At 43.8% G+C, this 72089-nt stretch overlaps 1 protein-coding gene across 1 annotated transcript; it reads right to left on the bottom strand.

The window, feature by feature from the left end:
- Nucleotides 1-24401: 24401 nt before the first annotated feature.
- SLC34A2 (solute carrier family 34 member 2) lies at nucleotides 24402-47864 on the bottom strand. Its single transcript, XM_082838014.1, has 13 exons — nucleotides 47828-47864; nucleotides 39038-39152; nucleotides 38812-38946; nucleotides 37634-37762; nucleotides 36009-36152; nucleotides 34477-34588; nucleotides 31564-31759; nucleotides 30681-30776; nucleotides 30125-30245; nucleotides 28797-28964; nucleotides 27262-27378; nucleotides 27036-27160; nucleotides 24402-25463 (listed from the first exon to the last, which is right to left on the bottom strand). The coding sequence occupies exons 2-13, from the start codon at nucleotides 39147-39149 to the stop codon at nucleotides 24786-24788; spliced, it is 2133 nt and encodes a 710-aa protein (XP_082694140.1). The 5' UTR covers nucleotides 39150-39152; nucleotides 47828-47864; the 3' UTR covers nucleotides 24402-24785.
- Between the last annotated feature and the right edge of the window lie 24225 nt (nucleotides 47865-72089).

Raw genomic sequence — 72089 nt, 5'->3', positions numbered from 1 at the left:
GATAATAGATCGACAGACAATACTGCTTTGTAATCTTTTTGACTTAGCTCTTGATTTCACTTAACAACTTTCTATGTCAAAAAATCAGTTTTTCTTTGCCAGACTTTAAATAGCTGAACTGTATTACATTAAATGGATATATTTGTTTGGTTTATCCAATCCCCACATGCAAGATATTTATATTATATTTGACTTATTATAATAAATGCTGAGGGGGAAAAAAAACCTTGTAGCCAAATCTGTAGTTTTCATATTAATTCCCTTGGGATAAATCAACAGAAGTGGAGCTGTTGGATCAAAAAGAATTACAGTTTAAGACTTGTTGTATGTGGCTGGCTGTTTTCAGCACCTCAGGTTGGAGCTGGCTTGACCATTTAGCTTAAGGTGCTTGGGTTTCCAGGAGGATTCTCAGCAACTGTGGCCTCCAGGAGCAAAGCTACATTTGAGGGCTCAGCAGCTGGCTTGCCCTGCTGGCCTGTGGTTCTGTAACTCTAGGTAACCAGACACTCCTGTCCATGTTTCTCTTGCCCTGTGACCTCTAGAAGTTCAGAACCCAGAACTAACTAAAATCTGGAACTGCTAGAACCTTCAGGAAGAACTGACAAGTCCAGGTTAGAACCAGCTCAGAAGACCTCTTGGGGGACTGTTTGAGGGAAAGAGAAAGATGAAACTGCCTCTTGAAATTGTCGATTTTAAATAAAGGAGTCAAATGATTCTCAAAGAGGTGCTGGCTTCCTAGAAACTTCTGGTCAAGTGTATGGGAGGCCAACATGATATCCCAGTTCGATCATCTTAAATGAACAAGAGAAGCTTCAGTTGGATTACTTGGGTCTTTTTTGGTTTTTATTTTTTTATTACAATTGAACTAAACTTTGTTCCCAGTGATTTTTCAGTCTTTAAAAGAGAGTGGGTGGACGTTGAGACCATGTGATCTGAGCTAAAATCCTGGCTTTTATGCTTCTCAGAGATCTGCCTGGGGCAAGAGACTTAACTTCTTTGTGTCTCAGTTTTTACATCTGTAAAATGAGAATCAGAATATCTGCTTCTCAGGCTGTGGCAAGGATTAAATGAGAAAACAAAGATTGTGCATCTGTCTGAGTATCTAACATATAGTAAAAACTTAGAAGACGTTAATCCTCTTTTCCCGTTCTCTTAGTTCAACAGCAAGTCTGTTGTGGTTTCTGTATTATAAATGTGGAGTCCTTCCTAAGTGTTTTATTTACAATTTCAAGTTCACTGACTCTCTCAGATTACAGTGAGATCTTATTTCAGTTAATAATTCACTGCAATAGAATATGAATACATTTTGAAAACTGTAAAATACTGTACTGTAATTACCAGCTTTTATCCTGAACATTACCAGGATAATGTTCTTCACATTCAGGAGTATGAGAAAAGCGAGCGGAGGAGGTAAATTACTCAAGTGATGGAAATCACATGGCCTCCCCGTACAAAGGTTAGCCTGGCGTGTTGGTATGTCAGCTGCACTGAGTTCTGAATTGGGGATTTGGATGTAACCTCAATGGTTTGCATCATTTTTTTTTTCCATTGCATTGGATAAATCAAATCAATTTGAAAAGTCAGTCAACTCATATTTGATGAAATCATAAACAGCGAGAAGTCCCCCCACGTACGCGCAGGGCTATAGTTCTAGAAATGTTCTTCCCAATCCTTTGTTTGACATGCTAAGCAACCTGTCCCAATAGCTCCCCTTGTTCCCAGACCAGGGCTTGGGATGCCTGCTCTTCTTTAACTGTCTTCATGCCTGTTCCACAGAGATTAAAATCATAAGGGGAAAACCATTCGATGGGGAAAGAATAGTCTCTTCAACAGTTGGTACTGGAGCAACTGAATTTCCACACGCAAAGGAATTAAGCTCAACTCCTACCTCACATTATATGGAAAATCTAACTCAAAATGGATACATGACCTAAATGTAACAGCTAAAACTGTAAAACTCTGAGTAGAAAACTGGAGTAAATCTTCATAAATTTAGATTTGGCAATAGATTTTTAGATGTGATGCCAGGCCAAGAGCAAAAACAACAACGAAAACAGATAAATTGGATTTTATCAAAATTAAAAACTTTTGTGCATCCAAGGCCATCGTCAGGAAAGTAAAAAGACAGGCTACGAACGGGAGAAAATATTTGCAAATCATACGTCCGATAAGATTTTGTATCCAGATTATATAAAGAACCCTTACAACTCAACAAAAAGACAAACAGCTCAATTTTAAAAATGGGCAAAAAATAAATAAATAAATAAAAATAAAAAATGGGCAAAGGACTTGAACAGACATTTTTCCAAAGAAGATATACAAAGAGCCCACAAAGCACATGAAAAGATGTGCTTGGTCGTTAGGGAAATGCAAATTGAAGCCACAATGAGTTACCACTTTACACCCACTAGAATTTTTAAAAAATGGAAAATAACACATGTAGATGAGGATGTGGGAAGAATTGGAACCCTCACACATTGTTGGTGGGAATGTAAAATAGTTCAGCTGCTGTAGAGAGCAGTTTCATAGTTCCTCAAAATTTAAACATAGAATCAACGTATGATCCCACAATTCCACCCATTAGTATATATCCTGAAAAATTGAAAGCAGGGACTCAAATGAGTAAATGTACAAGCATGTGCGTAGCAGCAGGACTTACAATAATCAATAGGTGGAACCAGTCCAAATGTACATCAAGAAATGAGTGGAGGGGGCTTCCCTGGTGGCGCAGTGGTTGGGAGTCTGCCTGCCGATGCAGGGGACATGGGTTCGTGCCCCGGTCCTGGAGGATCCCACAGGCCGCGGAGCGGCTGGGCCCGTGAGCCACAACTACTGAGCCTGCGAGTCCGCAGCCTGTGCTCTGCTACGGGAGAGGCCACGACAGTGAGAGGCCCGCGCACCGCGATGACGAGTGACCCCCGCTCGCCGCAACTGGAGAAAGCCCGCGCGCAGAAACGAGGACCCAACACAGCCAAAAATAAATAAATAAATAAATAAATTTATATATATATATAAAAAAGAAATGAGTGGATAAGCAAATTGTGGTATATAAAATGTGGCATATAAAATGGAGAATTATTCAGCCATAAAAAGGTACTGATACATGCTACAATGAGGATGAACTATGAAAGCATTACGCTTTGTGAAAAAAAGTCAGAAACAACAAAGTCCCATATTATATGATCCATTTATACGAAATAATCCAGAATAGATAAATCTACAGAGACAGAACACAGATGGGTGGTAGCCAGGGGCTGCGGGAGGGATCAGGCGTTTTACTTTGGAGTGATGGAGATGCTTTGGAACTAGACAGAGGTGGTGGGTGCACAACATTCTGAATGTACTAAATGCCACTGATTTGTTCATCTTAAAATGGTTAATTTTGTGTTATAGGAATTTTGCCTCAATAAATTATTATTTTTTAAAATCATGAGAGGTCCAAAGCCATTCTTCAACAAACAAACAATCCAGCAGGAGTAGTTAGGTGAGCCCACTCTCTAGGGGACGAGGGTATTTCTCTTGGTCTATAAAATAAGGATGACAGTAGTTCCTGCTTCACAGAGCTGGTGGGGGAATAAATGAGTTAGTCCTTGTAAAGTACTGAGAACAGAGCCGTGAGCATGGGAAATACTCCATACATGTTTTCTATCATCATTATTAATAATTCTTGCTTAAGGAACCCACTAGAAAGCTTCCTCAAAAGTCCTAACACAAAAATTTCTTCCTGTTAAGATTATAAAAAATCAACAGCTCTGCATTTGAAAAAAAGGTGGGACAGAACTAACCTGAGTGTTAACTAGCATCAGTGGAAACTACTGTCAGGTACTTTGCAGACACTACCACATTCATCCTTCCATCTTCCGGGTGGGTATACAGCAGCTGGGGAAACTGAGGCTCAAAGAGATTAAATAACTTGACCAATACCTCACTGATGAACAGTGGTAGATCCAGAATTCAAACCCAGTCTGGCATTTACCCAAATGTATAAGCTTCCTTCTGAGCCAAGCCGGTTGGAGGGGGACCCGGGTGAAGGAGGAAGAGGAAGAAAGAACCACGGGGCAAAGGGAAAACCCTCTTGGGGTGTGGGGCGGGGGGAGGGGCAGTGGGATGCACACCCTGCCAACTGGTATTCCCAGCACCGCTGACTTTCTAATTGGCCTTGGCAACATCCTCGATTCCTTTCACGATGCATTAATTTGCAAGCACCAGACTGGGACCAGCGTGATGTGGTCTCACTTCGCTACGTTCACTTGCTGATTTGAAAGGAGTTCTAAAATATTGGGCAGGACAGATGCATGGGAAATCTGAGACCTCTCCCTGTCCTCTACTTCCACCTCGCCCCTGCCCCACGCCCACCGCAACACCTGGCGGCTTCTGCTCGTGCTGAGTGTGCGGAGTCAAGACAGATGTGTCTGCCCGGATCACCTCTTCATAGGATGATGCCTCGTTCCTGCCCTCAGCCCCGCCCTCCTCCTCCTCCGCACCAACACCCCAATGGATCCAGAGTTGCCTGGATAATCGGCAATATAAAGCTGACCTCAGCTAATCAGCACCCGCTTTATTTGCTTAGGACCAGGGCCACCCAAGAGGGAAGCAGGGGCATTGCTCCCTCGCTGAGCTGGGGGTGGGAGAAACTACAGATCACACTTTAATAATGAAACGTACCAGCCTGCTAGGCAGCCTGTGGCTGCTCAGGGTTGATGGCAAATCCCTAGCCCTGGGCAGTCCGGGTGCCTGGGACACAGACACTCATCTCCTCCTGGCACTGCCCTCACCGATGTCACTGTAACCCTAAGCCTCCCCTGGGCTCTCCCTCTTCCTTCTACCCGCTCGGGTCTCACTGGAGCTTGCTTGCGTGGTACCCACGGCTGGAGAGTGTGGTTCTCTGTGTAGAGGATCACTCAACTAGAGGAAAACAAAGCAAGTTGTAAACCCCCCTTTGGAACTAGGGCACAGAATTTAAGGGAGCACTTGCTCGACCCTGAGAGTTAGCGCCTCCTTCAATTTTGCACCCCAGGTGCTTCTCTCGCCTCACCCCAGCCTCGTCCCAGTTGATCCCTGCAGGGCTTGGTCATCTCACACAGAGAGCAGCTATGAGTCTCAGGGACTCCATGAACCCTGTCCAGGAGGCTGGTGACTAACACCAGAAGGCCAATTTATTCATGTATAGAGTTTGGGTTTTTTTTTTTTTTTTTTTTTTTTTTTGCGGTACGCAGGCCTCTCCCTGCTGTGGCCTCTCCCGCTGCGGAGCACAGGCTCCGGACGCACAGGCTCAGCGGCCATGGCTCACGGGCCCAGCCGCTCCGCGGCATGTGGGATCTTCCCGGAACGGGGCACGAACCCGTGTCCCCTGCATCGGCAGGCAGACTCTCAACCACTGTGCCACCAGGGAAGCCCTAGAGTTTGGGTTTTTAAGGCAGCCATAGATTACAGAATGGGAGAGGGATATAAGAATAATGCCAAATCCTTATTGAACTTCTAGGTACCATGCAGTATAGGAAATGCTTGACACTCGGTAGCTTACATAATCCTCACAGCAACCCTGTGAGACAGATCGGTATATGAATACATCATCCCCATGTGACAGATGAAGAAACAGAGACCTATAAGATTAAGGAATTTGCTTAGGGTCTTGTCACTACCTACATGGAGGAATCCAGATGTAACCAGCAGTGAGATGGTTTGGAGACCATTACAAAGCATTGAAGTGAGAGATGAAGAAGGTATGAACTTCAGGGGCAGTGGAAGGCAGAGGGGGCACAGGATTTGAACCGTATCGCAAAGGGGAAATTGTCAGGCTGCTGAGCCTGGCTGTGGAAGGCGAAGCAGAGGAGGGAACTGAAGACAGCTCCCAGGTTTGTGGCTTTCACGACTAGGTGGGTGCATGACAATTCTAACAGCCATGGCTTTTGGGGACAGTAGAAGCTGACCTCAGAAACAAAGTGCTCATTTCTGCTGAAATAAATAGTTCCATACGATTTATGTGAAAGCCCCAGTTAGCGAATGAAGGGATGAGAAAAGGGAGGTGTGAGAGGTGTTTCTACAGATTTATCAGGCAGCCTCTTGGACCTTCCATCTTGAGCTACTCTAAATAATTCTGAGATCTTCTTAGGCTGTAAATGGAAACATGTGACTCCTCAGGGTTTCACCCTATCCACCAGGATCAAGTCCAAATTCCTCAGAGAGCACGCATGCCCTTCTTTATCTTTATCTGAGCCAGCTTATCTACAGCTTCCAAGCTCATCTCTCACACGCTTCCACTTATAGCCCAACCTGCTACCCTGCAGGCAATTCCTCGAAAATGTTCTAATGTCCTGTTCTGCTCCTAGCCTTTGTCTCCCTTTTCTAAGAAAGCACCTCCTTTAGCTCCTCCTCCCTTCCTCAAGTCCTTTCAACTGTCTGATGACAGGTAACTCCAGCTTCCTTGCAGTGTTCAGATGTCACCCCTCTGGGGAGCCTTCCGCCTCCCCCTGCTCCAGCCCTAAGGCATCGGGTCCTCTCACCTACTCTATGCTTCTCCAAATCAACAAAATTGCATGTATTTAAGCCTCTCGAGAAGCAACATTATTAAGAATATCCAAGAATATCTGTATTTCCCTACCTAAGTGTGGTATTTATGCCCCAGCAGGCACATGAAAATTTGCTAGGTGGACTTGGATTTTTACAGCTATGCGTTTGTTTTAATGTTCATAAGAAGAAAAAATAGGACTCACACATCAAAACCATGATTTCACAAATATTGATGCTTAGGAAGAAACAGTGGGTGGCAACGTTAATGAAATCAATGTAGAAGTTGCAGGGAGACGGAGGAAGTGTTCTAAAGGAGAGATGCTAATGCCTGAGGCTCGCAGCGATCCATCGCATTCTAATCCTTAGAACCACCCTGTGAAACAGAGGCCTTCAAATTTCTGAGATAGCAGCCCACGGAGGCCAAATAACTTGCCTCGGGTCACAGGTCTTAAGGAAGGTTAGAATTTGCTCTGAGATTGGCTTGATTCCTCCTGTCCTAGCAAAACTCACAGGCTGGCTTTGTCTAAGTGTCAGTTTCTCTCCCTGGGCAGCTGAAGTGCCTTGAAAGCAGGAATGTGCCTTCACTGTGTGTAAGGCCCACGTCCAGGGCATCCCGATGCACAGCAGAAGTTACTAAGGTTCTGTGGAAAGCACCGAGGGCTGCAGGAGTGACTGCTGGGCACCATGCGCAAAGCATTTTCACAAGCATGTGCATTTAATTCTCCCAACCCTCTCGCAAAGAAAAGGTGATTGCTCCCTTTGCTGGCTTCACAGGAGAGAGTACTGATGATCAGAGTCTTGCCTTCAAGCTAAGAGAGGGGCAGAGTGGGATCAAACTCACCAAGCTGCCTCAGAGCTGCAGGGGACAGTCTCATGAGGCGGGAGGGTGGGAGGTGGAGAGGGGTGGTACCCTGCAGACCTGAGGCAGGTGATATTTAACCCCCAGCACATTTTTCCTTTCTAGGCTTAGAGGTCAGCAGGCCCAAGCCACAGGAACTTCCTGCCCTGGCAGTACACACAGTCACTTGGGAGGTTTCTTTGGAGTCCCAGGAACAACCCCCTGGTTACTTAGATATTAGGAGATGAAGACTTGTTCTTGAGCCAGGAGAGACTCCAGGGTCAAATCCAGTTTCCCAGTTGACACACTTCCTAAGAGTCATTCAAGTTTTTCTTTTCTTTATTATATATTTTTCCTAGTGACCAAATAAGTTCAAAAAATTGGGAAAAGGCCAAAAAATATAAATACAAGCATTTCTGTTTTCTTATATATTCATATATAATGAATATATATATAACTATAAATAAATATATAATATATATAATTTTCTTTATAAATGTCTCTTACAACCCAGAAATGACTGTTAGTGTTTCTGTGAGTGTAGGAAAAAGGAGAAGGAGGAAGGAAGGAAGGAAGGAAGGAAGGAAGGAAGGAAGGAAGGAAGGAAGGAAAAGAAGGAAGGAAGGGAGGGAGGGAGGAAGGAAGGAAGGGAGGGAGGGAGGGAGGGAGGGAAGAAGGAAGGGAGGAAGGAAGGAAGGAAGGAAGAAAAAGAAGGAAGGAAGGGAGGGAGGGAGGAAGGAAGGAAGGAAGGAAGAAGGGAGGGAGGGAGACAGGGAGAGAAAAAGAGAAGGCTTGACAAACTGTATGAAAAAGCATCTTGGGACTTCCCTGGCAGCCCAGTGGTTAAGAATCCATGCTTCCACTGCAGGGGTCATGGGTTTGATCCCTGGTCTGGGAACTAAGATCACTCATGCCACGTACCCAAAAAGGAAAAAGCGTCCTAATTTTTGCCCTTTGCTGAGGGCAGAGTCTCTCCAAGTATGATTTGAGAATTACCAGCATCAGAATCACTTGGGATATTTTCTCGAAATGCAGACTCTTGGCCCTCCATCTCCTGAGCTGCAGTGTCTGGGATGGGGCCTGGGGTCCTGCATTTTAACAGGTTCTGTGAAGTTGCAAGCCCTCCAGGAACAAGTGGCCCACAGAAGTCATCCTGGAGACGGCACGATGGAGGGGCTGCTTTAGGTGGAGGAGAACCTCTCCAGGGCTCACGCCAGGGCGGGCCTGGACATCTGCATTTTTGAAGGAAGAGCCCCACCGTCCTGCAGAGCCCAGGGTCACTGTGCCTGCCTTGGCTTGCCTGGGTGCTCACTGATTTGGGGCTTCCTCTGTGGACACCCGAGTTGCAGGGAGTTTGGAGGTCCCTGGGCCTGGACAGAGGAGGGGACATTGAAAGGAGGCTGCGATCTGAGAGGAAAGAGCTTGAAGAGCACCAGGGAGCTAGGCCAGGGAACAAGCCAGACAGGTGACCAAATGAGGCTCACAGAATGAGTTGAGATGAAAGTTTTCCTTTTTGCGTTGTGCGCACTGTGACATTTTCAAGGTTTTAGGAAAGCCCGTGACTTTAACAGTCTTGGTGCTTTGCGAGTGGGAAGGAAAGGGTAAAGTTGACAGCAAGTAAGGAGTAGCATGACCTGGAGCTATGGGCAGGAGACAGAAGGTGCAATTTGGAAGGCAAGGTGACCAGTCACAACCAAAGATGTAAGCACTGCTGGCGATCCATAGAACTTAACAGGAACGAACCAGAATTCCTGTTATCCTGGACTGAGGGTGAATTTTAAAGGAAATGTCTGGAGAATATAGTGACACCTGTGTATCAACACACACACCCCCAACACACACACACACACCCCTTACTTCTCCCTCTCTCCAGGTGGGCCCTAGGAAAGAGGAGGTGAAAATAAAGTTGGCCAGCAAAGACTCATTCCTGCTAGGCTGGGGCCAGGCACCAGGCACTCATTGAGAATAGTTGGGCCATTAGAAGCCCTAGGGCCCCAGAAGCCCAGTCTGCACACTATCTGGGATTAGAGAACTTTAACCAGGTGGAAAAATTTTATCACACAGCCTGCTTGCCCTCTGGTGTCTTTTACAGCCATCTAATTGCCAGCAAGTTTCAGCTTGACTCCCAGGAATTTGAACCCCAATCATGCAGCTCTGAATGTCACACTCAGGTCTGGATGAACAGAGACATATTCCAGGAAGTAGTATTTCCTAAAGAGTCTTGGGGACAGGAGGGTATGCACCTTGGTTCCCACTCTATCCCTTTCCCAACTTGCCTCTCTCTCCTGACATTGCAAACTCATCATATTTTCAACTCCAGTTCTAGGGATTTTTTAATTTCCTTGTTGCGGTTGATCTTTTTATGACCATACAGTTTATGCTAAATGGAAAGTTTAGGAAGGTATAATAAAAAAGTTGCCTGTTATCTATGCACTTTTTCTTTAATAAAGGTTACATTGCATATAATTTTGATTTCCCCCTTTTTCCACATATCTTTCTAGGCTTATTTCTGGGTAGCTAATGGCATTGTTGCTATTGTGAATGATATTTCTTTGCACTTTATTTAGAAATGGCTAAAACTTTTGGAATCATGGTAAATAATTGCGGTGGTAACCTGAATCTTTGTCTTGTTTCTGATTTTAATGGGAATGCTTTTGGTGTTTAACTTTTAAGCATGATATTAATTCTTATTTATACCTGTTAGATGTTGGATGTTGAGACAGATGTTCTATATCATGAAAAGAAAGTATGTTTTCTAAATCAAACTTTCTTTTTAAATAAATCAGAAATGGACATTAGAGTTTATTAAATTTTTTCAAAACTGTCGAGAGGACAGATATTGATGTGAATTTTATGAGAAGTTTTATATTAAACCTTCCTTACATTTCTGACATAACATCATTTGGCATTTTATATACTGCTTGGCTTATTTACTGAAGTTTTGTTTAAAATTTTTGTCTCTATATAAGAAAACATTATCTATTTTTTTTTAACTTTTTGTCTGAATTGCTTTAAAACTGAATTATGACACAACCCATAGTTTCCTCTGTTCCTTGTCCTAGAACGATTTCTTTATCACGGGAATTATTTATTCCTCAAATGTCTTTTCAAAAAAAATGTTCTTTTATAATTATTTAGCCCAGCATTTTTTTGTGGAGGCAATCAACTTTTCTTTCATGGTTATTGCTTTGTTTAGGTTATCTATTTCTTGAGTCAAGTTTGGTAATTTACATTTTACTCAGGAATCATACCCTTCATAAGGATTTTCAAATGTATTAACACTGAGTTGCATCCAGAATATAAAATTGTCTGTATCTGAAATTTTATCCACTACTCAGTACCATGTAGAGATTTAAAATGGCAGGACCTAAGGTTTAGAGGTCCTGGTTTTAAGTGTCCATTCTATTTCTTATTCCTATGATGAGCTTAGTTAGATAAGTTACTTTGACTTCTCTGATCCTGGTTCTTGAATGTAAAAATGAAAAATAGAGCTATTAATATTCTGTCTTTCATAAGGATGCTGGGAGGTGAGCTGGAGAAGGTAAAGTGCTTAGCTAGTGCCTGGTACATGGGAAATAGTTGGTAAATGTGGGCTATTTTATGCATTTAATATTGGGTATTTGAGTTTTCACTTTTTTATTATAAGGCCTTTTTAATAAGCCTTATATGAAATGTTATCTATTTTATTGTTTTTTTTTTTTTAAATCTAAGACTATTTACTTATCTGTTCTTTTTTCTAATTCAATTTCTTTCTGTTTTATCTTTGTATTTCCTGTCTCCGGGTTTCCTTCAAACTACTTTGCTTTCTAACTTTTTGAATTTACTGCTTCATTCTGTTACTGTCATTCTTGCCTGTTTAATAATGAAAGCATTTGCTACTTTGAATTTGCTTCTAATTACAGCTTTGTCAGGTCCTATAGCGTTGCTGCATACTATGCTCATTCCTGCTGGTTTCTAAATATCTTACAGTTGCATTTTGGTTTCATATTTGACAAAAGAATTACTTAGGAGAGAATTCGTATATTTTTGTAAGGTTGGGTTTTTCTGTTGATTCTAGTTGTGCTACTAATATTGGTTAGAGAGTGCTCTGAATAATTTGTGCTTTGGGGAATTTATTAAAATTTTTGTTGTTGAACATATATGATTAATTTCAAAATAATCTGTGAGTAATAGAAGAGCTAATGTTTGCAGAAAAAGGAAGCCCAATATTTATCTATTAAATTGATCTTATTGATCATACCATTCAGACTTTTTATATCAGCACTGTCCAATAGAAATATACTGTGAGCAACATATGTGATTTAAATTTTCTAGTAGCTATGATAAAAAAGTTAAGAAAAATAGGATAAATTAATATTAATTAGCATATTTTATTTAGCTTACTACATCTAAAATATTTTAACATGTAGTCAGTATAAAATATATTGAGATATTTTACATTTTTTTTTCATACTAGGTCTTTAAAATCCAAGGTGTGTTTTACATTTACAGCATGTCTCAATTCAGATGTAAACTGTCATCAGTAATTGCTCTATATTTAGATTCCATAAAATTTACAGTTGAAAAAGTAGATTCACACATTCAAGTTGATCTAAACATTCTTTAAAAATCAGCAATATTGAATCAAGTATCATTTTTAAAATTATATGTAAATTAATTAAAATTAAATAAAATTTAAAAAATTAGTTTCCCAGTTACTGTAAGCACAAATTCCCAACACTTGTGGCTGCTACTTGCTGTACTGGCCAGTGCAGGACTATATCCTTTATTTTATTTATTTTTGACTGCTAGATCTATTAAACAGAGGTGTATTAAAATGTTCAACTACTTTTAAGAAATTTTTGTTAATTTTTTTAGATGTGCTAATGGTATGTATTTTTAAAAATTTTTTATTGAGAGACAATTGATATATAACATTCTATTAGTTTCATGTACAACATAATGATTCATCATATGTATATATGACAAAATGATCACCACAATGTCTAGTTAACATCCATCATTGTGTATATTTTTTAAGCATTCTTATCTTTTAGAAATGCATGTTGAAATGTTTATGAATGAAATTATATGATCTTTGAGCTTGGTTTCGAAACAATGCGGGAAGGGAAGAAGTGGGTTGGGGTATAGGTGAAAAAATACTGGCTCTGAGGTGATAATTGTTTAAGCATAGTGAAAGGCATGTTGGAATTCATTATAATTTTCTGTTTACTTATTTTTGTGTGTGTGATATGCGGGCCTCTCACTGTGTGGCCTCTCCCGTTGCGGAGCACAGGCTCTGGATGTGCAGGCTCAGTGGCCATGGCTCACGGGCCCAGCTGCTCCGAGGCATGTGGGATCTTCCCGGACCGGGGCACAAACCCGTGTCCCTTGCATCGGCAAGCGAACTCTCAACCACTGTGCCACCAGGGAAGCCCCTTCTGTTTACTTTTTTAAGTGACTGAAAATTGTCATTATAAAATAAATTTTTAAAAACAATTTGGATTAAATATTTCCCCTTTATGAATTTTTTCTATCAAAAGTTTCCTGTATTTTGCTTTATGTATTTCAGTGCTATATTATTTTCTGTTTAATTTTATGATCATAACTGAGAAATTAAATAAATATAATGAGTAATATACAGAATGTAACTTTACTTTTTTCCTCCCACTGATCTTTAAAACTTGTTCAATGGAAAGTTCTTTCTTTGCTTCCTCCTAAAACCCCACAATTTTTCTAGTCCTTGTTAGGTTAATAAAAAGTCTTAACATGAAAACAACCTAAATGTCCATTGAGAGATGAATGGAGAAACATGTGGTATATATATACAATGGAATATTACTCAGCCATATAAAAGAATGAAATGCCATTGGCAGCTACATGGATGGACCTAGAGATTACCATACTAAGTGAAGTAAGTCAGACAGAGAAAGACAAATACCATATGATATCACTTATATGTGGAATCTAAAATATGGCACAAATGAACCTATCTACTTTATCTATGAAACAGAAACAGACTCACAGACATAGAGAACAGACTTATGCTTGCCAAGCGGGAGGGAGGTCCACGGAGGGATTGACTGAGAGTTTGGGACTAGCGGATGCAAACTATTATATATAGAATGGATAAGCAACAAGGTCCTACAGTATAGCACAGGGAACTATATTCAATATCTTGTGATAAACCATAATGGAAAAGAATATGAAAAAGAATATATATAACTGAAATCACTTTGCTGTACACCAGACACTAACACAACATTGTAAATCAACAGTGCTTCAACTTTTTTAAAAAAGTCTTAGCTTAGAGAATGAACTTATGGTTACCTGGGGGGAAGGATAGATTGGGAGTATGGGATTGACATGTACACACTGCTATATTTAAAACAGATAACCAACAAGGACTGTATTATATAAGTAATATAAAAAATTAATTAATTAAAAAAGAGGAAAAAATAAATTAACCATTAAATGATAAAAAAAGAAAACAAAAGCAAAACTCTATGTGAATAAACATGTTTTGATATGTTTGAGCATCAAAAAAAAAAGTATGCTTCAAAGTGTTGGCACCAGTTATCTAGGAAGTGGCAGGAATGAGTTATTTTCTTCGGTTTTTCCTTTAATGTCTCTGTGTTGTTTGCTTGGGGGCACTGACTCTATATTGCTTTTGTAGATAAATGGAAAATTCAATAAGATATTTCTTATCAAAAGCACTCAAAAGAGGAAGGCCTCAAAGTGTCCCAAAAATTTTTGTTAGAAAAAACTATGGGTCTTTTCCTCCCCTTTTAAGTGAGCCGTGGTGACCTGTCAACCGTGAAACAAATGAGAACTTGTGAAGTTCTGCTCACTTGCTTTGTCCTCAGGTACTGAACGTTCTTCCCTGTGATGCTGTTGAAATGATTAACCTGTATTAAGAAGGAGGGACTTTCAAACAAAGGTGAACTTCACTGCTGCCTAAACTATACCTAAAAATTTGCTTGAAGTGTTCTGAATATTGAGATTAGAAACGTCCAATCCAAAGATCCCCTATTAGTGCAATTTCATCATGTAACCGATCCACTAGTTAGCGTTCCTCTCAGTCCCAGGAGGAACCCAAAGCAGTGCCTCGAATATTGTCCTTGGTCTCTAGGGCTTTATCATGGAGATGAAAAGTCTAAATACGCATAAAAAACTAGAGAATGCAATGAGACAAAAAATAATCTTTGTGCGCAGTGTCCACTTTCAGTGCTGTAGACATTCAAAGAATGAACAAATGAATAAAGGTTGCCAGATTTGGATAAACGCTACAATGAAAATGTTTGCATAACTAGAAATAAAATACAAACTAAAATTAGAATAAATAAACAAATAAAAAAGTCTTAGGATCACTTAAGTCACAAAACTAACATGGTGGATTAAAGATGGCTGCAAATTCTTTGCAATTCTTCCTATGGAATGGTGGAGTCTATTCCTCTCCCCTTGAATTGGGACTGGCATTGCTTTGAGCAATAGAATGTGGCAGAAGTGATGCTACATAACTTCTGAAGCAAGGCCCTATGTAAGAGATCCAGAGCTGCTTCTTCCCCAGTCCTGGCACATTCCCCTTTTGAACCAGTCATCATGTTTTGCGAAGCCCAAGCCACATGGAGAGGTCACATGAAAGAGAACTATGGCACTCGTTGACAGTCCCAGCTAGACTGGCAGCCAGCAGCTGTGTGAGTGAGCCATCTTGGACATCATTCAACTGTCTGTCAGAGGGGACTGCAGTTCTTTCTCAGACGCAGCCTTTTCCTCTGCTGCCACCAGCTACTTTTTCTGACATAAGACGCGTCCCCAACTGCGGGACACTCCTCGCTCGCTCTCTGAGGGTTCCATCGAAGCCACCTCACCAGACCTGAGTGAGAGACGAAGCAAGCCAGTCTGGACCAGCGTTCAGACAGAAGCATGTGAGGGGGGTGGAGAGCAGGAGTTAATGGTCACAGCCAACACTCCTCAGCTTCCACCTGGGCCACCAACTACTAGACCTGCTTCTACTGTAACTTCCTGCTCTAGCTAAAAAAAGTCCCCTGATAATATTTTCCCTCTACCACACCTAGATTCTTAATACCTTCCTTCCTCAAGGAAGTTATCTGGAGGAGCAAAAATGAGAGTCATAAGAACAAAGAAGGAATAAGATTCCTTTACTGTTTTCAGACAGAATGAGGAGAGCCAGGGGTAGGATCAAGGCAAGGAATGTACACATTCCCTGAGCAAAGCTTCCCTCTTGGTTAATTGGGACTAAAAATCCAGGGGGGAGAAACACGCTTTCCTTTTCACCTCAGCCCTGGGTGTTTGGGGAGCGACTTGCTGCCTTGACTCATGATGTGTCCCACAGATACTTCACTTGAGGACCAGGGCACCTGTGAGGACTAGGAACCTGGCCTTGGGGGTTTGATAACGCCCCATGGGGGACACCTGTGGCATTTATATCTGCCTGTAGCTGGGTTAATAAATTGGTTTAATTCCAGAGAGTAATGTTAGCAAGATTTTTCCCCCTTTGCAGAGCTAAAAGTCACATCTTACAATCAGCTTCCTTAGTAATAAAATGGATATTTTCATCTCCATAATTCTATCTTCTGTCTTATTTTTCAATTGATTTCAAATTCTGTAAGGAACAAAAGGGACATTATTTACTGACTCCTAAGACTCCAGTGAAGAATGTAAAACTAAAACCTCAGCACTAACAGGCAGATCTCAGAACCCCTTTGGATCCTACATAATGAACTTGGACCAAATAAGGAAGCATAATTTTATTTTATTTATTTTTTTGGCTGTGCCAAGTGGCTTGCAGGATCTTAGCTCTCTGACCAGGGATCGAACCTGGGCCCCAGCACTGAGTCCTAACCACTGGACCACCAGGGAGTTTCCTGGGGAAGCATAATTTTATATCATGGCAGCATAATTTATCCTCTATTCAGAGCCAATAAGTTAGCCTGTACCTGAGGAGGATGATTTATTCTAATATGACACACCAATAACACTGAGCCAAAGCGAAAGATTAAATAATGCACCACTGGTGGAACTGTAGGTCTGCCCTACCACTCCAGGCCGGACATAGGAGACATTCTCTGAAGGGATTAAACCAAAACAGACATAGTAAGAAGGGGTGCTTGAAAATGAAGTTCAGGAAAAGCACTGGACTTAAGGAAAAGTCTCCGCTTTGGACAGTTGGGTTCTGTATCAGTTATCTAATGCTGTGTAACAAACAACTCCGAAACTTAGTGCCTTAAAAACAATCATGGGACTTCCCTTGTGCTCCAGTGGGTAAGACTCCATGGTCCCAGTGCAGGGGGCCCAGGTTCGATCCCTGGTTGGGGAACTAGATCCTACATGCTGCAACTAAGAAGTCTGCATGCCGCAACTAAGGACCGTTGCAGCCTAAATAAATAATAAAATAAATACTGTTTTTTAAAAAATGAAGGAAATCTTAAAAAAGAAAAAAAAATCATGATTTTATTTGCCCACATTATAGGTCAGCAATTTGGGATGGGCTTTTTGGGCTGCGAAGACAAAATAAATTCTCATGTAAGTATGGACTCAAATTTTTCTTTCTTTTGTATGCTGTCTTGGGTAATCCAAGCAAACTAGAGAGTAAAAAAATCAAATATGAACTCGAGAAAACAGGGTAGCCATCCTAGGAGAGTGGCAAAGCCCAAGGTGACAGCTGTTTGAAAGGCAGACACAATCACTATTCCAGACTGAGTCAAGAGGATAAGAATTTTTAAAAAAGAAAAGAAAAGAAACCAAAATGTAATCAGAAACTTTGGAACAATAAAGAAAAAATATTTACAGATAAGACAGCACTGATGTGTTATTGAATTATTTTCAATTCAAGAAAGAAAATAATGTTAGTTCACTATTTAGTTCTATAATTTATCATAATCATATAATCACAATAATATAAATATTGATTATTGGTTTGGAAAATGAGCAGCAGTGAAGGGATGGTGTGAAAGCTAAATCTCATATACCAAAAAACAGGAATAGATGCATTAAGAAAAAGCCATTATAATCATATGATGGTTATGGAGCAATATTCCAGAAGAAAGCACTATAAGAATTGGAAAGGGTAGCCTCTGGGGAACCAAACAGGAATATGTGGAGGGATGGGGCAAATGACAATGTCGACAGTTATAAATTCTCTCCAACTATTGGATTTTTAACAAAAATAATGTAAAAATCCTTGTAAGACAATGCCCACTACCATGTCGTTGATTGGGATTAGAAAGTGAGTCAGTCAGAGGACAATACAACAGTTTCCTAAAGGCTAAGTGTTCTTTGCATCCTGTCTCCCCCCTCCCCCCACCTGCTTATAGCCCTGTCCCTCAACTGACCCAGGTCCATTTGGAGACTCATCACATGACACTAGTCTAGCTCATCCTAATAATGAATCCAAGGCCAGTTCTGGCCTCTGTGGCTTGGGTTTGATAGTAACTTTCTTAACTTGTATGACACTTTGGAAATACTCAAGAAAAATGCAAACAAGCGTGGGAAGTTTGTCTTGTACAACTGCCATGCGTGTTAGTCCAGTACACCTTTGAGGCATAACTATATGCCAAGCACTTGGAGTAAACCAACCCCAGGGCTAAAAGTTTATATACATTGCCTCATTTTAATAACCATAGGAAGCCAAGGGTTTCTGTCCCATATTCCAGAAGAAGAAACTGACATTGAGAAAGTCTAGTAGGTTTACTAGTAAATGACACAACCAGAGATGGAACACAACTCTTCAAATGATCCCAACCTCCAATTCAGCATCACTCTGTGGTGCTGACCCAGCCCTCTGCACATGCTTCAGCTGCCCTAGAGAGTTCCTACCAATTTATAGTCTTCTCGCTCACATTCCTTAATTTAAGTCAACTTTTCCTTAACACTTTGATTGGCACGGGGTGGTGGGCAGGGCCAGCTTCTTGAGCATGCAGTCACACAGCAGGGCCTCATTCCTGGCTGAAATGCTCTGCTGTTGGGGTCCTGAAATTCTTGACAATTTTATCTTTTAAGTTAGTTTTGCAAGTTAAGTCCAATAGGCAATGGAACATGTGTGTGAGCAGAGGCAAACGGGCATGGTGTGTGCCCACAGTTCTTTGCCACCCCACTCATTTGCATAGAGCATTTGCAATGCCTCATGAGTACAGAACTCCAGTAGACCCACAACAAGTGGGAGTACAGCAAGACTCAAACTACAGGTGTGTTACATCTACAACTGATCAAGCAGGGGCCCCCAAGAGATCATGCTTTCCATTCAAACCAGAATTTTGTCCAAATACAACAAAAGAAATAACTAACAAGCCCTATCACATCCTTCCTCACTCATGTTACTTTCCTGCATTAGCAATCCACTCAAGGTTGAAAATGCTGATGCAGAAGGGAAGGACATCCAGGAGTTCTTCTCCCTTCCATTGCTTCCTTACTCATCAGTAAGGTAAGGAATGTCAGTAGAATATGCACAAACAAGAAAAGAAATTTTAAAAATTGAGTGAGTTTTGTGCAGTGTCCCTGCTGGTGGGAGCAAAATATGTGAATGAGCCGCAACATATGAGTTGTGTACTTCCAGCAATACTGCATTTGAATTAAAAAGTTCTTGCTTGGGGCTTCCCTGGTGGCGCAGTGGTTGAGAGTCCGCCTGCCAATGCAGGGGACACGGGTTCGTGCCCCGGTCTGGGAAGATCCCACATGCCGCGGAGCGGTTGGGCCCGTGAGCCATGGCCACTGAGCCTGCGCATCCGGAGCCTGTGCTCCACAACAGGAGAGGCCACAACAGTGAGAGGCCCGTGCACCGCAAAAAAAAAAAAAAAAAAGTTCTTGCTTGTATTTAAATCTGGCACCACACAATATAAAGAGGAACCAGAAAAATTCATGCTACGATCAGAAATAAATGAAAAAGAAATGAAGGAAACAATAGCAGAGATCAATAAAACTAAAAGCTGGTTCTTTGAGAAGATAAACAAAATTGATAAACCATTAGCCAGACTCATCAAGAAAAAAAGGGAGAAGACTCAAATCAACAGAATTAGAAATGAAAAAGGAGAAGTAACAACTGACACTACAGAAATACAAAGAATCATGAGGGATTACTACAAGCAACTATATGCCGATAAAATGGACAACCTGGAAGAAATGGACAAATTCTTAGAAAAGCACAACCTTCCGAGACGGAACCAGGAAGAAACAGAAAATATAAACAGACCAATCACAAGCACTGAAATTGAAACTGTGATTAAAAATCTTCCAACAAACAAGAGCCCAGGACCAGATGGCTTCACAGGCAAATTCTATCAAACATTTAGAGAAGAGCTAACACCTATACTTCACAAACTCTTCCAAAATATAGCAGAGGGAGGAACACTCCCAAATTCATTCTATGAGGCCACATTCACCCTGATACCAAAACCAGACAAAGATGTCACAAAAAAAGAAAAGTACAGACCAATATCACTGATGAACATAGATGCAAAAATCCTCATCAAAATACTAGCAAACAGAATCCAATAGCACATTAGAAAGATCATACACCATGATCAAGTGGGGTTTATCCAAGGAATGCAAGGATTCTTCAATATACGCAAATCAATCAATGTGACACACCATATTAACATACGAAGGATAAAAACCATATGATAATCTCCATAGATGCAGAAAAAGCTTTCTACAAAATTCAACACTCATTTATTAAAATAACTCTCCAGAAAGTAGGCATAGAGGGAACTTTCCTCAATATAATAAAGGCCATATATGACAAACCCACAGCCAACATCGTTCTCAAGGGTGAAAAACTGAAATCATTTCCTCTAAAATCAGAAACAGACAAGGATCCCCACTCTCACCACTATTATTCAACATAGTTTCAGAAGTTTTAGCCACAGCAATCAGAGAAGAAAAAGAACTAAGAGGAATCCAAATTGGAAAAGAAGAAGTAAAGCTGTCACTGTTTGCAAATGACATGATACTATATAAAGAGAATCCTAAAGATGCTACCAGAAAACTACTAGAGCTAATCAATGAATCTGGTAAAGTAGCAGGATACAAAATTAATGCACAGAAATCTCTTGCATTCCTAAACAGTAATGATGAAAAATCTGAAAGAGAAATTAAGGAAACACTCCCATTTACCATTGCAACAAAAAGAATAAAATACCTAGGAATAAACCTACCTAAGGAGACAAAAGACCTGTATGCAGAAAACTATAACACACTGATGAAAGAAACGAAAGATGATACAAACAGATGGAGAGATATACCATGTTCTTGGATCGGAAGAATCAACATTGTGAAAATGACTATAGTACCCAAAGCAATCTACAGATTCAATGCAATCCTTATCAAACTACCAATAGCATTTTTCACAGAACTAGAACAAAAAATTTCACAATTTGTATGGAAACACAAAAGACCCCGAATAGCCAAAGCAATCTTGAGAAAGAAAAACAGAGCTGGAGGAATCAGGTTCCCTGACTTCATACCATACTACAAAGCTACAGTAATCAAGACAGTATGATACTGGCACAAAAACAGAAATAGAAATAGATAAATGGAACAGGATAGAAAGCTCAGCAATAAACATATGGTCACCTTATCTTTGATAAGGGAGGCAAGTATATACAATGGAGAAAAGACAGTATGATACTGGCACAAAAACAGAAATAGAAATATAGATAAATGGAACAGGATAGAAAGCTCAGCAATAAACATATGGTCACCTTATCTTTGATAAGGGAGGCAAGTATATACAATGGAGAAAAGACAGCCTCTTCAATAAGTGGTGCTGGGAAAACTGGACAGCTACATGTAAAAGAATGAAATTAGAACACTTCCTAACACCATACACAAAAATAAACTCAAAATGGATTAAAGACCTAAATGTAAGGCCAGACACTATAAAACTCTTAGAGGATAACATAGGCAGAACACTCTATGACATAAATCACAGTAAGACCCTTTTTGACCCACCGCCTAGAGAAATGGAAATAAATATAAACAAATGGGACCTAACGAAACTTAAAAGCTTTTGCACAGCAAAGGAAACCATAAACATGATGAAAACACAACCTTCAGAATGGAAGAAAATATTTGTATGAAGCAACTGACAAAGGATTAATCTCCAAAATATAAAAGCAGCTCATGCGGCTCAATACCAAAAAAACAAACAACCCAATCCAAAAATGGGTGGACGATCTAAATAGACATTTCTCCAAAGAAGATATACAGATTGCCAACAAACACATGAAAGAATGCTCAACATCATTAATCATTAGAGAAATGCAAATCAAAACTACAATGAGGGGCTTCCCTGGTGGCGCAGTGATTGAGACTCCGCCTGCCAATGCAGGGGACACGGATTCGTGCCCTGGTCCGGGAATATCCCACATGCCGTGGAGTGGCTGGGCCCGTGAGCCATGGCTGCTGAGCCTGTGCTCCGCAACGGGAGAGGCCACAACAGTGAGAGGCCCACGTACCGCAAAAAACAAAAACAAAACAAACAAACAAACAAAACTACAATGAGGTATCACTTCACACCAGTCAGAATGGCCATCATCAAAAAATCTACAAACAATAAATGTTGGAGGGGGTGTGGAGAAAAGGGAACCCTCTTGCGCTGTTGGTGGGAATGTAAATTGATACAGCCACTCTGGAGAACAGTATGGAGGTTCCTTAAAAAACTAAAAATAGAACTACCATACGACCCAGCAATACCACTACTGGGCATATACCCTGAGAAAACCATAATTCAGAAAGAGTCATGTACCACAATGTTCATTGCAGCTCTATTTACCATAGCCAGGACATGGAAGCAACCTAAGTGTCCATCGACAGATGAATGCATAAAGAAGATGTGGCATATATATACAATGGAATATTACTCAGCTATGAAAAGGAACGAAATTGAGTTATTTGTAGTGAGGCATATGGACTTAGAGTCTGTCATACAGAGTGAAATAAGTCAGAAAGAGAAAAACAAATACCGTATGCTAATACATATATATGGAATCTAAAAAAAAAAAAGAAAACATGGTTCTGATCAACCTAGACGCAGATGTAGAGAATGGACTTGAGGACACAGGGAGGGGGAAGGGAAAGCTGGGACGACGTGAGAGCATGGACATATCTACACTACCAAATATAAAATAGATAGCTAGTGGGAAGCAGCCGCATAGCACAGGGAGGACAGCTGGGTGCTTTGTGACCACCTAGAGGGGTGGAGTAGGGAGGGAGGGAGGGAGATGCAAGAGGGAGGGGATATGGGGATATATGTATACGTATAGCTGATTCACTTTGTTATACAGCAGAAACTAACACAACATTGTAAAGCAATTATACTCCAATAAAGATCTTAAAGAAAAAAAATTCATGTTAATAATTTCTAAATTTCAACTCAGTATAGCATCAAATAGCAATTTTTTAAAAAGACAAATCAAGAGAGAAACCGTGGAAGAAAGGAAAGCTTGTTATTTTTAGTACTTATGATGGCACTTTTCCCACTTTTTGAACGAGGGGCTCCACAAATTATATAGCTGCTGCTGTTGGTCAGTAGTGATATTAAATGAGAAAGACCTCAAATTTTTAGGAAATAGATCCAGGAGGCTCTCATTTCCCTGTAATTGAAAGCAACCTGCTCCTTTTGGGTTTGATTATCATTTTTTATTTTTCATTTCCCACAACCAGTAAAAAAAAAAAAAAAAAATTCAACGCAGGTACAAGGATCCAATTTTTAAAAATCATCAGAGTACAAAGAAGGCCACAGCCCTGCCCAGGTTTAACTTACATATTTACAGGTTGTGTGACACGGGTGTGGCTGCAGAAGCAGTTTAAAAGGCAGGATTAGGAAATATACAAAGTTGGTCTTTCTTAGTTGAAGCCAGCCTTGTTTCCAAATGAGAGCGCTTCAGGACACAAATCACAGAACTATTTACTATATAACTTATGAAAAATGCTATACATTGCATGAGTATAAATATAGAGTATCAATGGCTCTGTTTGGGAATCTGTATCTACACAGGGAAGGTCAGGGGAAGGCTCAGTTTGGTACTACAACCTATGAGAGTGATGGAGAAGCTAGGATCTGGGAGCACGTCTGCACTGACCCCTTTTCCCAGACTTGGTTGAAGCTCACTCAGTCTCTGGGGAGACCTGGGGTTGTTGAGGATGAGAAGCAAGGGAAAGAGGAGGTGTACATACCACAGGGGGTTCTTGAAGGCACAGAGAGGGCATCTGGGACCAGAAGGAGCACACTTCTTGGTCCCACAGACACACAAGGACCCCACTGCCACTTGATGACGTGCCCTGGTTTCTGCCCTCAGTTTTGAGCTTTGCAGGCATGGAGAGAGGGCAGAAAATTAAAGTTCTTCTATCTATGGGAGTATGGGAGAATGCTGGGAAAGAGGTCCTGGCTTAGATGGGTGGACAGGTGGGTGGATGTATGGACAGAAGTTGACCACCGAAAGCTGACCCAGACAGTCATCTTGCACAGGACAGAGAGAGGCACAGAGCTGTTCCATGCTCAGGTGCTTCCTATGATTCAAGGGGGCACAGTGGAGGGGACTCAGAACCTGCATATCTTATTCCGAAAGACTCAGCAGGGATGATTTTTATCAGCACTAAGTTTTAGCCAGAAAGTCTGCCAATTTGGTTTCTAAATTAGCCAGGTTCAGAAGCACCCGAGGCCTTTGTGGCAGATGAAACATCTCCCCCAAACGTTCCCCATTTCCCAGCTCTCATCCTCCATCTGCCAGCTCAGGGATAGGACCACTCTCTTCTTATGACTGGAGCGCCGGGTGAGCCAAAGCTCTCTGAGACCCTCTCTGTAGCTCAGATGTGGCTCCCATCCTGGAAACTTGAGGGCACAGCAGGTAAACTACTGGGACTAACCCTCCCTGCCCGGGTGAGAAAACCCTGACAGGGGACGTGGGGAGCACTGAGAAGGGGGAAAGGCCCACATCTATGGTCTTCACCCAAGTCCCCAACAATTACACCATTTCCCCTGAATCGGGCTGCTCTGGGACACATGGGGCTACTGCTCTTGGTTGAAGCTGGTCTTTGGTAAAACAGAAGTCTGAGCTGGATCATAATAAAGAAAAGTGTACGTGTATATGCGCCTTTGACAAAGAAGCTGCCATCAATTCCTCCCTTGGGGCTTTTCCTTTGCAAGGGGATGGTCTGAAAAAAAGTCCTACTGACCAACCCAGCTGTGTGTGGCAGCAGGTGTGACCACATCTCTGGCCAGGTTTCACTATCTAATTCTCTTTCAGTGTTGTTCTGCGCCTTTCCAGGCCTGGAAGACCCAGGGAGCATGGGGCTGAGATGAAACTACTGTGCGGGCTGATACGCTGGGCCAGGGAATGAGAGTCGGGACGGATGTCATTTCTCAACGGGGAACAAATCCTCCCGAGGTGGAGGAAGAGGTGGAGGTGGGGTCCTCCGCCGGCCTCCAGGCAGCTCCTACCTACAAGGCTGTGATGCTGGAAATGGTTTTGGTGCCCGAGGCATCCACCTCGGACTTGGAGACCCTGTCCTGGGCCTCTTTGTCCATGGCCATGTTAGCAAAAGCCTCGGGAGACTTAATGGGGACGTCCTGCACCTCCTGCAGGTCTTCACAGCACTTGCTGCAGCGGCAGCACTTCCTGCAGCAGCAGTACTTGCTGCCGCGGCAGTACGTGCTGTCGCGGCAGCACTTGCTGCAGCGGCAGCAGTTGGGGCAGCCACACAGCATACAGCAGACACGGCAGCAGAGGCTCTGGCAGGAGCTGGTGAACATGGTGATGAGCTTGTCCCAGGGCTTCAGCGAGTGCATCCACAGCGGCAGGAAGTTCCAGTTATGGAGCTTGTGGGGCAGGATGCGCGGGCAGCGGGACTGCAGGAGCCCGACAGCCACCACCAGAAAGACCACAAAGATGATGGGCGCTCCCACACCCACCAGCACTGGCCAGCCCACCAGCGAGAGGCCAAACACTGCCAGAGGGATCAGGAAGAAGAAGGTGACCAGGTAGAAGACGGCAAACCAGCGGTACTTAGCTGAGATGCTGCCCAGCCACTTGGCCAGGCGGATGGGTAGGCGGGTGAACGGGATTGGGTACCACAGCAAGATGCCTGAGATGTTGAAGAAAAAGTGGCACAGGGCAATCTGAAACGCAAGAGGTTGGACAGGTGAACGGGTCTGCTGCACAGTGGGGTCGGGGAGAAGAGGGCGTCGTCTAGCAGCGGAGGCCTGAGTCTTCCTCGTCTTCATAGCTCAGCCCAGAGTGGAACCCATATTACCTGAGGTCCTACTATGTGTCGGGGGGGGGGGTAAGGGAGGGAGGGCGAGGGAGGGCAAGGGAGGTGACAGGCTGAATCACAGCTCAGTTTTCAGGGCCTGAAGTCCTTTAGGCCAAATCTAACAATGAACTTCATGAATGTGCCCGATGCCACCCAGTGCCTTGACACTGCTGCTTCCAGCTGAGCAGTTAAGAGCTGGTGGGGCAGAAGGAAAGGTGTGCAACATAGCTGGCTTTCTTGGCTCAGTGGCCCTATTTCAGGGAGGGGAGAGACAAGGAAAGATGGCTACAGTTAATAAAGATAATAGCAGCAGCAGCTGATGTTTATAGAGCACTTACTATGGGGGAGGTGACAATTCCAAGCACTTTTATGGATTACTTCAATCCTCAAAAAATACCCTGAGTTGGCAACATTATCTCCATTTCATGTAGGAGGAAACTGAGGCACCAAGAGGTCAAGCTATTTTCCTAGAGTCACACAGGTGGGAGATGAGATTCAAACCCAGGTAGCCTGTCTCCAGAGGCCATGCACTTTGCACTTTGCTAGGTGTGCCCACCAGGTACCAAGCATGATGCTAAGGGCTTTGGACCAGCCCTGTAGGATACATTAGCCACGATCCATTGAGATGTGGCATAAGCATTAAAATACACACTGGGTTTCAAAGACTTTGTCCAAAAAGGAATGTAAAATATCACCATATTTTTAGATCAATTACATGTTGAAATGATAATGGGTTCAATCAAACACATTATTAAAATTAATCTCCCTGTTCCTTTTTTACCTTTCGAAACTGTGGCTACTAAAAAATTTCAGATTTCGTGGGTGGTTCACATATTCTATACTCACTCTATATTTCTATCAACAGCATGGCTTTAGACAGTGCCTCATCAGATCCTTATAATAATCCTAATGAGCTAGGGATTATGGTTCCCATTTTTCAGACGAGGGAATTGATGCTCAAACGTTAGGTCACCTAAGGGCATTTCATGTGTAAATGGTGGCACAGTGATTCAAACACCAAAGGTCATCTTGCCCAAGGGCATCTAGTTGATCCAGGCAAGGCAGGTCCCCCTGATTCTTCTCAATGCCAGGCTCAAGACACAGGTGACCTCCCAGCGCCCAGTCAGAGTCCACCAAGAGGAGGGCAAGGAGACGGGAAGTGGTATCTATGCTTCCTGAATACCCATTCCACCTCTAGTAAAATGGCCACCCCACCTTTGTCTAAACAACCACTGGTGATGGGAGTCTGACTACCACGCTAAAGAGTAGACGGCTTTGTTCTCAAATCTGTCTCTCCGCGGCTTCTCCACATCACAGTTTTGGACATAACAGAGAAAAGCCTGGCTTGGTTTCTTGGTTAAACACCATCTGCTTACAAGACCATGGATAGGGTTGGATCCCACCCACAGAGCCCCTGCCCCATGCAGCATTTCCTGACCTGGAGCGAGCTCTTCAAAGTACTGCCTGGGCTAGCTAAGGCGGCCAAAATGGCGGTGGTGGTGGTACCGATGTTGGCGCCCAGCGTGAGTGGATACGCCCTCTCAATGGATATCACACCGATACCTGGCGGGGGGGGGGTGAAAATACAAAGCCCACAGAATTAGCCCCAGAGGATGACAGAAGATGGTAATGTCAGCCAGATGGAGACCCAGGGAGAAACTCACCGATCAGAGGGGTCATAGCAGACGTGAACACAGAGCTGCTCTGAACGATGAAGGTCATTCCCGCCCCCACAAGGATGGCCAGGTAGCCAGTCACCCAGGCAAAGGGGAAAGGGAAATCTGGAATGCAGAGGATAAGAGATGCGTCACAATCCTTCTGGGGAAGGCATGGGTTGGAGGCCCAGCTGGCATCTCCACAGGACCCAGGGGGCAAGGCTTGGCCAGAGGTTGAGGTTGTGTAAAATCCTCCCCACCCCATACCAAGTTGTGTAAAATCCTCCCCACCCCATACCAAGTCTGAAATTGCAGATTGGATTTTCAGCATCCTTTCACCTTGCATATTCAGATGGTAGAACCAAGGATGTGGGTACATGTTATGAAGACAAAAATACATTTCACTGGAGTTCTAAATGCTGAACCCATCTGTTATGGACAGAATGTTTGTGTCGTTCTCCCCTCCCGCAATTCATATGTTGAAACCCTGACCCCCTAATGTGATTGTATTAGGAAGTGAGGCCTTTGGGAGGTGATTAGGTCATGAGGTTGGAGTCCTCATGAGTGGATTAGTACCCTTATAGAAGGCTGAGCTTGCTTCCTCTCCACTCTCTCTTCCATGTGAGGACACAGTGAGAAGGCGGCCATCTGTAAACCAGGAAGTGGGTCCTCACCAGAACCCAACTTTGTTGGCACCCTGACCATGGACCTCCCAGTCTCCAGGACTGTGAAAAACTAAATTTCTGTTGTTTAAGCCACCCAGCCTATAAGAATTTGCTACAGCAGCTGAATAACGACAAAGCACTTGGAGCATTCAGACCTCTATCTTTCCTCCTGTCCTGGTCTCCCAACGCTGAATACCCTCCACCTTTGTTTCCACCTAAAAGAGCAGTGAGGATATGAAGCAGCTTGGAAGCCCTATAGACCCCACCCTTGGCACCACCAGCACAGGATCAGGCCCCGCACGGCCGGCAAGCATCCAGGGCACGGGTACTCAGCTCACCCTCATGACAACCCTGAGAGGTAGATATCCTCGGCCCCATTTCACAGGGAGAGTTTACAGGGTATATTTTCATTGGCCAGGATGCCATTCTCAGCAATGGAGTCTGACTGCCTGCCTCAAAATGCTGACATATTTATCCAGAACCACATTTTCTTCCCAAGAGTCGAAGGGAAATAGGGACCATGGTGGACTTCTGTTGACCTTTTCCTAAGGTATCCTGACAGACCCAGTAAAGTCCTGGGCAAACAGGGAAACTGCCAGGAAGGAAGGCCTATCTCACAGCTCTCTGGATATGAGCTGGCTCTCTCTCAGGACCTTGCAAACATCTGATGGAAGCTTGTGCCTTCTTCCCAGGCTCCACCCAAGACACTAAGGAAGATTCAAGGGTGAGTGGCATCGTAACTTCCGCAACTTGTCAAAGCCCAGAGAGAAACTCCATGCAGAGGCCACTGCTAGAGGAGAATCAAAAGGAGCGCCCCTGGAGGGACCACAGTGAAACACTATCCCCTAGAAGGTCCAGAATGGGGGGCAGTGTGCTTACCAGTGTTGATGGTCTTCTTGATGACAACAGCTACCTGGCCCCTGAGCACAGAGCCCAAGAGCTTGACAATTAGGACCAGGCAGCTACAGAGGACCAGCAGGGAGACTACCAGCAGAATGGTGCCCACGACAACATCTGGGAGGTTGAAATTCACGAAGATGTGCTGGCCTGGAGAGACCACAGAATGCCCTCGTTAGGAGGGCATGGAACCCTTGACAGCCGCAGATTGCTACTTATTCCCCAGCATCCTTCCGTCTCAGAGTAACAGAATCCTGGTTGTCAGCTTGACACACAGCAAGGCAGCCCAGAATAAAGACCACATTTTCCAGCCTCCCTTGCAGCTAAGTGTAGCCCTGAGGCTATGTTCTGGCCGATGGGATCTCATGAGGGTGAAGATGTAGTGAAATCCAGGGGCAGACCCAGGTTTCCAGCCCCATTCTTCTGCCTCTAAATCCCATGTTGTGTTTTACTCATGATAATGAGGATGCCTACAACAAAGTATTTGAGGAGCAAGGTGGGGTAGGATGGGCAAGTCAGAGTGGGAGCTATTGTTAATTATCAAACTCTTTGTGTTTTTTAAAAATCCCTGTGTGTCCCCATGATGATTCCAGAAAAACATGCTTATATCAATGGATGTATAGAACCTAGAACATGGGAGGTGATACGTTCACTTGATTCTGTGAGGTAAAGCACACCTGGAGTATTAAGGTATATGGCTCAGAATTAATGTGGGGTGCACAGAGAGGAGGAGAAGCAGAGATATGCAAATGGGTATATAAGGAATAAATAATTAGAAGAACTAACGTCAGGGCCATAAGAGTCCAGAGGCAACAGTATAGCTTCTTAAAGAACTGGAGCATCATGCAAGCGCACTGCTTTGTTCAGTGCTATAGCCCTGCTATATGGGGCCTGCTGGACCGTAGGGACTCATGACTTGAGGGTGAATGTGTTCTGTGTGTGCCCCACATCTCCTTCAAATCAGGCTGTTATCTCCCTAGAGGTACTGCCAAAGGGATACTGAAGCACATAGAAGGACCACTCTGGTATCTGTTGAGGAGTTCTGAATCCGTCTGGAACTGCCAGAGGAACTGAATACCAAGTCCTAGTTCTGCCCCTTACGGGGGGACCTTGGGCCTGTCCCCTGTCCCTAAGCCTTAGTTTCCTCTGCTGTGAAAGCTCACAGCTCATTGGCCAGTGTAGGACTGGTGTTCAATGAATCTCACTGCCCTTCTTTCCTTCACTTACTGGGGCTCCACACAGAGAGGAAACACCTATCATCACCCCAGACAGCCTGTCCTGGCAGCTGACGCTCTGTGAGTTTCACTCACACTTGGCAATGTTCTCCCGGTGGGTCACGTTCTTGATGGTCCAGGTGTGCAAACCATCCGTCCAACAGAGGGAAGGAGAGGTGCAGTTGTCAGGCGAGGGGATGGTGACATTCCTCTCAGTCTGGGTGGCAAACATGAGAAATGCTATGTATAGTCCATAACACTCATTTCTGGTGGGGAATGGCAGGAAATGCGAGGCGTCAGGGGAGACCCATAACAATTCGTGCACCGTAAGTATGATGAATTGCTTCCATGGGTCCATCCACAAATGCAAGCAAGGAGGCAGCCAGAGGTAAGCCAGGAGACATGAGAATAACAAGCCAGGAATAATGGGTCCATGATGTGGGCTGGTTCTGTCTGTCCTACTGCATAATGTCTGTCCATCCCATCTAGCATTCAAGGACTTAAGGATTCTCACTGGCTAGCTTTGATTTTTCAGGAATTCCTGATTTTTCTTTCCCCTTACCTTTTATATGCCCAATCTAAATGCAAGATCTTGCTTTATCAAGTAAAGACGCAAGCGTTCACCCACCCAGCAATATTCTCAGAAACTTACCATGCTGGTAAACGTTTTACACCAAATCTTGATCATACTCTTGTTTTTGGCTGTTTCATCATTCATTGCAATTTGGTTGATAACTTTTTTATCCAGCTGAGGAAGGCAATGGACAGAAGAGAGTCAGCACGTTCTCAGAACTGATGTGGGACAGATGTTAAGCTGTTAAAAGGGGCTGAGGATGTGAACCGGACTGTGAGGGTGTGAACTGCACTGAAGGCGTGAGCTGGGACTCACTCCATCTGCACTCTCAGGGCAGAGCACAGCGCCCAGATGTCAGTGGGTGTTCAATAAATGAATGATTGTATGAACAATGAACCCGTATCTAAGAAGCATGCAGTAGATATTCATCAGATGACTGAATGACAGAAGAAAAACAGAAGGTAAGAGTGAAAGGGCAAGGTCCAAACTGGCTCCTTCTCCCCAAGGCAACATCCACAAAGCCTCCTTTCATTTATTTCAATAATATGGACAGACCCTAGTGAGCAGAGGGGTGAGATGGAAGGAAAGGCAGTAAACTCTTCCTCTTTGGCTGGGAGCAGGGCGCTACTTGAATCAGTGAGCCCACGGGCGCTGAGGCCAGTAGTGGGAACAAAGCACCCAGGTGTCCAGTAGAGAGTCCTTGAGTCTAGAGAAGCGCTCACCCCCGCCACCTGCCCCCATCCTAATAAAGATGATACACTTGTTGAAATCAAGGAGATAATAAAGGCCAATGACTCCATCTCATCGGGTGTCCCTGAAGTTCTGCCTCCCTTGGCTTTTTTCAGAGGCAGCCAAAGGGCAGTTTTTACAGACCCTCATCCATCTCTTCCATCCCAGCCCGGTGAGGGGGGAGCAGGGGAGGGTGTTGGGGCCTTTCCCTCTCTGCAGGAAGGCGAGTTACCTGGATAATGAGCTTCGTGAAGGGATCTGTGATAACTTTCAGAAGCTCCGGGGCATCCTCTCCATTCTTGAAGTTGAAGGATTCCACTACCAGGTTGGTCAGGCGCTCCAGGTAATGGGTGGCAGCCTCCAGAGGCAGAAGCACCAACACAGAGAGCCAGTTGAAGAAGTCATGGACGGTGGCCCCTGCAAAGGCCCTGCAGGAGGCGAACCCCATCCCGAGCCAGATTAGTCAACAAGCGACTGGGCACCATCTAGGCAGGTCATCACTTGTATCACCGGCCAGGTGCCACCTATCTGAGTGCATAGAGGTGTACAGTCTCACTTTTGTTCTCACAGCAATCCCCAAAATGAGTGGTATGAAGATCCCCATTCAACAGATGAGGAAACTGAAGGCCAGCGAGCACGCAGGAATTGAAGACCACTGCAGAAGCACTGGGTCCAGGACCCTTGTCTCCCACTGTCCGGCAGAACCTTTCCCACCAGATCAGACAGTACACAGTTTGCTCTGCTTGGGGAAAAGGGAACTAGATGTGTTTTGGCTGCAATTATTAGTTCATGGAGCACTGTTTGAGAAAACTTCATCAAGACCAGTTTCAAATCATGCATATGGAAGACGACCTTCATTTTGGAAAGGCGGGGGCCAGTATGAAGGTTACCATCAGAGCCTTCTACACAACTGAATTCTTAACTGTAAGATCTTGAGACTTTGATCAAATATTTGAACAGTCTCTACAGAAAACAAAGCTAATATATACTACAATTTGCATCTACCGGAGAAGGTTCACTGATTCCCCCTGAATTCCATCTTACCTATCTCCAGATTAAAAAAAAACTCTATAGTTTTTTTTCCCTCAATGAAAAAATGTTCCTTTAAAAAAACTCTGCATGTCAAGAAATACCCAAAACAAATAGAAGATGGGACATGAAGGGACAGAAGCTATTAAACATGTAGGGGGAAATGCTTAACTTCACCAGTAATAAAAGAAATTTGCAATTTATTTATTTGCACGTACAAATTTTCACATACCATTTTAACTAATATTTTACAAAGTTAACTTATTCTTCCTGGAGAGGGTGATTTAAGACATTTTCATACACTGCTGATGCAAAGTGATACAAATATTTCTTTGTAGTTTGGCAAAATGTTTAAAGAGCCTTATAGGTGTGTTTGATACAGTAATCTATCCAGGAAAAAATTACCAGGAAAGAATAATACACATTTCCAAAGATGTTACTGAAAGCAATCTATTTAAATATCCCAAACAGGGGGTGAGCTAAGCCAATTATATTCCTATGCACAGGCACTTCCATAGATCGTATATTTATACATCCAGAGGTAAAAATTAGCGTAACAGTGAAAAGAACCCAAAATTTCCAATAAGAAAACCTGGATCGAGTCCCAGCTATGCCCCTCAGTGAAGTTACTTAACCTCTTTGTGTTCCTATATTAATAAAATGGGGCAGAGAAAAGTCTTCTTAGCTCCTTGAGAAGATCAAATTAGCAAACACCCTGGGTAATGTGTATTATTATTTAGACCTCAGAACATTTCTTCAGGGTCCAGACTTTAGCCATGGTTGAGGGAAAATGAATGTCTCTGAGGACATCCACTGCCACCCATGGATGAGGGATGGTGTTAGCTGACCCCCAGCCAGCCAGTCATTTGTCTGATGCCACAGATGTCTGATGCCACAGTTGAAGTATAGTTGGTGTACAATATTATATTAGCTACAGGTGTTCAATACAGTGATTCACAATATTTAAAGGTTATACTCCATTTATAGCTCTTATAAAATATTGGCTATATTCCCCACAATACGTCCTTCCAGGTTCTTTTATATCTAATAGTTTGTACCTCTTACTCCCCTACTCCTATCTTGCCCCTCCCCCTTCCCTTTCCCCACTGGTAACCACTAGTTTGTTCTCATATCTGTGAATCTGCTTCTTTTTTGTTATACTCACTGGTTTGTTGTACTTTTTAGATTTCACATATAAGTGATATCATATAGTATTTGTCTTTCTCTGTCTGACTTATTTCACTTAGCAAAATGCCCTCCAAGTCCATCCATGTTGCTGCAAATGACAAAATCTCTTTCTTTTTTTGTGGCTGAGTAGTATTCCATTGTGTGTGTGTGTGTGTGTGTGTGTGAGTGTGCGAGTGTGCGTGTGCGCATCACTCTTCCACTCATGTCTTGATGGACACTTAGGTTGCTTCCATATCTTGGTAAATAATGATGATATGACCATTTGGGGCACATATTTTTTCAATTTAGAGTGTCTGGTTTTTTTGGATGGGGACTGCTTCTCTATTTTAACAAGCTGTGGAAAAAGCCCATCACCAGTTAGAAGAGAGGCTGGGAAATGTGCTTAATTTTCACATGAAACTTTTGGAAGAAAAGGGTTTCCTTTGCCTGTATTGATCCTGCCCCATTTTTAGATCTTACACATTCACAAAGGCTCTATGTTGCCTTTTATTGGCATGTGAGTGAAGAAGAAAAAGTGGCATGGGTTGAGCTGGCCAAAAATGGAAGCTTTAGGAGATAATAATTATTTCTAAGTGAGACAGTAAATCCTATTCTAACTGGCCTTGTTTTACACCACAGGTCAAGCTTCTAGCAAGGACTTGTATTCAGGCAGCCCTGACTGTGTGCCAGGCACCTTGATAAGCATTTATCTGTATGATTGTGTTAACTCCTTTAGACAACATGGCAGTGATAGATACTATTATCCCAGCCCTGCATATCAGGGAGCTGAGTTTAATCAACGGATAAGTATGTGATCCCAACCCCAGCCATACTCCACTGTGTCTATTTCTAAAGAGGTCTAGGGATAAGAAACATGCTCTAATGTTAACGGTAGTCAGGACAACCTGGTCAACCCCAACGGGTGGTGGCAAAGGCTGATGCTTCCTACCTTCTGAACTCACTCCGGTCTCCTGCCTGCATGAGCGCCACAATGGTGTTGGTGATGGAGGTCCCAATGTTGGCCCCCATGATAATGGGGATGGCAGCCTGCACATTCAGCACTGGAGGGTGGAAAAGAGTAAGTTATCAAGTTAGTAAGTTGAGGAAGGCAGCTTGGCCATGTTCCTGGTGTGGCCCAAGGCAAGCCGATCACATTCAGGCTGGCAATCCCCTAAAGCATCAGTTCTTACCCTCTTTAGGGTCTGTACCTCGCTGTGAATCTGACAAAAGCTTGGACAGCTCACTATAGAAAAATGCACATGTACCAAAAAATAAATTAAAAAATAAGTAAAAAATTTTACTTTCTGTAAAATATTGTTCAGTTTCAATTTCTAATTCCTATGGATTAAAAATAAAATCAAACAGTGTGAAATAAAAAAAATTCAGCACTTAATTACAGGGAATTCAGAGTCTCCATAAAGCCCTTTTGTGGACCCCAGTTTAAAAGTTTCTTTCTAAATTCCTCTGTCCTCCCTATTACAGATGCAAGGGTAGCTTAAAAGAGACCAAAAAACGATGTGTAAGGACTTGTGTATTTATTATGGCAAATTTATGGCAGTATAATTTCTTTTTCTAACAAAATTAATATATTGCCACATGTTCTAACATATGAAAGTATTTTGAAGAAGTAATGAATAACTTTTTCTAATTTGGCCTCTAAAAGTTCTAGTTAATTTTAGCTAAAATGCTGGTTTGGGCTGACAATTAACCAGCTCAAACTGTCCACCCCAGAGGGTCTGTCTCAACTTAGCGAGGGCAAATGTTGAACAAGATCAAGTTTGGAACGTCAGCTCCCCAAGCTCAGTTGCCCCAAAGCCAGTGTGTGATGTGATTACATGGTTTTATTCTTAGCCCTGACAGTGGTGATGGAAATGTTCTAAATCTATGTGGTCCAATATGGCAGCTGCTAGCCACATATGACTACTGATCCCTTCAAATATAGCTCTTGCAGCTGAACAGCTGAATTTAAGGTTAAATAAAATTAAATAGGGGGCTTCCCTGGTGGCACAGTGGTTTAGAGTCCGCCTGCCGATGCAGGGGACGCGGGTTCATGCCCCGGTCCGGGAGGATCCCACATGCCGCAGAGCGGTTAGGCCCGTGAGCCATGGCCGCTGAGCCTGCGCGTCCGGAGCCTGTGCTCCGCAACGGGAGAGGCCACAACAGTGAGAGGCCCGCGTACCGCAAAAAATAAATAAATAAATGAAATGAAATGAAATGAAATAGCCACATGTAGCTAGTGGCTGCTGGACAGGATAACACAGTTCTAGAGAATTCAGAATTGAGTCTTCAAGCTTTGGGGCCAATTTTCAGACTCAGCCATGGGAAGGGAAACAGGAGACTGCCTATGATCTAAGCCGAACACATCATAGTTAGACAAGATAAGAAGGTAATGGTGATAAGCCCGGATACATTCAGAGTAAATCCCAGCTGAACAGGGAAATGCCTGAAATGTTATCTGGGCTCATGGGTTCTTGGACTCACATGAGGAGGCCACCATGCTGACGACAATGGACGAGGAGGTACTGGAACTCTGCACCAGGACAGTCACTAGCACCCCGATCACCAGCCCCGCCACAGGGTTGGACATGATGGAGTTGTTGCTGAAGAACTGCCCGGCCACCTTCCCTGAAAAACAAACCCATGGCCACGTGATGGGGGTTAGGTGGGTGCTGAGTAACAGAAGTCTCCGGTCAAGACCAGCTGGCCATAGGTACCAGCCTCCAGACTTTTATCTTGGGCATCTTGCTTCCTCGGGCTTCTCCCCAGTGCTTCTCTGCTGCCCTGACTCTGCCTCTGTGACCTAGTTCCCCATCCACCCCTGTTCCTCTTGTTCCTTCACCCTACACCCTCCCATCCTTCAACCACTTTCATCAGCAAGTCCCCTTCTAGTCTCCTCTTTTCATGAACATGGCCTCAACTCTGTACTTGGCCCGATGAGTGCCAGTGCATCTCCTGATGCCCTCATTCTTGTCTCTGGGATATATTCCCAATTCAGAAGATTTACCCAAGTGGATCTTCTCATTCTTTTCTATCTACCCCCTTAGACCCCAGCCCCTAGCCCCAGCCTATAATTGAATTCTGGGAGTGTCATTTTTGAGAATGTGCCTCTGAGACCATCAATCCACCCTCCAATACATTGGTTAAAAAAGACTGAGGCCCAGAGAATGGAGAGTGGAATGACTTGTCTGAGATAGAGTGCAAGGCCCCTTACTGATGCTGCCTTGGACCAGGGGGACCAGAGTGGCATCCAGCAAGTCGGTCTGCTCCTCACACTTTCCCAGTTCTCCCAGGTCACAAAGATGAGTTCTCAAGAAAGGCACCAAGGGGTGCAGAAACCTATGGTCTTCCATGTCACCAGATCTGAGTTTAAATCCCACTATGCCAATTATGGCTGTGAAACTCAGTGCAGGGCGGTGACCTTCTTGAGCCTTGGCCTATTCCTCTGTAAGTGGGAAGGACTTTGGGGATGGAATGTTTAAGACAATGCCCCTGGAAGTGCCTACTTCAGTAGGCATTCAAAGTGTTGGCTCTTACTGTTGTCACCCATCAGGGATGCACAGGTGACCAAGCGTATGGTGATTGCACTTCCAGGTCCCCTCACCCTCCACAGCCACACTCAGTGGTGGGAGGTGTTTAGGCAACTGCTCTGAATGCAGATCCCCTAGCACAGGACCCCTATCCTTCTCCAGCAAAGGGCCAGCTTTGATTTTTAGCAGTGGCTTTAGCCTAAGAACACTCTTATTCAATAATCCCCTCAGGTGGGGAAGCCCAAAGACAGCAGGGATCCCTCAGATAAACCTTTAGGTCAAACAGCTTCCTGTCCAGTGTTCATAGACAAACACATGGAGCTGATCGCTTGGCCTTGGCTCTAGCCCTGGCTCTGGCCTAAGCCACTTCAGCCAGCCAGTCATAGCTCTTTCATGCGCCTCAGTTTTCCTTTCTGTAAAATGGGGGCATGACTTCACAAGATGATCTGAGGTGGCTTCCAGTCCTAAAATACTCCAGGAGGCTGCAGCTGGAGGGGGCCTGCTGAGCTGTGACTTTCCAAACCAAATTCAATGAGAACACCACCCCCAACCCAGACTTTTGACCTCTTCCATCCATACCTCCAACCAGCTGGAAGGCACTGCTGAGGACATCCAAGGAGCACACGAAGAAGTAGAGAAATGCCAGAAGTAAAATAAATTTCCCAATCCCTTGGAAGACACAGAGAATCTTCCCTTTGGTGTCTCTCTCTGGGGGAGGGGGAAAGGCATGGAGGCTTTTAGTGTCCGAAACACTGAGAAGTTTGACAATGAGCTCGGAACTCCCCCACCTCCCCTCCCAGCCAGGCAGCTGTCATCTTATGGATCACAAGACCTAGAGATGGGATGTGTCCACGGCTGCAGTTTTCAAGGCAATTACCACCGTACTCCATTTAATTGAAACCTGTGGTGAAATGTCTCTAAAGCATTTGGCTCTGGGAGGAGGGGCCCGTGGGCCCTGGGGCACACACAGGCCAAGCCGGGCACAGGCTTGTGCTGGGCTGAACCCGGGTCACTGCTGAGCCGTTAAGAGCACTTGCCCCTTGCTAAGCGTGGGGTCAGAGATGATGGCTGTCCTAAGCACCTTCAGAACCGCACAGAATACTTTCTACAAAGTGGCCGCAAGGCAGCCATCGCAGACTCCATCTGGGACGGCTTGGGCCCTCATACATCCCGGGAGGCTACCTCCTTGGTGGCTGTTTTCGACGCTCACTGTTCAAGTGGTTCTCACCTCCTCCCAGCTCCTTTACCCTCCCAGCTGTCTGATCCGCACAGACCTCACACCCTGCCTGGAAAAGAAGTACAGCATTTGCCTGCACCCCAGCTGTTCTGTCTGTAGAGTCTGTCTTCTGCAAGCCTTCCCTGATGCCCACATTTAGGTGAGGGGACTCCTCTCCCCCAACCCCCGGGGCTCTCAGAGGCAGGGCCTCATCTATTTACTGCTGCATATGCAGCACTGAACAGTACCTGGGACCTGGTTCAGCACAAAATAGATTATAAAGATCAGCGCAGGGTCTGGCCTGGTTATAACCCTGGTGCCGGCCCACATTTGTTGAATGAACGAATGAAAGAACAAAAACATCCCCCGGTCATCACAGGATGCTTGACTCTTAAGCTGGGTGGCATCCCCTAGCCAGGACTTTTGCTCAAACAATGGAAGGGAGAGGCCGACACGAAGGAGGGGACGCTGTGAAGCTGGTAACCTCAATCCCTTGCCGACGGGCAGTCCCCTCCCGCCTGCCCCGGCTGGCCTCGTTTACCTGACCACTTGATCCCCGTGTCCTGAAGCTCGGGCAGGTTCCAGGGGTCTTCCACCTCTGTGGGCTCCTCTATCAGTGCCACGGTAGAATAAGAGGGCAGAAGTTCAATCTTGGTGACAGGGGTGTCGGTGTCATCTGCCCAAACAAGCAGGGAAGACGATGAGGAATGAGACACTAAGCCTGGGTCTCCTGGTGTCCTCCCAGGGGGCCAGCCCAGGGCACGCACTTTTGCCGGTCTCCTTGCCTTTTGCGGGTGTGGTGGACTGCTGACCGGTGACCCCTTCGATGTATTTATCCGAGTTAGGCTGGGCATTTTCCAACTCAGGCCAAGGAGCCATGGTCTGTGGATGGGAAAACAGCTTACAGAAGTAGCCACTGAAAGGAGGCACACTCAGTTTCTGTGACAAGAAGGGCCAGTGGTTGCAACGATTTGGGGGAGTTAAGGGATTTCGTCCGTATACCTTCTAAGTATGGACCCTTAAGCACCGTATTTCACACCTCTGTAGGCCTCCCTCAATCGCTCACCCAGGCTGTCACTAAGTCAAACCGCTGTTTCCAATTTTTCCAAAGCCACAAATCTATATACATCAGTTGATCTTCCTTTGATTGCTCTAACGTCTGTCTTGGCCTCTGTCTTGACCCTCTCCCTTAGTCTGAAAGGGAACACGAACCTATTCATCTTCATCAACTTGTGGTACCACCAAGTCCTCACAACACTCCTATGGGCTCCCCACCTGCTGCTCATTAAGGGACAAGTTCAACTGCAGATCTGCGCCAAACCTCATCCAGTGGACTTAATGTCTATGTATACACTGATACACATTCTACCTGCTTTACCTGCTACTGGGTCTTCTATGAGAAGCATGACACATTACATCTGGTTCAAATCCCACAGGAGCCACTTCTCAGTGGGTGTGTGTTTAGGCAAGTCCCTTTATGCCTCTGAGCCATCTATAAAATGGGGACAATTCTTCATGCTTTGCAGGGTTATGAGATTAATAGTGATGCTTAGAAAGTGCCCGGTAAATAGTAGCAATGATTACTATGCCATGCTGCCTGTTAATGACCCTTTGTCAGAACTACATTCTTCCCAGCCTTTGATAGAGACTTCCTCATAACCCATTTTCTCAACAAAGCCTTTCTCAGTTCCATGGAGAGGAAGCCTGGCCCCGGACAAGCCGGTACGTCCACTACTCACAGTCCTTGTCCTGACACACCCGACAATGCGGCCCAAAGGACTGGAACGAACAATTCACAGGAAAGGAAGTACAAGTGGCTAAAATACTTATTACAGAATAGGCGGTTCAGCCTCATCGGCGACCCAAGATACGCAAACCAAAACAGTGAGATAACTTTCAACTATCAGATTAGCAAAAAATAAATAAAAATTCAAGTATAATATGTCACTCTGGAGAAGATGCAGTGAATTAAGCACGGCTGAAGCTCTGGAAAGCAGCTGGCGAAATGCCTCAAATGCCCTACATTTTTCAAACATCTCTGACTCGATAATTTCACTTCGAGGAATCAAGAATCTAGGAAAAATGGATAACTAATAAGAACCTGCTGTATAAAAAAATAAAATTAAAAAAAAAGAGATTCTAGGAACATTTTTTTTTCCTCAGAAAATCAAAACGACCTGCTTTGCTCCGATCACCTCTTGGGAGAGGGTTTCCCAGAACCTTTGTCTATTCGTTTCCTTTCCTATTTTTCTTCAATAGACCTATTTCCTGCCTACCAGAATGTAAGCCCTTCCAAGAGGGGGGGCTTTGTCTTACTCATAACTGCATCCTCAGCGTCTACAGCTCTGCCTGGGACATTGACAGTGCCCAATAAATATTGGTTGATGAATGAATGTGATACAGGCCAAAATGCACTATAACTTACAGTGAAAAATAAAAACAGGAAACTATTGTATTAACTATAGTACATCCATACAGCATAATAGCATACCATTAAAAATGTTATAAAGAACCAGCAAAACAAACCAAAAAACAAAAAAAAACCCAGGAAAATGTTTTAGATGAATGGTGAATAAAAGGCACATTTATGTCCCATTCACAGTTTGATCTCAGTAAGGAACCAGCAATGTTCCATGGGGTTCAGAGTGGGTGATAGGATTGTCTGTGATTATTTTCTTCTATCTGAACTTTCCATATTCTTTTAAGAGATGCAGCCCAACCCCCAAACCCACAAAGGTAAAATGGTTCAGGACACCTGTATTGTGACTGTCACTCATACTCACAAAGCTAGAAGTTAAAAGAAGCTGATTCTGTGAGTCCCCATCATGAGAGGATTTCGTGAATTTGTTTGGCCCAGGGAAATTTTCGACTTCCCCCATGCAGCTGCAGCGCGTGGCACGCACTTCTGCGATCACAGGGAACATCCCGCAGTCATTGGCTTCCAGGAAGGCACAGGCCAGGTCTTTCCTTTCAGCTTAAGAAGCACCCAGCACAGGGCCTGACACACAACAGGCCTCGTGCACTTTCTGAGCAGTAGGCTGGGACCTGCCTCGCCAGCAAAAGCCAATACTTATTGAGCCAGGCTGTGCCCCACCTCCCTGCCACCTGTGCGGGGAGGTGTTTTTATTCTCCCATTATACAGATGAAGAAACTCAAGCACAAGGAGACTTATAACTTGCCCAAGGTCCCACATGGTAGCGCCTTGGACACAGGTCAGTTTGAATCCAGAGTCTCCCGCAGCCACTCAAGCATGTGTCCTACTGGTGTGACTCACCTGGCACTCCATCACACATTACTGCAATACCTTTCAATTGATTTCTGATAACAACAACTATCACTTTAATGAGTACCAAAGAGGTGCCAGGGGCTGTGCTGGTGCTTGACGTATATTATGGCATTTAGTCTTCAGGCAAGAAAGGGGTCGTGAGCATCGCCATTCACAAATGGGAAAAAACTGGAGCTCCAAGACGTTTAAGCAACTTGTTCCAAGTCACCCAGGAGGTGAGTGACAGAGCCAGTTTTTAAACACAGCTCCACCTGTCAGTGAGGCTATGGGCCATATCCCCAATATCTTTGGCTGTGACAGACATATCTTCCTGGAGCGCTGCTTTAACCCACACAACTGGGGCAAAGGGAATGTTAAATAATGTGACCAGTGGATGAATTACATTTGACTAATCCCATGAAGGGTTATTGTGAGGATCAAGTGTGTCATGTTTTAAAAGCTCTCAGAACAGTGACTGACATATTGTAAACCTTGTGTGATTATCAAGGATCATACTAAAATGAGCATGGACATATTGTAGTACAAAATGCAAGATGTATCATTAAAAATTAAAGGAAAGAAAACAGAACACAAAAAACTGCTTTGAGCTTGCAACTGGCTGTTCTGGGCTTACTCACAGACCTCCAAGGATTTAAATATCTGCCCCTCTGCTCTTGGGGTCATTCTGAAGGAAAAATTTGGAAATTGCGACCTTCTACCATCTTTCTCTCTCTTGTAATCTTAATTCACCCTAGAGTTGTTCTCCTATCATTTATGCACACTTATACTGCCTTCTCAACTAGAATTTAAGTTTTAGAGGGCAGAAACCCTGTTAGGATTTTCCTCCCAGCATTCAGCAGACTACACATAGTAGGTACTGTACATTTGTGAATGGAGGAGTCAACATATAGGGTTTGCTGAGGGAAACCCTAGAAGGTCTGCTGTGTCCTAGACCCACATTGATCATGACCAGGAAACAACTCAAGCCTGAATCTTACTGAGGAGCGCTGTTCCTCATTACCATATGCAAGTTGGGTTAGCCAAGATCTGCTGGATGGAGCAACTGTATCAAGAAGCTGCAAGCAGGATGTCACAGCAGTGCCACCTGGGAAATTCTCATCAGCAGTAAGGTGCTATTATTTAAACTGTTTCCGGTGACTGGATTTCTGACTGATCAGAATCATTTTCTTTCAAGAAGTGAACAAAGCGTCTAGCGAACTCAGAAACAGACACGTCTGTGGTCTGACATCCAAGTAATTCACAATAATACAAGCAACAGAATGGGCAGACACCCATTTCCACTGAACTGGACAGAAAGGAGTAGAATATGGCTGTAAGGGATCCCACAAGCTAGGGTACCTTAAATGCTTCCTCTGTGCAAGGCCTGTGCTGGCTTCCTTCCCTTCCAGGTCCTGGGTCCTCATTTACTATTAATCAGCGTCACCAAGAAGCAAAGGCAACTTTCTAATGAAATTCTCTACTCTTCTTCCTGGAAATCTTGCTTCCCCTACTCCAAGTTCAGCCATTTGTCAGAAGCCCAAATCCCCTTTACAAATTTTCCCTGAGGAAGCAATCATTTCTCCTCATCCAGTTCAGAAGGCCCTCCTTATCCTTGGCTTCTGCATCTACAGATTCAACCAACCACAGATGGAAAACATTCAGGGGAAAAAACATATTCCAGAAAGTTCCAAAAAGCAAGAGCTGAATTTCCAGCACACAGGCAACTATTTCCATAGTGTTTACATTTTATTTACAACTATTTACATAGCATTTACACTGTATTAGGTATTATAAATAATCTGTCTAGAGATGAGTTAAAGTATATGGGAGGATCGCATTGGTTATGTGCGAATATTACACCATTTTATACACGGGACTCTGGGAAAGTCCTGGAATCAATTCCCGCAGACACCGAGGAACCACTGTTCTTCATTTCCTGGTACATTCATCTACTCCACCATCACTCACTGGGCATTCACCGTGCTAGTCGCCTGCAGGTAAGGAGAGGAGGTGCAGGTCCACACACCGAAGCACTGTCCCCCAGAGGGGCAGGCAACCAGGAGTCATCTAACCCAGCCCAGGACATTCTGAGGCAGCTGCCCCCACCCCGCTCGCCGGCTCCCAGCCCTCCCCCACCCCGCACCTCCGCACCACCACGCCACGCCCCCCCCCCCCCCCCACTCCCCGGCTCAAGTTGCTCTTCTCAGGACCTGGAAAGTGGGGAAATGCTGGCCACCTGGCACCCAACCATTGCATTAGGCAGCGTGGCTGTGGAGCCCCATTCCCCCGGACTCCCCAGCCAGCAAAGCCCCAGCGCTCCAAGTAGGCTCACCCCGCAGATTTGGAGGAAAGGAGGGCTTGGAGCAAATGGCCCATGATTAGTCCCGAGACCAGGCAGCTGTTCAGTTCGCTGATACCCTAGCGCTTGTCACATAGCACTGCTTGTCACATAGCACCGGCAGAGAGCGAACCATGCAGTAGGTGAGGGCCTTGCAGAGCCCTGCCACTCACTGTGTGTGACCCTGAGCCTCGGTTTCATCATCTCAAAAATGTGGAGAATACTCACTGAGCTGTTGTGAGACTAATTGATTAATGAGTGTAGGTGAGGTCCCGAGCAGAGTGCCTGGCAGAGTGAACACTCAGAACTTTGTGAAATGAATTGCATCACAAACAATGAACAGCCTCAACTCCACTTTGCCCCAGAGCATAAGCTCTTCATCTCAGTGCACAGCTGAGTGGACCTGGGTAAATATTTGTGCTGACAAATGAATCCAAAGCACCTAAGAGAAAAGGATCTAACGTTTGTTTTGCCATGGGGAGTGTCCTATGTGATCGGTGACCTCATTAAATCTTATAATAAGGAAGTCTTCTTTCCAGTTTACAAAGAAACTGAGGCACAGAAAAATTTTAAAAGTCCCACAGTGAGACTTCCCTGGTGGTCCAGTGGTTAAGACTCCACGCTCCCAATGAAGGGGGTGCAGGTTCGATCCCTGCTGAGGGAACTAAGGACTCACATGCCCCACGGTGCGGCCGAAAAAACAAAAAAAGTCCACAGTTACCTAGGGTTAGTCAGGATTTCAACCCAGGACTGCTGGTTCCAAAGCCGGAGAGGCTTAGAACTCTCAGCCAGGTGCCAAGACAGGAAGGAGCAGTTATGCTCTGGGCCGCATCAAAGCAGCAAGGCGCCGCAGGTCCAGGCTCAATGGGGGCTCTGACGGTGTCTGAGATAGCTGGCTGGGCTCACACCTCTGCAGGGGTCACTCTTGCCTAGTCATTCAGACAGCTGGAAATGCCAGCTAAGATGCTCTAAGGGCAGGCTGCTGATTCCCTACAAAGGCTCAGGCATGCCAGAGGCCTGGATTCGGCATATGCCAAGACTTTTAGTAGGCACTGGCCAGACAGAAGATGTAGCCTGAATCTGAGGCCACTGCTCCCAGGGGTGTGGCAGACACTAGCCTGTCTGGAACCCGATTCCCTTGGGAAGGGGTTTGGGGGCCCGAGGGGTCCTTGGAGCCTGTGTTCCCCTCCAAAGGTTTTCTCCCATCCCTATTCCTCCGATTCAGCTGTTCCCTCTCCCCGCCTTCCCCCAAGGTTGCACTCTAGTACTCTCCTGCTACCTGCCAAAAGGAGAGAAGGGTAAAGTCATCCCTTTTGGCAGTTTCGTACTAATACCCAGAAGAGTGTTTTCTATTGCCCAGGCACAAGATTAGTGACTATGACTGCACATCTGCTCCCTTGCCCCCGCCCCAAGCTCCTTCCTATAATTGAGCTGGCTGTATTGATAACTCTTTGGGCTCAATTTCCTGCATCCACTTGTGTACCCAATGCCAAGAGGGACTCTTGTAGGCCAAGGAAAATAAACTGCTCAGCCTTCTCAGACCTGGGCAGCAGGGAAATGTAGGGCACCTGGAAGTCACCCAACCCCTATGCTCTGCATTGTTTGGGCCTCTCCAACCAGGACCTGTTCTGGGGCCACCTGCGATCAGAACAGCAGCAGCTCAAGGCCATCTGAAGAAGTGGGGAGAGGAGGAAGGAGGCGCGGGGCATCCTCCTGCTGAGAGACCTCAATACGCAGGCATTTTCCCACCGGGCTGTGGCCTCCACAAGCACAGGGAGAATGACCTTGAGCTCCCAGCACGCAGGGCAGTGCAGACAGTGTCTGCCAGCCAAATACTTACTGAGTGATTTGTGTCAGGCACTGCAGTAAGCCCTATTCACAAATTAACCTGTTGAATCTCACAAGCACTTGATGTATTCCTGTCAATTTGCTTGAAGTAGTTATACCTTAGTACCAATGTTATCCCCATTCTACAGAAAAGGAAACTGAGGCACAAAGAAATGAATTCCTTCAAATCGCACTAAGCCTTCAGAGACAACTCAAGCTTGGGTATTCTGACTCCAATGTTCTCAATGTGCTCAAGAAATATTATCTTATACTTTGAAAGAATGACCAAGCCTTCAAAAATTCCCAAGAGGGCAGTGGTTACTTTCCTTCAGCTTCCTCTAGCCATCACAAAGCAAAATAATCCCCAGAGAACACGGTGGTGGAGGAGGGAGGCATGTGAGACAGAGAATCAATTGGCTCAGTTTTACCTTGATGAAAGGCTTTAGACTTTTGAAGATATGCACTAATAGGATTTTAAAAAGATGTTTACGCTACTGCTTTAAACTAAGGCCCTCTTACCAAACCACACCCTCCTTCATAGTGTGCTTCCAATCTGTATTTATGATATTTTAAAATAAATCCTGCAATTAACTTGTAACCATATCAATTATTTTGTAATTTGGGGGGGGCAGAGGTTTAAAAGGGCTAATTTACAAAAGATAGGCATCTATAAACATCTTGCAATCTTTTTGCAGCCTTCTTTCTGTACTGTTTTGCATTTTTAAATTCACTGGGATGAATTAATTCTCTGGGATGTCCTGACTACTCCCAGTTCATACTGCCTTTCTGCCCCCAGGGTAGAGCTGGGGGGAAGGCGGGAGGAAGGCGGGGTGGAAGGTAGCTAAAAATTAAAATTTTATTCTAAATCACTGATCCTGAGAAGATGTTTTCTTCATTAAAGTGAATTCAGGCTACATTTATGTCTGACTCGCGTCTAACAGCAATAACCCAGACATCCATCCTCCCACCACTGGGGTCTTGTTTCAGTGAAACAGTTGAGTGACTTAGGGTGGATTTTGGAGGGGGCAGTTTAACACCCAAACCTTTACAAAGCATGCAGTTCCCAAAGTTACAAAAATAGAGAAAGAGATCATTATCAGCTAGTTGGCCTGGCAGGGGCAAGAGATTCAAAGACACTTGACAATCTGAAACAATGGTTACTGCCATGAGGCACAACTTTTTCAAGAACACTCAACTGACAACAGGTTAAAGAATTCCAGCACAGGAGCCAGGAAGGGAAAAAGTCAAACAGGGCTGGAGCAAGCAGAGCTAACACAAATCCCACAAGCCACCTCCGTGAAACCAGCAAGTTTGAGAAAGTTGCTTCTCATTAAGGGAAAAGGAGAGACTCTCTGCACCTCAGTACCAGCTACCCAGGGCATCTGAAGACTGAATTAACTCCACTCCACACGCCTCCCTTTCTGACCTGGAGATGCTTGAGCTCCCCCACACAACCACACCTTACACACAGCTCCCCAGCCCAACAGCCTGGTACCTTGACTCCGAAAACACTGAAAAATTATGGGCTCTGTTTTCCAGACAAGCGGAAGGTTGTCTGATGCTGCCTGCCCCGATGGGACCAGCAAACCAGGACTGTATCTTGCAAGTCACTTTCGATAAATAACCCTGCAAACTAGAACAGTAGCACGTGGAAGTCACACTGGGGGAGGCATGGCATCACTGGACAGCCACCCAAACCTGGAATTTTCAGCGAAGGAAAGACAGACCATTCTGTTCCCCTTCTTGTAAAGAGGGAGAAACTGAGGTCCAGGGGCACACAGGGACCTCCCTCAGATCACACAGCTAGTTAATGACCAAAAAGAGAGCCCACTAGTCCTGATTCTACGGGGTAGGAATCCCTAAGTATGCCACTACTAAGAGTGTAGTCATAGGAGCTGAAATAATAACAACAGCGGCAACAGTAAGTAGAAACAGTAAGAAGAAAAAGAAAAATCTGAAAATTTGGGGGAGGTTATGTTTTTCTTTTCCAAGCCCAAAGCCAGCGAAGTTCCTTGAGGTCAGGATAGAGGGAGATCTAAAAGAATTAAGTAAATTAAAAGTGAATTAAGGTTCTTTCAAGAGCCAGAAGGGAGGAGGAAGCGCCCTGACCCCAGCGGCGGTACTCACCAGCACTCTGCGCAGGTAATGGACCCGAGCAGGCACCCAGGTGGAGCGCGGCGCGCTGATATATATCAGGAAGGTGTTGCGCAAAAAGGCCGGCGGCAGCTGCAGTCATCACGCCCCTCGCACATTCCAGGACCGCCTGCGGCCGCCGCCGGTGCACATCTTACCCGCCGGCTTAATGAGCCCATCGTGACCTCGCCCGCTGCAACGAGGAAAGAGGCGGCCGGGCTGCGGGGAGAAAGCTCAGACGGCCCCCCGCTCCCGAAAGGCGGCCAATGTCCCCACGCCCAGAGCCCCCGGCTGCTGCACGCCCGCCCCGCCCCGTCGCGGGCCGCCCCGAGATCCCAGCCAAGGCGGTTTTGGGGGTCTCCCTGTCCCCGGCTTCCTCCTCCCCAAGAACCTGAACCTTCTAGTTTAGCTCCTCTAAGGCTGAAGAGGTCAGAGACGTTGGGACATAGATAGAAGCCAACTGGAAACTCAGGGACAAATCTTTCCAAACAAAGCCAGGATTGTTCGCCTTATCAGGCTCCGGGATGCTTTCTGCCCTAGTAGCTTGGAGTCAGTAGTCAGACACTTGGCCAGCTGGAGCCCTGGGTCTGCGACAGGTCGGTGCTGGCTTAGCCAGGCTGAGAAAGGCGAGGAGGGCTGGTCTCACCGCCAGAACGTCCTGCCTGCCTGTCCCGGCTTTGGCAAACCGTGGCCCTTATTTCACCTTCCGCTGTGCCCTGTATTCCCTGTGTGACCACACATGTTTCTCCATACTGGCTTTGAGAAGACCTGTCCCAGGGAGAGCCCATCATGACACTTATCAAAGCAGCAGCTCATTTATGTGTGGAGCAAACACTTCCTCCAGGGCCCACACAATGCCTTCCTTGGGGTAAGAGTGGTTCCCTTTCCAGCTGAGGTTAGAGTGGGTAGTGAGCATGACATAGGATTACTCAGGATTTGCTGAGCCGGGATCAAGCTTGGGTTTTATTCCAATACCCAGGCACTCTCCCGCTGCCAAATGGTCATGATTTTACATCCGAGGAAAGGGAGGCTTAGCACGTTTATGAGTTGCCCAGTAGCCCACAACAAATAGTGGAAGTGCCCCATTGGAACTAGGTTGGTTTCATTGCAAACCCAAGAGTTCTCCCCACCATAAGGGGAAAGAAGTCAGGAGTGCTGCTTCCAGGAATCCACAGAGCAAGGCTCTCCCTGAGGCTGAGAAGTCAGTGGTTACACACACTAACTCTGGGGTCAAACTGCCTGAGACCAGTTTCCTGTTCTGCCCCTTGCTTTTTCCCTGCCTTCATTTGCTTGTCTATAAAATGGAAATAATGAACCCTGTCTGTGAAAATGAGCTAAAATATTTATAGCACATAGAACAGTACTTGGCACAGGAAGAGTCCTCAGTACACGTTAACTGTTCAAAGTTTCACTGGGAACCTCTCGTGTTGGGAGATGAGCGGGAAGCTTTGATTAGACTCATCTGGAACCTTGGGACTCTGAGGTCATTCTCCACAGACTCAAATGCTGGTCACATCAGTCCAAGGGCTGAGACATATTGCTTGGAGAGTGGGCACTAGAAATCAAATCAGGTCAGCCTGTTCTTATTAGAGGGATAATGATTTTGCCAGTGGGCGCTGGTCTTAAAAGCTGGCCCTTGGAGACAGTGAGCGAGCAGCACCTTTCCAGGCAGTGAGTTCTAAAGCAGAGTCCACCAGCGATAGGCGCTGGCAGGTGCTCACTGGGCTCAGCTCCGCCTCCAGCCCTAGGCAGGCTGCAGATTCATCTGGGGTGGGGGTGGGGGGTGGGGGGTGTCCCTTAATTCCCTTCCCAATTAGGGCAGGCCTTAATTGGACATTCATCCTGCTGAGCCTCCCCCAGTAACTGTGGGCTTTATATGGGGTATGGATCTAACTGTGTTCACATTGCCTTCATGTCACTCCCAACAAGGAGCTAACAGACGGGAATTTCAAAAACTTGGAGAAGGTCTCAGGTCTCCCTTTTATGTTCCAGTTGAAAAGGCAAAATGCTGTTTCAATCAGGAGGCTTTTTTTTTTTTAATGGGAAGGGATTTCATTTATAGATCAGGGATGATACCTGTTTGATTCTAGTTTGGGATTGTCGGGTTTTGTATTACTTTGTACAGTGAAGAGAAAGGGTGGGTGGCGTATGTGCATATAACTCTAGAATCTGTCCCTTTAGCGGAACATATTTTCCTATCTTCATTCCAAATCTGATACTATCACCATTTAGCATTTTAAAGTACAGCCCATGTTTACCCGTAAACTTATAAACTACTTTCCTTCAGCATAATCTTGTCTGCCTGCTGTTGTCCTATGAAGTAGAATTGACTGAATGCCACGATATTATGAAGGTGGATCTGAGGCCCACCTAGAGATCACATAGTGTCTGGCCCAAAGCTACAACACTCTGAGCTAATATGTGTCCACATCCCTTACTGAGTCTCTGGGGCCAGATGTATTTCAGAATTTAGGAATTTACATTTTTAGAAAGATGCAGATACTCTAATGGGACCTGGGCAGCATCCTGTAATCAAACTTGTTGATATTTTTACTGTAAAAATGTATAAATATTGGTAGTAAGTGGAATAAATTTGATTTTATACATCAGGCTAGGGCATTAAATGGGTTTTTAAACTGCAGATTAGAGATCATGACTGTTTTTTTTGGCCACAGCCAAGTATTTTACATTTATTTATAATATTTTACATATGTAGGGTAATTTACATTACCTATACATGTGTTCCATTTATCTATGCTTTTATTATAAACATTTTTAAATTTTTTTAAAATTTTTTATTTTTTTGGTTGCACCGCACGGTTTGTAGGATCTCAGTTCCCCGACCAGGGATCAAACCCATGCCCCCTGCAGGGGAAACATAGAGTCCTAACTACTGGACCAAGAGGGAATTCCCCATAAGCATTTTTAAACTGCAGAAAAGTGGAAATATTTTTACACTGAACACCTATATACATACTACCTAGATTTAGTAATAAATATTTTACTATACTACTTGCTTTCATTACATATCTGTCCATCTATCAATTCTTCTATTATTCCACTATTTTGGCTTAATTTTTCATCAGTTTACTTCAGCTATAAATTCTTCAGCATGCATATTATTAACCAGAGTTCAGTATTTCTTTCTGGTTTATTTTCTAGTTAAAATTTACGTAAATGAATGTGAATTGTACATTTTGACAAATACGTATGCTTGTGAAACTCAAACTCCTATCAAGATATAGAGTATTTCTACCATCCTAAGAAATCCCCTCATACCTCTTCCCAATCAATAAATCTAAACTCTCCCTCCCCAAAACACATGACACTTACAACTGTTTTCCACCAGAGATTAGTTTTTCCTGTTCTCAAACTCCAAAAAAAGGGAGTTGTAGAATATGTGCTCTCTTGTGAAAGACTTGACTCATTCAGCCTAATGTGGTATTAGTAGCTTTTTTACTTTTTAAATTGAGGTATAATTGACATATGACATTATATTAGTTTCAGGTGTACAACACAATGATTCACTATTTGCATAAAAAGTGAAATGATCACTACAGTAAGTCTGGCTAACATCCATCCCCATACATAGTTACAAAATGTTTTTCTTATGATGAGGACTTTTAAGGTCCTTTACTGAGTGCTTACTGTGTGCAATTACTGTTGTAAACATTTTACATATACAAAGTCATTAATCCTTATAATATTATGAGCTAGATATAAAGGCCAGGAAACGGGGCCCCAGAGAAGTCAAACAACGTACCCTAATGTTATAGGACTAGTAGGTGGCAGAATTAAGATCTTAACCCAGCTAACCAATTTCAGTCACAGAATCAGCAAAGTTTTTTGCTACTTTCTTACCTCATTTTCCTTATACTATACGGATATTTGGTTGCCCAGAGGACTTGTGTGATGAAAGGGATGAAATAAGACAGAGAACCCAGAAACACATATGGATACTTGCCTTACAACAATATCACTGCAGAGCAGTAGGGTAAAGGAAATCTGCAATAAATGGATATCCAAATGGGAACAAATGAAATATTCTCCACCTATACACCCACACCCTGCCTCCGCCACACAAGAATTTATCTAGAGGTAAAAGGCAAAACAATAGGACTTCTAGAAGACAAAATAGGCAATTAGTCATGACCTCAAGGTAGGAAAAGACTTCTTCAGTAGAATACAGGATGCATTAACCATAAAGAAAAAGATATTTTGAGAGAGTGAAAAGGCCAACCAGAGCCAAGGGAAAGATTTGGAACACATATAACTGACTAAAAGCTTATTCCAAAATATGAAAAGAATGCCTGTATATCAAGAAAAAAGAATCCAATTGAAAAATGATCATGAATTCCCTGGCATCCCAGTGGTTAGGACTCCATGCATCCACTGCAGGGGGCGCAGGTTCGATCCCTGGTCAGGGAACTAAGATCCTGCAAGCCGCGTGGCACAGCCAAAAAAAAAAGAAAAATGGTAAAGACTACAACAGGGACTTCACAGATAAAGATAGCTAATAAACACATTAAAGGTTTATTTTTCACATTGAGGGGAATGCAAGTTGAACCACGGTGAGATTTAAACCCAGTGTATATATGTCTACTCCCAGGCCTCTGCCCAAGAGAAAGGTGCACCTATGTTCACCAAAATGCATACATAAAATAGCCCACAAAATGGCTTGGATGTCCATTTCCATTCATAGAATGGAATATTAACTGTGAAACACTCCTACAATGAAATACTATTAGGAAATTGACATTTTTTGTAGTCAAAAGTTGTCAAATAATATGCCTCAATGAAAATGAACAATTTATTTATTGTTCCATGGAACTAAATGGATAAGTCTCATCTCACAAACATAATGTTAAGTTAAAGAACTAAAGGTTCGGGACTTCCCTGCTGGCGCAGTGGTTAAGAATCCGCCTTCCAATGCACGGGACACGGGTTCGAGCCCTGGTCCGGGAAGATCCCACATGCTGCGGAGCAACTAAGCTCGTGTGCCACAACTACTGAGCCTGCGCTCTAGAGCCCACGATCCACAACTACTGAGCCCACGTGCCACAACTACTGAAGCTCGCATGCCTAGAGCCCGTGCCCCACAACAAGAGAAGCCACTGCGATGAGAAGCCCGCGCACCACAACAAAGAGTAGCCCCCGCTCACCGCAACTAGAGAAAGCCCGTGCGCAGCAACGAACACCCAACGCAGCCATAAATAAATAAATTTATTTATTTAAAAAAAAAAAAAAGAACTAAAGGTTCATACTGTTTGATTCTACTTATAGAAAAGTCCCAAACCAGCCAATACTAAATCTTAGTGTTCAATAATGCATACGTTAAGTGGTAAAACTCTGAAGAAAAGAAGCAAAGACTGGGAATTCCCTGGCAGTCCAGTGCTTAGGACTTGGTCCTTCCACTGCAGGGGGCGTGGGTTTAATCCCTGGTCAGGGAACTAAGATCCCACAAGCTGCGCAGCACTGCCAAAAAAAGGTCAGGTAAAGGTCACTTTGGTGGGAAGGAGGGAGTAAGAGGGAAGGAACATTAGGGGATTTCTGAGGTGTTGACAATCTTCTTGGTTGTAGCTGTTTGTTTTGTGATAAATTCTTGAGTTATACTAATCCTGTGTATCTTTTTCTATGAATATGTCACAATTAAAAATTTCATTGGTGTTAGGGAGGAAAGCAGGGAAGAGGGTACATTCTGAGTTATGTCACTGAGTTGAATCCTTTTTTTTTTGCGGTACGCGGGCCTCTCACCGCTGTGGCCTCTCCCCGCTGTGGCCTCTCCCATCGCGGAGCACAGGCTCCGGACGCGCAGGCGCAGCGGCCATGGCTCATGGGCCCAGCCGCTCCGCGGCATGTGGGATCCTCCCGGACCAGGGCACGAACCCGCGTCCCCGGCATCGGCAGGCGGACTCCCAACCACTGCGCCACCAGGGAAGCCCAATCCTTTTAAAACCAGTAAGTTTGAGCCACTTACTGGCTATGTCACATAAATGTTTAGTCATCAGCAGCTAGTACTTTTATGTGGCTTGCTCTGTCCAGGATGCTTAACCAATTGTTGGTTCATCAATTGGCCCCATACACAGAGGGCAGGGAAAGACCAAAGAGGCAGCCACTTCAGATTGTTAGGTGGCAGGTTTAATAAGCTAGGGAACTCACATATGAGGCTTGTCTTGGGCAGCTGCAGGACAAGTAGATTTCTGCAGCCACCCTCCAGAATCTTAAAAGTTTATATGGAAGCCTTAAATGGTCTCAGTCCCATATACCACCCAGATGGTCTCAACAACACTTTACTAGCCCAAGGCTGTGTCCTTGGAACAGTTCCCACCGTGGGAACAGTTGGCAGAATGTACATTCCAAGGACAGGGGAGGGGGTGAGGAGCCTCCAATTGCCTGGGTCCAGCTCGTGGGTCAAATGGCGGTCATGTCCTCTCTATTACCTCCTCTAACACCAATTATGTGATAAACTTTTAAAACAGAACACACAGACTTTCCTGCCGGGAGCAAACTGAATATAACAACCTCCTCATGGCTTATTGACTTATGATCATTTTACGAAATCCAATGACAATTCCATAACTCCTTAAGCACTTCAGAGCTGTTTTTATATCCTAAATAGGTCCAGACTGCTACTGCGCTTTAAAATTTTTCCTGTGTGCATATGTGTATCTGTGTGTATATATCTGTATGTATGTGTATATATATATATGCACACATATATATACTTTTAAAAAATTTTTTTATAAATTTATTTATTTACTTATCTTTTTATTTTTGGCTGCGTTGGGTCTTCCTTGCTGTGCATGGGCTTTCTCTAGTTGCGACAGCTTCTCTTGTTGAGGAGCATAGGCTCTAGGCACGTGGGCTTCCTTAGTTGTGGCACATGGGCTCAGTAGTTGTGGATTGCAGGCTCTAGAGCATAGGCTGAGTAGATGTGGCGCACGGGCTTAGTTGCTCCACGGCACGTGGGATCTTCCCGAACCAGGGCTTGAACCCATGTCCCCTGCATTGGCAGGTGGATTCGTAAACACTGTGCCTGCCACCAGGGAAGTCCCTATATATACTTTTTTGGTAATTTTTCTGCTTCTTCCTTTGCAGCATGGTGTTGGCAATTAGGCCATTCACAGGCACTTTCTGAGTTATCAGTATAACTACATGTAGCAGTAACCTCGCTACTTTATCATCATCATCATCCAACATTATTACCTTGCTATTTCTAACCTGTTGTGGAATAAGAAAATAGGTCACCGCATCTATTTATCTGTTCCACTAACAGTCAATGAAACCGTGTGTCAAGCAAGAGTGAGTAAGCCTGAAAGTTCTATTCATATTCATCTTTTGCTACCTAGACTTAACAACATTTACTTAGGATAATCAGAAAACTTTCCCTTACATATTGATACTTACTGGGCTGGGTTCTAAATAGTAGAGGCCAAAAAAATAAATAAATAGTTGAGGCCGTTGGCACTAAACTCCCATTTTATTTTATTTTATTTATTTTTTAACATCTTTATTAGAATGTAATTGCTTTACAATGGTGTGTTAGTTCCTGCTTTATAACAAAGTGAATCAGTTATACATATACATATATCCCCATATCTCTTCCCTCTTGCGTCTCCCTCCCTCCCACCCTCCTTATCCCACCCATCAAGGTGGTCACAAAGCACCAAGCTGATCTCCCTGTGCTATGCGGCTGCTTCCCACTAGCTATCTATTTTACATTTGGTACTGTATATATGTCCATGCCACTCTCTCACTTTGTCCCAATTTACCCTTCCCCCTCCCCGTGTCCTCAAGGCCATTCTCTAGTAGGTCTGCGTCTTTATTCCTGTCTTGCCACCAGGTTCTTCGTGACCATTTTTTTTTTTTTTTTAGATTCCATATATATGTGTTAGCATACGGTATTTGTTTTTCTCTTTCTGACTTACTTCACTCTGTATGACAGACTCTAGGTCCATCCACCTCATTACAAATAACTCAGTTTTGTTCCTTTTTATGGCTGAGTAATATTCCATTGTATATATGTGCCACATCTTCTTTATGCATTCATCTATCGATGGACACTTAGGTTGCTTCCATGTCCTGGCTATTGTAAATAGAGCTGCAATGAATATTGTCGTACATGACTCTTTCTTAATTATGGTTTTCTCAGGGTGTATGCCCAGTAGTGGGATTGCTGGGTCATATGGTAGTTCTATTTTTAGTTTTTTAAGGAACCTCCATACTGTTCTCCATAGTGGCTGTATCAATTTACATTCCCACCAACAGTGCAAAAGTGTTCCCTTTTCCCCACATCCTCTCCAGCATTTACTGTTTGTAGATTTTTTGATGATGGCCATTCTGACTGATGTGAGGTGATATCTCATTGTAGTTTTGATTTGCATTTCTCTAATGATTAATGATGTTGAGCATTCTTTCATGTGTTTGTTGGCAATCTGTATATCTTCTTAGGAGAAATGTCTATTTAGGTCTTCTGCCCATTTTTGGATTGGGTTGTTTGATTTTTGATATTCAGCTGCATGAGCCCCGTATAAATTTTGGAGATTAATCCTTTGTCAGTTGCTTCATTTGCAAATATTTTCTCCCATTCTGAGGGCTGTCTTTTGGTCTTGTTTATGGTTTCCTTTGCTGTGCAAAAGCTTTGATGTTTCATTAGGTCCCATTTGTTTATTTTTATTTCCATTTCTTTAGGAGGTGGGTCAAAAAGGATCTTGCTGTGATTTAAGTCATAGAGTGTTCTGCCTATGTTATCCTCTAAGAGTTATATAGTGTCTGGCCTTACATTTAGGTCTTTAATCCTTTAATTTTGAGTTTATTTTTGTGTATGGTGTTAGGGAGTGTTTTGTGTATGGTGTTAGGGAGTGTTTTGTGTATGGTGTTAGGGAGTGTTCTAATTTCATTCTCTTACATGTAGCTGTCCAGTATTCCCAACACCACTTATTGAAGAGGCTGTCTTTTCTCCATTGTATATTCTTGCCTTCTTTATCAAAGATAAGATGGCCATATGTGTGTGGGTTTATCTCTGGGCTTTCTATCCTGTTCCATTGATCTATAATTCTGTTTTTGTGCCAGTACCATACTGTCTTGATTACTGTAGCTTTGTAGTATAGTATGAAGTCAGGGAGCCTGATTCCTCCAGCTCCGTTTTTCTTTCTCAAGATTGCCTTGGCTATTCAGGGTGTTGTGTGTTTCCATACAAATTGTGAAATATTTTGTTCTAGTTCTGCGAAAAGTGCCAGTGGTAGTTTGATAGGGATTGCATTGAATCTGTAGATTGCTTTGGGTAGTACAGTCATTTTCACAATGTTGATTCTTCCAATCCAAGAACATGGTATATCTCTCCATCTATTCGTATCATCTTTAATTTCTTTCATCAGTGTCTTATAATTTTCTGCATACAGGTCTTTTGTCTCCTTAGGTAGGTTTATTCCTAGGTATTTTATTCTTTTCTTGCAATGGTAAAATGGGAGTGTTTCCTTAATTTCTCTTTCAGATTTTTCATCATTAGTGTATAGGAATGCAAGAGATTTCTGTGCATTAATTTTGTATCCTGCTACTTTACCAAATTCATTGATTAGCTCTAGTAGTTTTCTAGTAGCATCTTTAGGATTCTCTATGTATAGTATCATGTCATCTGCAAACAGTGACAGTTTTACTTCTTCTTTTCCAATTTGGATTCCTTTTTCATCTCTGATTGCTGTGGCTAAAACTTCCAAAACTATGTTGAATAATAGTGGTGAGAGTGGGTAACTTTGTCTTGTTCCTGACCTTAGTGGAAATGGTTTCAGTTTTTCACCATTGAGGATGATGTTGGCTGTGGGTTTGTCATATATGGCCTTTATTATGTTGAGGAAAGTTCCCTCTATGCCTACTTTCTGGAGGGTTTTTATCATAATTGGGTGTTGAATTTTGCAGAAAGCTTTTTCTGCATCTATGGAGATGATCATATGTTTTTTCTCCTTCAATTTGTTAATATAGTGTATCACATTGATTGATTTGCGTATATTGAAGAATCCTTGCATTCCTGGGATAAACCCCACTTGATCATGGTGTATGATCCTTTTAATGTGCTGTTGGATCTGTTTGCTAGTAGTTTGTTTAGGATTTTTGCATCTATGTTCATCAGTGATATTGGCCTGTAGTTTTCCTTTCTTGTGACATCTTTGTCTGGTTTTGGTATCAGGGTTGGTATCAGGGTATGGTGGCCTCGTAGAATGAGTTTGGGAGTGTTCCTCCCTCTGCTATATTTTAGAAGAGTTTGAGCAGGACAGGTGTTAGTTCTTCTCTAAATGTTTGATAGAATTCGCCTGTGAAGCCATCTGGTCTTGGGCTTTTGTTTGCTGGAAGATTTCAGTGCTTGTGATTGGTCTGTTCATATTTTCTATTTCTTCCTGGTTCAGTCTCGGAAGGTTGTGCATTTCTAAGAATTTGTCCATTTCTTCCAGGTTGTCCATTTTATTGGCATAGAGTTGCTTGTAGTAGTCTCTCATGATCCTTTGTTTTTCTGCAGTGTCAGTTGTTACTTCTCCATTTTCATTTCTAATTCTATTGATTTGAGTCTTCTCCCTTTTTTTCTTCATGAGTCTGGCTAATGGTTTATCAATTTTGTTTATCTTCTCAAAGAACCAGCTTTTAGTTTTATTGATCTTTGCTATCGTTTCCTTCATTTCTTTTTCATTTATTTCTGATCTGATTTTTATGATTGCTTTCCTTCTGCTAACTTTGGGGACTAAACTCTCATTTTCAAAGGACATACCATATCAGGAATAAGTCTAACAAGTTGGTGCCAATCTGGACAAGTATGTATGTGTACACACACACACACACACACACACACACACACACACACACACACACACTCTTAGCCTCACAGCCTGAGTGGTGGCCAGGAGACCAGTGTGGAGATGGAGAAAGAGGTGGCTTTCCTGACATTCTGGCTTTCTTTCTGCTTCCATCACTCATTCCTACCCCAGGGCCTTTGCTCTTGCCATCCCCTTTGCTGGGAACACTCTCCCAGATTTTCACAAGGACACTCCACCTTATCATTCAGGTCTCAGAGACCTTCTCTGTTTCTATGAGCATTTCCTTGGTCCACAACCATTGTCACCCTATTTTTATTTCCTTCACAGATTATTGTATGGCTTCTTTTTTCAACAGTAGACCTCCAAAGAGATAGCTTTTTCCTGGCTGAGGGATTAGAATTGGGGTCCAAATTTCTCCCTAAATATTTCACTTTTGACTGAAACACTTTTTAACGAACAGGATTTAAAGTTTAGAATAGGGAATTCCCTGGTCCAGTAGTTAGGACTCCATGCTTTCAATGCCAGTGCCCAGGTTCAATCCCTGGTTGGGGAACTAATACCCCACAAGCCACGTGGCACGGCCAAAAACAAGAGTTTAGAATATATAATTTTTGATCACATTTGAACTTTAGCCTGAACGCCATCTAGGAGGCTTTCATCTCCCTTCTATTCTCTGTTGATTCTGGGACCAAGAGGCCTGGTTGGAGATGCCAAAGGAAGAGATGTGAGTGATTCCCAAGCACCCCACCCACACACACAGAAAGATCTCCTAACAGGCCTTTAGGGCATCTCATATTCCCATCATGTGTAACTACACCCTTCAGAAAATGAAAGGTATAGAACCCAATGTGGGTGGAGCTATGGAAAAAAAAGGGGAGCATATGTATTATCTTAGGAGACAATGCTGACAGTGTGACAGTAGGGCTTAAAAATGGTCTTTGGGACTTCCCTGATGGCGCAGTGGTTAAGAATCTGCCTACCAATGCAGGGGACATGGGTTTGAGCCCTGCTCTGGGAAGATCCCGCATGCTGCGAGCAACTAAGCCCATGCGCCACAACTACTGAGTCTGTACTCTGGAGCCCATGAGCCACAACTACTGAGCCCATGTGCCACAACTACTGAAGCCCGTGCACCTAGAGCCTGTGCTCCGCAACAAGAGAAGCCACCGCAATGAGAAGCATGCGCAACGTAAAAATAGCCCCTGCTTGCCGCAACTAGAGAAAGCCTGTGCACAGCAACGAAGACCCAACACAGCCAAAAATAAATAAATAAATAAATAAATAAAATTTAAAAAATGGTCTTCTAGGTATCCCTTGGTAGTCCAGTGGTTAGGACTCCATACTTCCACTGCAGGGAGCATGGGTTCAATCCCTGGACCCGCAAGCTGTGTGGCACGGCCAAAAATAAATAAATTAATTAATTTTTAAAAAATGGCCTCCTACTCTGCTTTAGCTCCTAGGCCTCATGACCTTTCCCCAAAGCATTATGTATTTAGATGTTCCTAAAGACAATGCTTATGGTGACAAATAATTGGAAACCATTTAAATGAATGTATAATGATTTCAAACTTCACAACCTTTTCCACATCGACATCTATTATAATGCTATAATATAGTCTAGACGCTGTATTTACATACATAACGAAATCCTTATATCCAGCCAACTGTGAGCCATTGGGGTACTATTGAAAAAGCAGAGAATAGCTACGGAGAGAAAAAGATTGGAAGACATATACCAGCTTTAGTAGAGACCATCTGAGGATTTAATAATTTATTCTTATGGATATATATATCCATATATACTAATTTTGAAATTAGAAATAAAATTTTCATTTTTATCCATCATCCATCCATTTATTCTGTCACTCATTGACATGGACAAGTCATCTAATCTGAACCTGTTTTCTTACCTGTTAAATGGGGGCAACATTTAGACCTGCCTTACCTAACTCATAGATGATGAAAATTTAGTAAGATAACATAAGGAAAGGGCTTTGTAACTGTAAAGAGTTACACAAATGTATGATAGTTGGACTGTTTCAACATCATATACACGTACACAAATATTGTTATGTTCAATAGGTAGAAAACAGGGGAGTCTCTCTACATCCCCAATAATCTCTACCAAACGTGTACTTGTGCATTGACAAGGATTGGAAGTGCATTTGGAACATTTTTATCAGTTACATGCCCTTGGCTTTACCTGAAAAGCTGCTGAAATGCATAAAAAATTATAATAACAAAAACTCTAGCCCTTTGGGCACCTATTCTCATGCAACCCAACCCGAGGTTATGTTAAGGGGTAGCCTGGCCTGTGCCAAAATGATGCTGTCCTATCTCTTCCTTCTGAAATGCATCCTGCTTTCCACCCACGCTGTTACCTACCTCACACTTTACCAGCTAACAGAGAAAGGCTTTGACTTTTTTGCCCATAAGTAGTGTCCTCTCCCACTGTTTCCTTCTTGAAAGATTTATTTCCTAGAAATCCAGCAGCCTCCCCAAATGTCCCTGCTTTCCCGCAAACCCCTCCCACCCCAATGTCCCTGCCTTTGGAGGAGGAAGACACACCAGGGGTAAGATATCTTATCTTTAAACGGTGCTGCTGTTTTTAGAGGTCATCATCAGTCCCGCTTAGTTGTTAAGGACACAGATAAAGTGCCTGAGCACACAGTGGGACAGGAGTCACTCCCTCAGGGGCAGGCCCCAGGCAGGGATAAGACAGGTGTGTTCTGTGCTAGTCTGGACAGGGAAAGCCCAGGCTGGGGCTCGGCTCCAGATGCTGTATGAGAGACTGGCACTGGTACTGCCAGTTCTCTGGACTTTCCTGGAGAGGCCAGTTTTTCATGTGAAATTTACCACTAAAAATAAAAAAGATAATAATAACAAAATTGGGCAGGTCAAACAAAGCAGGTTTATGGACTGCCAATTCACTTTTCATCCTGATGCCAGAATGTGTTCTCAGGGGTTCAGACCTTGGCCCAGTGCCCTTTCCAACAGTCATGTATATGGCTTGTCTTCTGGGCCTCCAGGTGCTTCTTCCTGCTGGTTTCCTAATCCACTCAGTGGGGCTAGTGTTCTTGAAAGTGGCAGAAAGAGGCTCCCGAGAGGCGACAGTGACACTCTTGCCCGGGAGACAGCTGTGCCATGAGAGATGGGCACCCAGGAGCCAGACTCTCATTTCTCTTCCTTGGCTCAGTGCCCTGCCCTCTGAGTCACCAGGCCTGGGAAAACCAAGGCACTCAGACTGATAGGAGAACCAACCCCTGGCCTTGCCCTGTTCATCCCAAATTCCCCAACATTAGGAAGCTGCCAGTGACTGAAACAAGAAAAGAAGGGGATGGCAAATATGCCTGTTTGACTCGCAGCTGTCCAAACTGGGCCTGGAGAGACGGCAGCTGCATTCTGAGCCTGTCTGCTAGAGCACCAACCCCAGAGGGCAGTGCACAAGCAGCTTGGCGCTATCCTGGCCGCAGCCATTGCGAGAAAAAGGTCTAAAGTGGATTGTACCATAAAAGCCTGAAAAAGTGGCTCCAAAAATAACACCTGAACAAAACCACTTAGAACTTTGGTATCCATTAGGAGCTTCTTCAGGGCCTGTGACAGTGTTGATAATTTTAGAATTGCTCAGCCAGGCCCCCTGACAGGGTATCTAACCCCTCCGATGCAGCCAGAATTCAGGAAATGTCTACATAGTTGTGAGAAAGCATTAGACTTCAAAGGATCAGGTTTAAATGGGGAATGGTTAAAGGCACAGAAGACAGACTGACATAACTGTAGGCTGTTCTCAACTTTGCTTAAATATGTGTATAAATATGCAGAGAAAAATTCTGGAAAGCAATGCATAAAAATGTTCAGAATAGCTATCTCTGAGAGTGGGAACGAGTGAGTTTATTTTCTATCTCTTTGTATACTGCTCCAAAAAGGATTTAAGGAAACCTACAAATAGATAACGGAAAATTGATTCAGAAATAAGGGGGAAAGAAGGGGCAAAGAGAAATGTGGGGAAGACAGACTGAGGCAGGAAAAAAAGGCAGGTGCTATGTATTAAGTGGAACCATATGAAATTGCCATTTTTTTTTTTTTTTTGGTATGCGGGCCTCTCACTGCTGTGGCCTCTCCCGTTGCGGAGCAGAGGCGCCGGACGTGCAGGCTCAGCGGCCATGGCTCACAGGCCCAGCCGCTCCGCAGCATGTGGGATCTTCCCGGACCGGGGCACGGACCCGTGTCCACTGCATCGGCAGGCGGACTCTCAACCACTGCGCCACCAGGGAAGCCCTGAAATTGCCATTTTTGCAAATCAAAGATCTTCCCCAATCTCATGGGGTTCAACTTAACACAAAATGCAGATCTATACTCGCTGGAGCGAAGGCAACTTTGGCTCTTAGTTTCCTAGTCACCAACTAGAAGGGGAAAAGAACACTAGTTAAAAACCTATGGCGGGACTTCCCTGGTGGCGCAGTGGGTAAGAATCCTCCTGCCAATGCAGGGGACACGGGTTTGAGCCCTGGTCTGGGAAGATCCCACATGCCACGGAGCAACTAAACCCGTACACCACAACTACTGAGCCTGCGCTCTAGAGCCCAGAAACCACAAGTACTGAGCCCTCGTGCCACAACTACTGAGCCTGCGTGCCACAACTACCGAAGCCCGTGTGCCTTGAGTCCATGCTCCGCAACAAGAGAAGCCATCACAATGAGAAGCCTGCGCACCGCAACGAAGAGTAACCCCTGCTCGCCACAACTAGAGAAAGCCTGCACACAGCAATGAGGGCCCAATGCAGCCAAAAATAAATAAACAAACAAACAAACAAACAAAATCTATGGCATTCATCAGGTAAAAGCAAACTAGATGTGCAAGACTTTCCTTCTATAGTTTTCAAGACCGTATTTTCCTTTTGTAACCAGAGATTTTTAAAGTAAATGCTTTTTAAAGAAATTGGTGCTGGACCTGAGGCCTCCATCCCTGAGTTCTCAGATTTGGGGCAATGTCACTCCATCTCTCAACAAGAAGATAATGTCTACTCAACCCACTCCAAAGGTGGTTTTGAGTATTCAAATAAAATCATGTTCAGTAAGATTCAAATAAGATGTGAAATTAATCAAGAAGCCTTGCAGAATTGGTAATGGCACCACTTATTAAGTGCTTGCAATAGTCAGTTACTGTGCTGGTGCCTGGTAACAAATAAGCCCTAGAGAGTTATAGTCACAGATGTAACAGACTCACACCTTATGAAACTGGTGAATGTAAAGTGCCTTGCATGTCTGACACACAGGATATCAACCACAGTAATGATTGTTAGTATTAATACTTCTAAGAGATTTGGATGCTTTGCTTGAGTAATAACTAACAGGTCCTAAGTTTGCAGAACTTTGCATATTTTATAAGTTGTTTAGTAAATTAATGATGTTCAAGTATTATCATAGTGCCCAATACATAGTAGGGACTCAGGGAAAAGCTATTATTCCATTTATTTCTTGTTAAAGGTCAGTTACAAATAGAAGCAAAGTCCAGATCTCAAACTCCGGCCTCTCTTGCTCTCAAACCCTTCTTACCACACTATACACACATTCTGAACACATAGTAGGTACAATATATAATTATCAATTTAGTGAGTCAGGCCTCAGTACCTTGAGCTTTCTTTTTTTTTTTTTTTTACCTTGAATCCATTTTTTAAGTTGTAAATGTTCCCTTTAAATTCCCTGCTACCCTCTTTTGTTTCACTGTTATTTAATTTATCATAACCAATTTCTCCTCCCACCTCTCCTAGGGGGACAAATGATTCTGAATTTTATTTTCCTCTGGAATTTGAGGTCTCCTCTGACACTTCTCTCTGGCCAACAGAGAGACTGGGACCTTCCCACAGCAGTCAGTCAAGGAGCCTTTACGGAGCACCTACTATGTGTCAGGCTCTATATGAAGGCCTAATCCCTGCGCTCATAGAGCTTACAGCAGTGGATTGTCATGAAGACTAACTTAAATGATGCATGTACAGTGCCAAATACAAAGCTTTGCACACAGTAGGACTCCATTGTGTCTCTTATCTTTAGTTCTGGGTAGGGAGCCGCTTTGTTCCAAGCCCCAAATCTAGTCCTCATGCATTATCTCGTTTCATACTCACAGTGACTCAATTATTAATTGTTTATGCACTAGAGAAGAAAAATCCAGTTTGCCTAACTCCAAAGCTTATGCTTCTGTCCAGGGCCTGGCACAGGGGGAAGCATGAAGCACTTAAAGTACAAAACTCAAGGAGGGACTCACGCTTACGTTCAAGTGCAGACATTTCCATTCTCTCCAGGACCCCAAAAGTTTACTGATACCTGCATCGTCTTCCACCTGTTAAGAGTCTAGCTTGGAGGTTTTCTGTGAAATTAACATGTTCTTTCTCTACCCCTAGACTTACTTTCCTTCTTCCTTCCTTCTTTCCTTCCTCCCTCCCTCCCTTTCTTCCTTCCTTCCTTTCTTTCTTTCTCTTTCCCTTCTTCCCCTTCTTCCTCTCCTTCTCCTCCTCCTTCTCCTTCCCCTTCTCCTTCTTCCTTTTCTTTTTTTTTCTTTGCCTCAACCCAGCTCAGAGTTGGCCTCTGTCCTGCTCCAAAACCATAGCAAGGAGGCCTATCCGTACCTGGTTTTCTGGCAGCACAAATCTCTGAGCCAGTGGTTTCTGAAGAGAACGGCTGCTCCATGCACTGGGCTAACTTGCATTTAAATCACAGGGCAGCAGTCTAACAGCAGGACCAGATACAGCTCCAACAGCCAAGGATGTTTCATACTTTCCAAGGTATTAAAGCAAGAGTCAGGCCAGCTGGCAGGAGAGACCAGAGAACTCACAATAGCTCCTCGTCATTTAAACAGTAGTTCCTAAAGTGTGGTTCCCAGACTAGCAGCGTCCACAGCACTGGGACCTTTGCGGCAATGCAGCTTCTCAGCCCCACCCCAGATTTTCTGATGGGAAAGTCAGGAGATGTGGCTCAACAGTCATACAGGTGATTCTGGTATGCACATAATTTGGAGAACGGCTAGCTTGTAAGATAGAGCCCAAAGTCTGCTGTAGCAGAACATCCATGGCTCTGCCTACACCTCCAGCCTCATCTCATCTCTCCCCTTGTCACCTCCTCCGGAAAGCTCTCCCAGGGACGGACAAACACTGTGCCTTACTAGTCTTTGTGTCCCTGGTGCCTAGAATAGGATCTGGTTCTCAGTGAATATCTGTTGAATAATAAAATCAAAGCAGACATGAGAAAGTGGGGCTCAGGGTACAGTTTCCACAGAAGTGCAACAACTCCCCGAACCCAAACTCTGGCTGATAGCCAATGCCACGGCCAGGTGAGTCTTCAGTGAAAAATCTCAGATGTAACAGAAGGTCTCAGAATAGTGAACTGACCCACTTATTTCCTCCTAAAAGCAGCAGCCACTACTCAGCTTCACCTGATTGTTGCTATTGGGAGTGAGGACCAGTGTTGCTATGTCTCTCACGTCTCAGAAACCAGAAATTAGGACCTTTAGCTAAAATTTGAGAATTTTTGAGGTTGGTTCAAATTTTAAAAAAAGCAAAACCCTCCACAAACTCAACTGGAGGAGCCAAACAAAATACATCTCAGGCCAAATGCAGCATACTAGCTGCTGGCTAGCTCACTACCTCTGCCTGAGGTACCTCTCACTACCTCTCACTGTTAAGTTCTTTCTAGAACTTAAGTTCTTAATGACAATAGAATATACACTGCATGAGGGCAGACATTTTTCTCTTACTCATTGCTGTGTCCCCCAAACCTGGAGGGGTGCCTGGCTCAGAGTAGAACTAAATTGACATTTGTGGAATGAATAAATGACAGAGAGGACAGCCCTATGCCATCAGTGTCACGGCCTGTCTCTGTGCCAGTTCCCCTTTTATCAGAACCTGGCTCATCTCAGGAAGAAGGCCCCCAAGGGCCCACCTGATCGCAGACATCACATTCCTGCCCCGACTCTCCAAAACACCAGTGCCTTCCCACTACTAATGATGATGTGGTTGCCCCTGGCTCTCTCCCATCACAGAATGTAGAAGGTGAGGAGGGGCTCCTTGCCCCTGTGATGTGTCCATGTTTGCACTGGGCAATCCCAGAGGATTTTATCCTGGGAACAGCCGCTAGTTACCAGGAACAATGAAGCCTCTTTGTCCTTATAGGAACTCAGTAAAATTGAGATCTTTTCCCTCCCTTGCTAGAGGCTTTATAACCCCTGAGAAAGGGCAAGGAGGTTTGCCATTCTTAACTGCTACCGTTGGCTGTTATTTCATCCTTTCTGATCTGCTGGAGGTGGGACCCTTGAATGTAACTCAGAAAAAAGCTGTGGGCAGCCACAGTGCAGCAAACAAAATCTAGTCTCATCTTGTTTCAGGAAGTGAACCTCTTCTAATTTGGGGGTCACTGCACAAGTCACATAGTCCCAGCCCTTAATGGTAATCCGGCCAAATTTCAATTCTTTCCAGAAACTTCCAAAGTAACCCCTTCTGATCCATGCACTGTGGTACCTACTGAGCCCTCTCACAGGGAACCTGTCAAAGCACTTTCCTCTCTCCCTGGAATTTAAGGCACCATCCTGTGTATAACTCCATGGAAACCTTTGTTCAGATAAAATTGCAGTACTGCAATCATCTCAACAATTTACAGCTAACACAGAAGCACAGAATGTTTAAGTTGGAACAAACCTTAGAAATCATCCATTCCAGTGATTTTCTTTTTTTCTGTGCAAAGAGATAAAAGAGATAAAAGCAGAATTGCATGATCTGATCCCCCAGCCTCCCATGCTCTTTCCTCCTCCCAATCTCCCTTCAGCCCTAATAACCTGGGGGTTGGAGAGACAGGGGAGCATTTGGGAGGGAGCTCTGTGAAACCCCTGGGATTTCCAAGTTGCAGTTTGAAAACCTGAATCAGTCCTCATATTCAGAAAAAAAGAAGAAAAAACACACACACATTTATTGAAGATTTCTCTTACAAAAGGAATCTACGGTTGCGTGAAAATTGTGAAATTTCAAAAAAAGGAGGGAAGTTACTATCAATGAATAGTCACTATGACAGTTTGGGTACATTTCCTTCCAGTTTTTTTATTTTCCTGCCCACAGAGGGGTTTTGTTTGTTTGTTTTTGTTTCTTGCCTGGGGCTGTGTGCCACCAGATTGAGGGCACCTTTTCCCAATTCATACGAAAAAGTGAGGCAGGACTAGGGCCTGTGTTGGAGGTCCACAGACCTCCTGCATGCCAGGCTCATTCCACAGATCTGGCTTCATTCTGTTTGTAACCACAATCACCCTTTTTGGTGACCTCACTATTTACCACGGATGAGCATAAGCGGCAGATTCAGGGCCTTACGGAGAGATTTTGATAGGAAAGCAGATACTAAGCCCCAGTGAGATCAGAGCTAAAGCCACCACATGGACATCCAAGCATTCAGCCACAGGTCGGGAGAGGAAGGTGGGCAGCGTTCCAGGCTGCAGACCACCGGAGGGCTTTCTCATTTTCTGTTGAGCAAGGGAGCAGGGATCCCTAATGCCCTACCTCACCCTCAGCTGATGATACTGTTTTTAATCTTTTTTTTTTTTTTTCTTGCCGTACGCGGGCCTCTCACCGTTGTGGCCTCTCCCATTGAGGAGCACAGGTTCCGGACGCACAGGCCCAGCGGCCATGGCTCACGGGCCCAGCCTCTCCGCAGCACGTGGGATCCTCCCGGACCGGGGCACGAACCCGCGTCCCCTGCATCGGCAGGTGGACTCTCAACCACTGCACCACCAGGGAAGCCCATGTTTTTAATCTTGATGAGAAAATGGAGGCCCTCAGAACAGACCTTCCCATGCCTGCATCAAATTAACTCATCTCCCTGAATTTTGTACCCATATACTCTGCATTCCTTTTTTGTCCATGGCTGAGCTCTCCTGGCTCCTATCCCAGACAACCTTTACTAGATCCTCTCCCCTGTCACCTGCTCCAGGACAACTTTCCTGAAACTGCCCCGAGCCCCACCTGCCTCATTTAGTTCTTTCCTCAGTGGGGATTTTTCCCATTGGCACACACGTGGGAATCTTTCCCATTGGCATACAACTTGCTGGGTTTTCTGCCATCTTTCGAAACCATCCTCCTCCTTGACCTCACATCCCCCTCTTAGCTACCATCCCATTTCTCTTGCTCCTCTTTTAGCAAAATTCCTTGAGTCATCCACATTCTGTCTTTACTTCTTTCCTCCAACCCATTCTCTCTTGAACCCATTCTAGCGAGGCTTTGACCCCCAGTATGCCACTAAAAGAGCTTTATCAAGATCACCATCACCTTCCATGTTGCTAATCCCATGTTCAGTGCTTGGTCATCTTAACCTTGTGATAGCATTTCTGAGGCACATGAACCCTGTCTCTGACTCGAATGTTTTATTGCTTAGCTTCTTTCTTAATGTTCCTCCTACATCATGACCAGTCATTCCTTCTCATGAGTCGCTTGTTGGAGTTCTTTCCTGACCTTTACATGTCAAAGTGTCCCAGGGATCAGTCCTCAGTTCTCTTCCACTCAGCCCTTAGATCAATGACCTTCAAACTTTTGACCATGACTCACAGTAAGAAATACATTTTATATCCTGACCCAGTTTGTGCATGTACGCAAACACAACTGAAATAAAATATTTCACAAAACAATGACCAACCTTACTATGTACAACAAACTGTGAAATTTTTTATTATCTATTTTGTTTTTTTAAAAATGCTGGTCAGGACCACTGTTAGGTCACAGGTTATGCCCTTGTCATTAAATGCCTTTAAATGCCATCTCTATACTGACAACTCCCAAATACATTATCTCCCTGCTGGACCTACCTGACCTTCAGACATGAATTTCCAAATGACTCTCAACAGTTCCCATTATAGACATATCTCGCCAGGCTTTCAAACTTGACCTGACCTAAACTGCACTCCTGACTCCCCCAGCCTTACTCATCTCAGTAATGGGTCACTCAATTGCTCAGATCAAAAACTTTACAGCATAAAATTTAAAAAGACATAATACCTATCCTTCCCAAATTATTTTTAAAAACTGAAGAGGAAGGAATGTTTCCAAACTCATTCTATGAGGCCAGCATTACCCTGACACCAAAATTAGACAAAGACACGACAAAAAAAAAAAAAAAAAGAAAGAAAATTGCATGCCAATATCCCTGATAAAAATAAATGCAAAAATCCTCAACAAAATATTAGCAAACTGAATTCAACAACACATTAAAAGGATTATACACCATGAACACAGGGGATTTATTCCAGGGGTGTAAGGATGATTCAATATTCACAAATCAACATGATGCATCACATTAACAAAACAAAGGATAAAAATCATATCATCTCAATATATGCAGAAAAGCATTTGACGAAGTTCAGCATCCACTGATGATAAACACTTTCAATAAAGTGAGTATAGAGGGAACACACCTCAACATAATAAAGGCCATTTATGACAAACCCACAGGTAACATCATACTCAATGGTGAAAAGCTGGAAGCTTTTCCTCTGAGATCAGGAACAATACAAGGATGCCCAGCTCACCACTTTTCTGCAACATAGTATTGGAAGTCCTAGCTACAGCAATCAAACAAGAAAAATAAATAAAAGGCATTCAAATTGGAAGGGAAGAAGCAAAACTATCACTATTGGCAGATGATGTGATACTATATATAGAAAACCCTAAAGACTCCACCAAAAAACTATTAGACCTACTAAGTGAATTCAGTAAAGTTGCAGGATACAAAATTAATATACACACCTTGCTGTACATCTGAAACTAACACAACATTGTTAATCAACTATACTCTAAAATAAAATAAAAATTAATATACAGAAATATGTTGCATTTCTATACACAGATAATAAACTATCAAAAAGAGAAATTAAGAAAACAATAGCAGTTACAATTGCATTAAAAACAATAAAATACCTAGGAATAAATTTAACCAAGGAGTAAAAGGCCTGTACTCTTAAAACTGTAAGACACTGATGAAAGAAACTGAAGACAACACAAATAAATGAAAAGATATTCCATACTCATGTTAAAATGTTTATACTACCCAAAATAATCTACAGATTCAAAGTAATCTCTGTAAAAATACCCATGGCATTTTCCAGAAAACTAGATCAAATAATTCTAAAATTTGTATGTAAACACAAAAGACCCCAAATAGCAAAAGCAATCTTGAAAAAGAATAAGAAAGCTGGGACCATTACACTCCCTGATTCCAAACTATACTACAAAGATACAGTAATCAAAACAGCATAGTACTGGCACAAAATTAGACACACAGATCAATAGAACAGAATAGAGAGCCCAGAAGTAAACCTACACTTATATGGTCAATTAATCTATGACAAAGGAGCCAAGAATATACAATGGGGAAAAAAACAGTCTCTTCAATAAATGATGCTGGGAAAACTAGACAGCCACATGTAAAGAATGAAATTAGACCACCTTCTTACACCATATACAAAAAGAAACTCAAAATGGATTAAAGACTTAAATATCAAAACCTGAAACCATAAGAACTTTAGAAGACAACATAGGAAGTAAGCTCTTTGACACTGGTCTTAGCTGTATCTTTTTGGATCTGTCTCCTCAGGCAAGGGCAACAAAAGAAAAAATAAACAAATTGGACTACATCAAACTAAAAAGCTTTTTGCACAGCAAGGAAACCATCAATAAAATGAAAAGGCAATCCACTGAATGGGAGAAGATATTTGCAAATGACATGTCCAATAAGGGGGATAATATCCAAAATATGTAAAGAACTCATACAGATCAATATATTAAAAAACAAACAAACAAACAAAAAACCTCCAAGGCAATCACTTCTCATCCCTTCTGTTACCATGCTAGCCTGCCCGTCTTCTTCTCTCACTGGATTATTTCTAGTGTCTTAATGGGCTTTATGGGTCTGCTCCAATCCCTCTACAGCCTATTCTCCAATACAGCGGCCAAAGAAATCTTTGACATGAACTATATCATGTCCTTTCCTACTTGAGCCTTCCCGTGTCTCCCTGTCCCACTTACAACACAATCTAAAGTCTTCCCAGAAAGAAAGAAAACTACAGGCCAATATCACTGTTGAATATAGATGCAAAAATCCTCAACAAAATACTAGCAAACAGAATCCAACAGCACATTAAATGGATCATACATTATGATCAAGTGGGGCTTACCACAGGAACGTAAGGATTCTTCATTATATGCAAATCAATCAAATTCATTATATGCAAATCAATCTTCACTGTATGCAAATCTCTTCATTATATGCAAATCAATCAACGTGATACACCATATTAACAAATTGAAGGAGAAAAACTATATGATCGTCTCAATAGATGCAGAGAAAGCTTTCGACAAAATTCAACACCCATTTATGATAAAAACCCTCCAGAAAGTAGGCATAGAGGGAACTTTCCTCAACATAATAAAGGCCATATAT

This window comes from Leucopleurus acutus (assembly GCF_964270905.1).
Source record: "Leucopleurus acutus genome assembly, chromosome: 4".
Taxonomy (NCBI): domain Eukaryota; kingdom Metazoa; phylum Chordata; class Mammalia; order Artiodactyla; family Delphinidae; genus Leucopleurus; species Leucopleurus acutus.
The sequence above is the reverse complement of the archived record's forward strand: the minus strand, read 5'-3'. Positions and strand labels throughout refer to the sequence as shown.

What these genes read in the sequence shown, in the direction of transcription:
- SLC34A2 (XM_082838014.1), bottom strand. Translation starts at nt 39,149, where the DNA reads ATGGCTCCTTGGCCTGAGTTGGAAAATGCCCAGCCTAACTCGGATAAA. An exon ending in CCGGGAGAACATTGCCAAGT is followed by an intron (nt 28,965 to 30,124) that starts GTGAGTGAAACT and finishes TGGTCTCTCCAG; the next exon opens with GCCAGCACATCTTCGTGAAT. An exon ending in CAAGAAGACCATCAACACTG is followed by an intron (nt 27,379 to 28,796) that starts GTAAGCACACTG and finishes TCTGCATTCCAG; the next exon opens with ATTTCCCTTTCCCCTTTGCC.